The sequence below is a fragment of the Lytechinus variegatus genome, chromosome 4 (genome assembly GCF_018143015.1).
Source record: "Lytechinus variegatus isolate NC3 chromosome 4, Lvar_3.0, whole genome shotgun sequence".
NCBI lineage: Eukaryota > Metazoa > Echinodermata > Echinoidea > Temnopleuroida > Toxopneustidae > Lytechinus > Lytechinus variegatus.
The window spans coordinates 36,307,809-36,379,897 of record NC_054743.1 but is presented as its reverse complement, the minus strand read 5'-3'; the positions used below and the strand labels follow the sequence as shown (position 1 = coordinate 36,379,897).

General features: G+C 36.3%; 4 protein-coding genes across 5 annotated transcripts; 3 read left to right on the top strand and 1 right to left on the bottom strand.

The window, feature by feature from the left end:
* Positions 1–18,014: 18,014 nt before the first annotated feature.
* On the bottom strand, positions 18,015–20,752 carry LOC121412676. The gene is made up of 4 exons (XM_041605452.1): positions 20,674–20,752; positions 19,945–20,437; positions 18,940–18,990; positions 18,015–18,476 (listed from the first exon to the last, which is right to left on the bottom strand). Exons 1-4 carry the CDS (start codon positions 20,692–20,694, stop codon positions 18,466–18,468), a joined length of 576 nt encoding a protein of 191 aa, XP_041461386.1. The 5' UTR covers positions 20,695–20,752; the 3' UTR covers positions 18,015–18,465.
* A 4,394-nt stretch (positions 20,753–25,146) lies between these two features.
* Positions 25,147–29,185, top strand: LOC121413956 (nephrin-like). The gene has a single exon (XM_041606979.1). The coding sequence runs from the start codon at positions 25,483–25,485 to the stop codon at positions 27,037–27,039; it is 1,557 nt and encodes a 518-aa protein (XP_041462913.1). The 5' UTR covers positions 25,147–25,482; the 3' UTR covers positions 27,040–29,185.
* A 9,681-nt stretch (positions 29,186–38,866) lies between these two features.
* On the top strand, positions 38,867–42,022 carry LOC121413955. 2 transcript variants are annotated; one of them, XM_041606978.1, is made up of 2 exons: positions 38,867–39,219; positions 40,234–42,022. In XM_041606978.1, the coding sequence occupies exon 2, from the start codon at positions 40,341–40,343 to the stop codon at positions 41,898–41,900; it is 1,560 nt and encodes a 519-aa protein (XP_041462912.1). In that variant the 5' UTR covers positions 38,867–39,219; positions 40,234–40,340; the 3' UTR covers positions 41,901–42,022. The 2 variants fall into 2 exon arrangements, with proteins under 2 accessions (XP_041462912.1, XP_041462911.1); XM_041606977.1 differs by having other exon boundaries at positions 38,868–39,215.
* Positions 42,023–46,485: 4,463 nt separating this feature from the next.
* Positions 46,486–60,741, top strand: LOC121413954 (synaptogenesis protein syg-1-like). The gene is made up of 4 exons (XM_041606976.1): positions 46,486–47,794; positions 54,732–55,076; positions 55,575–55,694; positions 57,497–60,741. The coding sequence occupies exons 1-4, from the start codon at positions 46,886–46,888 to the stop codon at positions 57,728–57,730; spliced, it is 1,608 nt and encodes a 535-aa protein (XP_041462910.1). The 5' UTR covers positions 46,486–46,885; the 3' UTR covers positions 57,731–60,741.
* Positions 60,742–72,089: the final 11,348 nt, after the last annotated feature.

Sequence of the window (72,089 nt, the reverse complement as noted above, 5' to 3'; positions counted from 1 at the left end):
ACTCGGCTGTGAAGGTCAAACTGCGTTTCTTTTGTTTCCTATATATTCATATTTTCGGTAATTTCCTCTTTATTCGCCGTAAGATTTGACTACTTTTTGGTCTTATCACTTACCATATAGTATCCAACCATCCGTATAATGTTTCGCTTTTGCATATTATCACTTCGAGTTTTAATCACTTTACCTTGTTCATTCATTCACAGTTTGTTTGTTCAGTTCATTTATTCATTCGTTTGCATGTTTTGTTACCAGATTCAACTGACTATAGGCCCTATAGTATTTATTTATTTTTTCAGTTTATTCGATCCCATTTTTAGAGTTGCTTGTCTCTTGTTTAATTTTGGAGTGTATACATTTTTTTCAAGTGTTATGGATTCATGTTTTTTCTACACATCTAAAGCGAACAGGCAATTCTTATTTTTTTAAGTATAGAAACGATCTTAATAGTTGAAGCATGGCTAAAGCGTTAGTTAAAGGAGAATGAAACCATTGGAACAAGATAGCTTGTGTGAAAACAGAAAAACCAAAGAAACAGATCAACAAAAGTTTGAGAAAAATCGGACAAATAATGAGAAAGTTATGAGCATTTGAATATTGCGATCACTATTGCTATGGAGAGAGCAAATTGGCAATGCGACAAAGATGTGTGATGTCACTGATGAACAACTCTCCCCATTACTTTAGTATATATTTCACTTGAATTGCCTCTTTTATCACATCTATCCATAGATCATGTGTTCTTTCTACATGAGGGCATGTAATACATATTTTTTAAGAATACATAATGGATAAAGAGTTTGTATCATCGTAAGAAAAAGCAAAAAGAGACATTTTGAGGGTATTTTATAGTCCACCAAAGGGAAAGTTGTTCATCAGTGACATCACACATCCTTGTCACATTGCCAATGGGAGGATCTCCATAGCATTAGTGATTGCAAAATTCAAATGCTCATAACTTTCTCATTATTTGTCCAATTTTTCTCAAACTTTCTTTATTCTTATTCTTTGATTTTTCTGTTTCTACACAAGCCTATTTGTTCCAAAGGTTTCATTCCCCTTTAAGATTCGATTATGTAATACTCATAACGCTAGTATTATTCTTACAGTGGTGTTGTGACTGTGGTTTTATTTTACTTTAGTTCATCTTGTATATAAAAAAGAATTGGATTTGATTTTGATTTATTTTCACATTCCAAAAACAAAAGTATATACAAGTGTAATCATTTTTCTCAGCATAACATGATAATAAGCAAATGACATAATGAATGCCATATGCATAATACATTCTAACATTCTAATTGAAATATAATTAAACCCGTGATTTTTCTTAATTATTTAAACAAATAGCAGAAAAATTGTATATATAATGCATTTTGAAATGTGGGAGACCCCCATCATAAGGCTAAAGCTTGAAATTGATAAAAGCCTCGAAAGGAAAGGGGTAAGAATACCAAACAAACAGTGCAATAAAAGAGACCTATCTTTTATTGCACAAAATAACAGGAATATTACCCAAAAAAGTAGATATGGAAAGAAAATTCAAAGGAGAAAGTTATAGAGGGGTGTCTTTTAATTGGTTCAAGTCATATTTATCACATAGGAAACAATTTACTGTCTATAATAATACCCATTCGTCTTTCATGGAAATAAAAACAGGTGTGCCCCAAGGTTCTATTCTTGGGCCTTTATTATTTTTAATATATATTAATGACATTGTTAACTCTTGCCATGAACCACATTTTATATTGTATGCCGATGATACGTCACTTCTTGCCTCCCATGATAATATCACTACTTTAGTTGAAATTTTAAATAGAAATCTTGCCCAAATTTCTGCCTGGTTTAAGTGCAATAGACTTTCCTTAAATACAAACAAAACTCATTGTGTTTTATTTAATAAAAAGAGGGGTGTGCAATATAATCAAACTGACATATTTCTCCATATGGATAAAACTCAATTGCAATTTTATAATTCTGTGAAGTTTTTAGGAGTGATTTTAAGCAATAATTTATGTTGGAATGATCATATAAGTTCTATCTCTGCCAAAATAGCACGTTTTATTGGAATCTTAAATCGTTTAAAATATAATGTACCTAGTTATATATTATTTACTCTTTACAATGCTTATATTCTGTCCCGTCTTTCATATTGCAATTCAATTTGGTGTAATACTTATTCTAGCCATATACAAAAATTAATTATTCTCCAAAAAAAGCAATACGTATATGTAAGAAGACAGATTATAATGCCCCGACTTCTTTGCTATTTAAATCATTACGTACAGCTAAACTTCCAGATATTACCAAAATTCAAATTGCTTCAATTATGCAACGATACCACACAAAAAGTCTTTCACCTTATTTAATGAATATGTTCTCAATTAATGCAAACATTCACAATTACTTTACTAGAGCATTTAACAAATTCCACAGATGGACCTTTTCAAATGATAAATCTAAATATTCAATACGACATACTGGCCCCACACTATGGAATAGTTTAGACCTGAACACATATAATATACAATTTAATAATACTTTTAAAAGACAATATAAAAAGAAATTGCTGAGCAATTATTGATTTCTCTTAACGTGGTTTTGTACTATTTGCTTATTTGATTGTTTATCCGTTTGTTTATATTTTTTGTTTTGTTTTTATCTTTTGTTCTGTTTTGTTTTACATTGAAGTTTGTTTGAAAGTTTGTTTAATTTATCTTTTTAAGAAATGACTATTCTTATCTCTATTTATTCTTTGGTACTTGCCGCATCCATACCATATACTGAATTTTATTTTTAACGATTGATATTTCGTGGGTATGTGCGTTTTAACAAGCCTTTTTATGGCTTTTTGTGCATGCCCGATTTCCATTCATTATTTTGTTCATCTATATTTTTATAATCATGTGCCAACCATAATTTTATCATTACCACTATTTGTTTCAGTTATGTTTTGTTGATACCTTTGCTTTGTTTCATGTTATTTATTTTTTCTTTGTGTATATATACTTTTGTTCTCATTTTGTTCTTTTTTAATGAATTTGGAAATAAATACTGAATTGAAATTGAATAATCATAATGTTCATAAAAGTGAAAGTGCAAGTGTGAGAGAGTGCAGGTTATTATCGGTTGGTATACGAAACACACAGAGATTGTAGGTATTATATTAACAGTGTATTTCTTTTCAGAACAGCTTTGAATGAACATGATGAATAAAGTGTATGTAGAGCATAACTTAATGTCAGGTGATGACTTATTCCATAAGTCTGCACCGTAATATCTAATTGATTTTTGTGCTATTATTTGTTTGGATTTTGAAATTTTCAGAGTTTCGTGTGGGATATGTGGATGGTGTTGTTGATTGTGAACATATTCTGAAAGGAAGGGGTAAGTATCCCATTTTTGTATTTGAACATGAAGATTGCAGCTTGAAATATATTTATATCTGAAATTTTAATGTTCTTAATTTAAAAATTAAAGAACTGGATCTAGCATGATATTGTGATCCTTTGCAAATACGAACTGCTCTTTTTTGTAACAAGAAATTCGAATTAAGTGTTGGATTACCGCAAACACCCCAAACTATGTTGCAATATGGTAATGTGAGGGAGTACCAAGAAATTATAAAGAAGAAAAATAGTTTTTGGGGCGTAATAAGTATTTTAATTTGGAAATTATCCCAACACCTCTGGATACGGTGATTTGGCGTATCATTGACGCATAATATGAAAAGAAGCGGCCCCAAAATTGACTCCTGGGGCATACCACATTCTACAATTTTAAAGGTTGAATCTATTCCATTAATGTAACTTAATTGCCTATTTGGTAATTAACCTTCTGACCATCAATGTGCGTTGCCCAGTATTCCGTATAAACATTTTTTGATTAAGTGTATCGACAGATTTGCTGAAGTCAAAAGATATTCCAATAACATGTTTATTGTGAGCAATCGCTTTTGTAATGTTGTCATAAATATTTACTAATGCAAGTCTGTCGAGTGATTTTTTTTCTAAACCGTATTGATTTGGATTGCAAGTTTAGAAAGCTTGTATTATCTTGTGTATATTATTTTTTCTAAGATTTTCTATATGCTACATAATATAGAAATTGGGCAGTAATTGATTACATCATGAGGATCATCTTTTATGTAGATTGGGGTAACTTTTCAAATTTTGAGATAATTCGGACAAATCCCTGATGATATAGATTGATTGAAATATAAGTTAATGGATCAACAGTAGCACGAATAATTTCTTTTAGCATCGATGTGCTTATCCTCGTGACCTACTAGAGTTCAACTATTTCGTGATATTAATTTTTTCAGTAGGGTTGGTGGGATTAAGGAAAGGAAAATTTTCGAATGGCGTTGAAATAAAATCAGTAAAATGGGCGTTGTTGCAATTACCTATTTGATTTACTAGTTGGGGGCCGATCTTATAAAACAGGAATTAAAGGGATGAACCATAAATGGATTGATCTGGGATTTTATCATCAGGTAAAGTTAGTTCATCTTAAGGTAATGTAGTATTTGCCCCCAATAATATCATTTACAACCCGCCACGTGGACTGGGAATTAGAACTAACTGCAGATAATTTGTCTGAATAATACTTTCGACATTTTCGGATTAAGTTAGTAAGTTTGTAACGATACTCCTTATATGTTCGTGTGTTTGTAGTTTTAGGTTTCTTTAAATGTAGTTTGTAAAGACTGTTTCTAGTATGAATTGATTTTAGAATCCCGTTAGTGATCCACGGGTTTTGAGCCTCTCTGGCTTTTTGGCGCTTTCTTACAAGACTTAGTGGGAAATTTTTATCGTTAAAATGCTGTTATTTAAGGGTAAATTTCTTGTATAAGCAATATATTTTCACTGTAAACATCATTCCAACTGTCCAACTTTCTTCAATAATGTCTTGTTTAAATTGTTTAATTTTTATAGGAGTTCCTAATCTATAGCTGGGAGATTTATTGAATTGATTTTTAGATGCGTTGGTTTCGGAAATGGTGAATATTGGTAAATGATCTGATACTTCTGAGTAAAGCAGGCCGCAAGTGATTGTTTCATTATGAATAATAGGAAAATAAATGTCATCTCTCAAAGTCGCAGAGGCAGAAGTGAATTTCTTGTAGGTTTGTTTATTATAATTATGGGGAGAAAGCGTGAGAATGAATCAAGTGATGAAATCTCTCGATATTAGAATGATTTTAATTTTGAAAATTGGTATTAAAATCACCTATAAAATAAATGTGTTCATTCTCTGTAGAGAGGTTAGCAAGACAGTGCTCAAAATTTTTACAAAATATATCGAAAATAACATTAAGTGGTTTGTATATACGGCCAATGATGATTTTTTTTTACTCTTTGAGATATCGATATCAATAAACAATGTCTCAGTTAGATCAAATCTTATTTCTTTTTTTAATTCTGAATTTCAAATTGTCAGAAACGTAAAACGCAACACCACCCCCTTTCCGTCCTACATGGTCAGCTCTAATCAAAGAATATTTTGGTTAATTAAATAATGGAGGAGAATTTTCATTAAACCAGGTTTCGCTTGCACCAATAACTGAAAAAAAAAGAAATCTATTGAGGGCACAAAGTAGGTGTTCGAGGTTTTTAAACTTTTTGTTGAGGCTTCAAGAGTTAAAAAAAATGCTATTAGCTGTTTTATTTATTTATTTATTTATTTCAGTTTTATTTCAACAGGGTGGTCTCATTTCAAGTCCATTTCTGGACCTGCTCTCCCAGAGAGCCCTGCATTCACATAAAAATATTTACATAAAAAACATAACGAAATATACATACAAAGGTAAAAATGCACATGGCATACACAATAATTCCACTCAAACTGACATCCATATTAAGATTAAGCATATGTACTATCAAAATACACAATTACCGATTACAAGAGAAAAAAAAATTAAAAATAAGAAAACAAAATGAAATGTGATTAATAAAGGTCATTTTAACGTGAAAAAAAAAATGTTTACAAGAGAAACTGAAAAGTTTGCACATACTTTTTGAAACTTTGCAAAGACTTACAGTTTTGAATATTACAGGGTAATTTATTATATAACTTAGCCCCTGAAACCGCCAAGGTTTTCATTTTAAAGTCTGTTTTACATTTTGGAATAAATAATGGACTGCTTAGAGCATAGCGGGTAGAATATAATACCGGTCTTTTACTAACACATGAATTAAGATATGGTGGTGATAGGTTGTTAATGATTTTAAAAATCAAGATGCATTTCTGATATTTAATTCTTTCCTCTACTGACTGCCATTTCAATTTAATCAATAATATATTTTGGGGTGTAAAGTATTCTGCACGGAGAACTAACCGTGCATATCTATTTTGTAATTTTTGCAGCTTTGTTAGATTTTGTTTTGAGGTATTTCCCCAAACTGAATTACAATAGTTTAGTTGCGGTAGTATAAGAGAATAGTACAATGTGATCAAATTCTTATGGGAAATATAATGACGTATCCGTCGAATGCAGGCAATCGTACTCGATACTTTCTTAACAACTTCCCTTACATGAAGCGACCATGTTAGACATCTGTCTAGTGTTACACCTAGATATTTCATACTTTCAACTGATTCCAGTATATTATCATTGTAGTGAATACAAAGATTATTATTTTGAGCTTTTCTTTTAGAACCAAAGAGTATAGTTTTGGTCTTATTTGCATTTAAAAACATTCCATTATATTGTAGCCATTTCACTATACTGGAAAAGTCTTTCTGTAAATTGCATTCACAAACTTTATAATCCCTTCCATGATGAAACACTGCTGTGTCATCTGCATATAAGGAAATCTTTGTCTTAGAATGGAGTTGCAAGTTACAAATATCATTTACAAAGAGACAAAAAATTAATGGCCCCAGTATTGATCCTTGCGGAATTCCAGATTTCACAGTTAGAAAATTACTCTTAGTACCTTGCAAGAATACACATTGTTGCCTATTGGACAGATAAGACTCGAACCATTTTAGTTCAACTCCCCCAATACCATACAATAACATTTTCTGTATAATCAATCGATGTGGTATAACGTCGAACGCTTTTTTCAAATCAAGAAAAATGGCGCCAGTGACCAGACCTTTATCCATGTTATCTAGAATACCTTCGACTATTTCAGTCAAGCATGTTAAAGTTGAATGCCCGGGTCTAAACCCTGATTGGCGTTCACTTAACAGAGAATGTTTGTTTAAGTAAGTATATACCTGGTTATGTACAGCCTTCTCAAATATCTTCGAAATTATGGGGAGAACAGAGATAGGTCGGTAGTTAGTAAGTTCCATTTTGTCTCCACCTTTATGAATAGGGGTTACTTTAGCAACCTTGAATTCATGGGGAACGTACCCTTCTAGCAATGAACAATTGAACAATACTGTAAGGACTCTAGAAATATGTGGGGCAGCTATTTTAAGTAGCTTTGGAGGAAGATCATCAATCCCAACTGCTTTTGAAACATCAAGCTTGAGTAGTTCTTTTAATACAAAACTTTCTTTGACCTCTGTAAATTCGAATTTATGTTCCGTTTGCGGTAGTGTTTGCAATGCATTTATATTGAGATGAGAATCATTCGATCCCGTTAATTGGCTCTGAATGTTATTGAAACTTTCATTAAATAATTCTGCAACCTTTCCTTTATCTACTACAATTTGGTCATTTACAAGAATTTTATATTCAGAATTGGCATCTTTCTTTGGGAGTAAATTTTTGAGTACTTTCCAGGTTTTTTTCATATCATTACCATTTTCAATGCAAAGATTCTTATAATATTGTTTTTTTAACTTCTTGTTCAATGCATTTGCTCTGTTTCGGAATTCTTTAAACTTTTCCCAGTAGGTTGTAGTTCTGTGTTTATCAAATTTTCGTTTAAAATAATTCCTATCTCTTGCAATACATAGATATTCGTTGGTAATCCAAGGTGATCCTCTAGAACGTTTTCTTACAGTAACATACGGCACATGAACATCACAAATGTCTTTGAATTTACATTTGAAAATACTCCACATATTCTCAACATTTTGATTATTCAAGTATAAATCATCCCAGTTTATGTTTTTAACATCATTTATAAATGAATTTTCATTAAAGTGTCTAAATGAACGGTGTGTACTCACAGAACATATAGAGGGCGGTGGCTTTTCTTTCAATACAAGGTAAATCAATAAGTGATCACTTAAACCGATAGACTGTGTACCACTTTCCAGTGATTTCAGATTATTTGACACAAGAATTAGATCAATAAGGGTAGTACTATTAACGGTTACACGTGTCGGGGTCCTTATCAGCTGAGACAAATTCATATTGTCACACAGATCATTCATCTGCTTTGAAAGATTATTCTGAGTTAGCATATTGCAATTTAAGTCACCTAATATCACAATATCATTCGATAACGTACAAATCTTCTCTAGATTAATTTCTAGGTGACTGAAAAATGCACTACCACTGTTAGGTGGACGATATACAATTCCAAGATACTTTGATTTGTGATTATGCAGTTTTACTTCTAGCCACATAATTTCTATCTCACTGTCTTCGAGATCAGGTCGTCTGATATATGATATATTCTTTTTTTAAAACATCCAACTCCTCCTCCCTTTTCATCTCTATCAACTCTTTCAAAATGATACCCATCAATTTGTAACAATGAACTACAAATGTTTTCACTTAGCCATGTTTCTGACATAGTCAGTATTTCGTACGGATTTTGTTTCAAATATGATTGCAAATCATCCACCTTATTTCTGAGACTTCGAATATTCAAATGCGCAATTTTCAGTCCTTTACTCTTTGGAAATTCATTTATAGAGGTACAAGTATTTGTACATGAGTCAATGTCTATATCAACAGAATTTGTATTGTTCAAATTCGCATCTCTATCTATTAATATATCCTCAATATTCCAAAACGGCATTTCTTGCAAAAGACATTTAGGACATTGCCAATTGTGAAATTGTTCAGTTTTATCACCATATTGCTGAGAAGATACATCACCACATGAAATATGTACCCATTGATAACATTTTGTACAAAGTAGCGCTTTTTGATTACACTTTACAGGTTTCTCACATATATAGCAAGGAAAAACAATGACCATAAATATAAAAATGAATGACAAAGAAAACGACGAAAGAAAGAAAAAAAGTAGACAAAATAAGAAATATAATACAATTAATTTCAAATAACGTTCATCTCCTACTCACTGAAATTGAATGTAGTACACGACATTCTCAACATGAGCTGAACTGCATGGCTTTGATTTGAAATGACTTTATCTCCAACGATACCTCCACTTTGTTAAGAGGAGTAGACTATCGACATGACAAACATTTGATTTCGAAGACGAATCATTCTGCCACTGTATAATATTTACTGTCATTGTTGAGTTGATCTATCATGTCTGTGTTGTTGTCCATGTTAAGTGGTGTGAGTTGGGAGAGGGTGCATCTGAGTGTGTGTGTGCACTGTAAAAACTGTGGTGTTAAAACTGACACCAATTGGCGTTAATAGAGGGCCACACCCTCAGGTGTTAAAATTACACCCTAAAAATTGAACATAACACCAAAGAGTGTAAATGTAACAGCCAAAGGTGTTGTAATAACACCTATAGGTGTAAAACTAGCACCACCAATTTAACGGTTACACTTCGTAATTCCGAAGGTTCTTTATTCCGAAGGTTCGTAATTCCGAAACACGTAAATTGCCTATACCTCGATGTTCGTTAATCCGAAAACGAAAAAGGGTTCGTTAATCCGAACATTTGTGGCGTAATTCCGAAAACGAAATAAGGTTCGTTGTTCCGAAGGTTCGATAATCCGAAAACGAAATAAGGTTCGTTGTTCCGAAGGTTCGTTAATCCGAAAACGAAATAAGGTTCGTTGTTCCGAAGGTTCGTTAATCCGAAAACGAAATAGGGTTCGTTATTCCGAAGGTTCGTTAATCCGAAAACGAAATAAGGTTCGTTAATCCGAAGGTTCGTTAGTCCGAAAACGAAATAAGGTTCGTTAATCCGAAAATTAAATAAGGTTCGTATTTCCGAAAATGAAATTAATTCATTTTGGTAACAAGAACGGTGCTGTTCTTGCAAGATAACAGGATATTATGCAATGATAAACTAACGAACGATGATATATGTGTGTGTTGTGGCCAAAGCATGTATTGATTTAAGTGCACTTATATGCCAAAAAGGGCATTTTGGTGCAAACGGATATTTTAACCAATATCATCTGTGTAAAGAAGTTGTGTGTTTTGTAGTAATTAAGTTGAGCAAAGTTTTTTTAATTGATTTCTGATTGATAACATATATATTTAGGTGTTATTTTCGCGAGAAAGCGTAGCAAGCAAGCGGTTTGGAAGAAAAAATTCAAATCTGAAGTTATAAAACTCGCTTTTTGGTCAATGGATTTAATTACTGTTAAAAGGGCATTATTGTGAGATGTTGCGAGCGAATCACGAGCTCAAACTTTTGGAAATTTCATGTAGGCCTAATAAGACATAATAATAACATTGGTATTATTTACCAAGGCATTTTTTAAATATTTTTTTATCTTATTAAGAATGACATCCCCAATTTCAACGAAAACTATAGCTCGCGCTTCGCGCTTGCATTATTTAACAAGGGCTTATGATATTATTACATATTTACTTTATTTTTATAATAATTATTGGCTATTAGGAATACCCTTTCAAAGAAACAAACAAAAAAAATCAACTTTAAAGCTGCCGATCCGGGAAATTATGGGTGAAAAAAATTCGCCCCCCCCCCCCATTGGCGAAAGTTGGATCCGCCGGGGGGGGGGTAGCAGGGGGCACGTGCACACCTAAAGAAATAACAGGGAAATGCTATTTTTCCAAAATGGGAAATACCTTTTTTTTCAAAATCAATACTTCATTTAAAGTATACATTTTAGATTCATTTTCAGGAGAAGCTCTTATTAAAAATGACATCCCCTCCAATACAAATATCATTATCTGGAGGTTACTCGCAAACGACCAATACACTTAATCCCCCAGCTGCATCTTTAAACCATTTGCTTGGGCAGCATTTGCTCAGATAAAATCGAAATTAAGCGTATGTTTGATCCGGGCGCCTATTCTTAAATCGATACATGCTTTGGCCACAACACACACATCATCGTTCGTTAGTTTATCATTGCATAATATCCTATTATCTTGCAAGAACAGCACCGTTCTTGTTACCAAAATGAATTAATTTCATTTTCGGAAATACGAACCTTATTTAATTTTCGGATTAACGAAACTTATTTCGTTTTCGGATTAACGAACCTTCGGAATTACGAACCTCATTTCGTTTTCGGACTAACGAACCTTCGGAATTACGAACCTTATTTCGTTTTCGAATTAACGAACCTTCGGAATAACCAAACATTCGGAATTACGAAGCTTCGGAATTACGAATGTATGCGCAATTTAACACCGGTGTTAAATAATTCGTGTGGTCCGCTATGTACACCGGTTAACACCACAGTTTTTGCTGTGTGCTGTCAAGTGGATGCAGAGGAGACGAAGGTATCAGGATCGTCAAAAGAAATGACAATACCTGCAGCGAAAAGTAAAGAGTAAACTTAAAAAAAGAGAGTAAAAAGGAAAAGAGCAATGTCATCAATTAAAATTTGAAAAATAAAATCTAAGAGAGACAGTTTCAGGAGCAAGAAAAAAAGAAACGTCTGTAAAGAAAAGAAACAATATGAGTTTTGAGGACTTTCATACGTAAGTGTTGTAAGATAAAAATGCGCAATTGTGTGCCTGTACAAGTTCATTCCCCTTTCTTTGGGTTCACAAATTTGCACGAGACCTCTTTAAAGGTTATCGACACATTATAACACATAGATGAAAGATTAAACAAGGGTTCAAGATTGCGAGTTTGAAATTGGTAAACACACAAGTAACTGTACAGGTGTTTATAGGGTTCTATTCAAATACTAGTAGATTATTCTGAGTGATACAGAGCAGATTGATTGCAAGAATTATTGTGAAAATGTTTTCGGGTGGGGAAAATGATTCAATTCCAAAGCAATTCTCTATCACAAAACGGATATTATTATAGGCCGATTTTAAAAAAACATGACAGTATCTACTCCAAAACCGAGGTTAAATATGAAATTGTATAACGTGTCTACAGTGCGTACAAAAAACGGGACAGTTTTGAAAAGTCTATGATTTTTTTTCTTCAAAATATTATATCTATATTTTGATGTTAGTAGATGCTCTGAGATCTAATCTTTGAAATGCCATTTAAAAAAAATAAATTGTGTTCATGCTTGAGCGAACACGGGCCTTTTTTGTTGGGGGTTCAAAAAGAGGCTTGCGCCAGAATGGCAGAAATTAGAAATTTGACGATTAGACTTTTGGCTAATCAGCAGACTTTCTCTTAATATTTTCATTATCTTTGCCATAATTTTCGAATTATGCTGTCAAATTTAATTTCAAATTTATTTATTTATTTCATTTAAATTCCTTTTACCTTTGAATTTTCCTTCATAAGTAAGAAAAGAATACTTTTTATCAACCCAAGTTAGAAGATTTGTATTATTAATTGGGGATTTGTAATTATTCAAATTCTTTTATTATGTGAAACAAAATGTGTTATGGTACCTATAAAAGACATGAATCCTATTTTCAAGGGGTTATTGAATCCTTCACCAAGTTTAATTATGTGCTTGACAGGACAAACAGGAAAGGATTCATGTCTTTCAATGGCAATGGTGTTTTGAGTCAATTTTGAAGGAGCAAGATATGGCAGATCGGGTAAAATGTATTAAAAAGTTGTGAAGCGAGCAAGCAAATATTTCCACTTTATCATTAAAATATCATATTTTGTGATTTTGACATAATATTCAGAAAATGATATCATATGTCACTTTCTATGTTTTCTGTTATTTTCCTTTCCATATTTTTTTTCTTGGTCATGATTAAAAAAAAATGGGGGGGGGGTAGTACCCCGAGCCCCTATCCACCAGTATGCCACTGTTCAAAGACACCATAACCTTTATAGCACACTATGAAAGGATTTTTAACAAAACACGCTCTCCCATACTTCGGTTTAAAATAAATGGTTCTTGCCTAAAGAAGGAATATCCAAAGGAAGTCTGCTGATTAGCAAGAAGTCCGATCATCATATATATCATTTGATGCCATTTTGGCCCAAGCCTCCTTTGTAACCCTAGACAAAAACATCCCGTGTTCGTTCAAGCATGAACGAAACAATTTTTTAAAAATAACATTTGAAGGATAAGACCCCAGAGCACATTTTGACACCAAAATATAGAGATCATAATTTGAAACAAAAATTTTGTAGACTTTTCAAATCTGTCCCGTTTTTTTGGATACACACTGTATATCAGTTGGCATTTCCTTCATTACATAATAATGACGTAATATGTTATAGGTACTTATCAAGCCATATCAGGTGACAAGAGTTCATTAAAGAGTGGCATTGAATATAAATAAAGCCACATGTCTCTTTTCAAATAGATTTCAGGATGTTTCGTTAGTTTTAATTAAAAATACTTTTACTTACAAATTCTGTAATTACCATATCAGAAAACTATACAGATAAAATTACTACCTAATGGCCCGAATTCACAAAAAAACATAGCTCCTGGTTTTTGGTGGTTTAAACCCCCTCCTGGTTCAAACCCCGAGCTGGGTTTTTCATTTGCGTTTCACAAAGGATTTTTTTACCCCGAGGGGGTTTAAAATTCCTTTGTGAATTCGGGCCTAAGTGTTTTGCCAATGCCTGTATTGGGGAGAGAATTTTTTTATTCTTAAATGTTAAATACTCATTTATTTTAATCTTGGTATTATAAACCCCTCAAAAAAAATTGGAAATCTGTTTTGGGCTATTAATTTCTCCCAACTCCTAATTTTACACAATGCATATTTTACATCATTCAAAAGATCATTTAATTCTTTTTAAAATGATACCATTCCTGTTATGATCATGTCCTCATGAAAAGAGTAGGATTCAAAAGTGTTGGATAAGGTCTGAATCGAAAAGCTGCAAAACGAGCAAAAAAGTTTTGGAAATCGGACTTTCTCCCAACTCACAATTTTTAACAATACATCATTCAAAAGATCATTTAATTCTCTTTAAAATGGTACCATGCTTGTTAAGTTCATGCCATCACGAAAAGAGCAGGATTCAAAAGTGTTGGATGAGGTCTGAACTGGAAAGCTGCAAAACGAGCAGAAATAGTCATGAAGGGTCAATACAGAACATGATTATTTTGTCTGTGTCAATAGAGATGATAATCCATTCAAATCAAGACCCTGCTTGTGTAGTGATGGTTCTGTGAGATAACATGGTTTGAGTCGTGGTTTGAAATGCCCATGCATGTTTGTTCTTTATGTGTTTACTTATGCAGAGGTGTGTTTGATTCCATGTTAATGTTGATGTTAAGGTGCATTAAAATGATTAAAAGAAACCGCTGAGAAATTCACTCATCACCACTGAAAAAAGAACAGTGACATTCAATATTGTGTCATTTTGCAACTTTTGAATTTTGACCTTGCCCCACATTTCAAGGCACTGCACCTCCATGCGAACCATAATCATATCATGTAGGGTATCATTTTAAAGACAGTTAAATGCTCTATTCATTGATAGTAATTACACATTGATATTAACTAAAATTGATGAGGGATCGTCGATCAAAGTCAGATTTCCAAACTTTTTTGAGGAGTTTATATGTATACCGTGACACGCTTTTGAGTCGGAAGCAATGATCAGTGTGATAAAGCCACTATCATCATGATATATGTCAATATAATGATAACAAAAATAATCCTAATCATAAAAATACTACTACTACTAATAATAATAACAATGATAATAATAATAATGACAATAATATCAATAATAACAACAACATGATACCAAGTGTCAAACGCAGGAAAATTATGTATATAGTAGTTGCGCCATATAAATGGATCATAATTATTATATATTATATGAATGTATATGTATATTGGCTTTGAAAGCATTACCATTTATCTTCAGCATATTTTGTTACTATTAGAGAAGCCAATACGTGAAACTTTAAGATATATATATATCATGTATATTCCGGTGGTAATGTCATATATAATTATTATAACGCTAGTGGGCGGTAAACAGCTGTCTAAGACACAGAAGAGAGGAAACACAAGAACAGATATTTACATTTTGTTGAATGTTTATTTGTCTAGAGTAATTTGATTAATCAATGCAAAGTATGATGTGCTGTACTATTTCCATGGTAACCATTATTGACTTACATGTATTTAACTTTGTATTCACTTCTCTCAGAAATTTTTATTTTATTCAACATAATCGAGAAAATGTAGTTATTACATGATTTTTTTTTTAAGGATGTTTTATTATATTCTCTCAAATCAAAATACACAATTAGATTCTATAAACAATTTGTACAAACTATTTGAAACATAATTGTAAATCATACAATAAATCCATTACAGTATAATTATACAAATTATACATCAAACTTCAAAAATACTAGAAATTAATACTAATGCGTTTCAGCAATTCCAAAATGAAATATTAACAAAATATATGACATGATAAGAGAGAAAAAAAGATAAATATGAAATATATCGTAATCGGTGATAAGATGCTTATACCTTTAAAATGTTACCACGTACTAACATACCTGAAAATATACATGAAAATATATATTCATGTAGAACAATGATTTTGTGAATGTTAGATTACTCCTATGTACAGCGATCAAACACTTTCGGTGAACAGAGCAGCAAGCCGGAGGGCACCTGTCCAGGCACCACCAGCATGACCAGGGTCCCGTAACACAAAGGTATTGCGATTGATCGTATGTTTGATATTCAAGATTGATTGTACATTATTGTCAATGGAATCAATCGTAGAAAAATGTTCTACGATCATTGCTAAGCTTTGTGTTACGGGGCACAGGATAGAAATTCCAGAGGATGATGCAAAACTGTACCCTTTTTGGGGGTAAATTATGTACCCTTTATGATATTTGTGGTAACTTAAGATCTCTTTGTTGACTTCGTTTACATATATGTTTGTAGTATCCAAATGAACTGTTGTTGGGCTAGCTCCATGAGTGTCGGTGGACGGTCTGTGAGCTCAATAAGACATCACCATTATTATGTATTCATCGGCTTCGTTTATCATGCTACTCCTTGGCGTTATGCTTGGAGATGATACATTCACTTACATTGTAAAAACTGTGGTGTTAAAACTGACACAAATTGGTGTTGATAGAGGAATTACACCCTAGAGATTAAACATAACACCAAAGAGTGTAAATGTAACAGCAAAAGGTGTTGTAATAACATTTATAGGTGTAAAACTAACACCACCAATTTAACACAGGTGTAAAATAACTGGTGTGGTCCTCTATGTACACCGGTTAACACCACAGTTTTTGCTGTGTAGTTGAGATTGGAACCCTCACAATAGCGAGTTTTCGCAACTGCAACGTCGACGAATTCAAGAACACAGTAAATGGATTGAAACTGCCCATGTAATGACAATGAACAGCTGCGAGGTCTATGTCGAACATTTGTGGACCGGAACAGCATTTTCGTCCTCAGTTTCGGCGCTGATGACAAATTGCAAATACGACGTTTTTCCAGAGTTCAGGACCAAACTAATGTTTTGAATCACTAAGAATCGACAAAGACTTCTTGGTTATCCCTTGCCATTGAAGGGAATTTGAAATACATTTTCCATGTGCTTAAATCCGTCGAACACCGTGAAATGAAAAAAAAAACTATTTTTCAGCAGGTTATACCGCCAAATTGACGAATTATTCACAAATTTTAAAATGGTCAACGATGAATCTTTACATTCTCGAAATAGCGCGGAAAGGACTTGAGAACTCGGCGATTCCTCTCTAGTGTTGTCTCTTCGTGTTGACGAGATGCCGTATCTCATCTGTCACTTTTTAAAGTTTTTATATAGACCCTACCGTCCGTATGGGATCTGTTCATACAACTTAATCCATTTGCAGTAACAGTTAAAGGCTACTGAAATCCTTCAATCTGATTGGCTGAGATGAAATTTGTTATAGAAACGGTTCATTTGTCATTCTAACAAATCATTATGAAACAGGTTTAGCTCTTGTTTAAAGATGAGGTTTAACAATGGATAGCCAATTGTAATAGCATTGATCCCAAAACGACAGGTTAAAATTATCAACTCATAATAAACATTCAAATATGTAATTCAGAACTATCTGGAAATAATTTCCTTCATCATTAGAGCATTAAAAGAGCACGGTAAACATTGGAAATATACTATGAAATAAAAATTATGTAATTTTTGGCCTCCCATGATTATTTTAGCAGAGAGTTAGACCTTGGCTTGATGTGCTGGATACTTACTTTTTGCAGTCCCGGATGAAAGATTTTGAATGAGGACGGGCTGATTTGATTATGTATATCGTGTTCAGAACAAGCGGCTGAATCTTGTCACCGCGTCTTCTCGTGCCCCACAAAGCTTGGTTGATTTGATTTGATTTACCAATATATAAAAAACAATACATATCAAATTACAACAAAATATAATACATGATGAAATAACATTGGATGGATCGCCCTACTCAGATGAGCCATTACAGCACAACTGCTCTGCCGAGGGGTCCAGCCAAGATACTGCACTTCGTCGTCTTCAAGGGCCAAAACGGAGAATTGGTACATTTTGTTTTAGGACCATTACGGGGTCACTGTTGAAGAGTTTCCTGGTCTGGCTATCTTGCTATCTATCAGTCAACATTATCCATGTAGGATCCAGAAAGTGAGGTCGACGAAATGTCGGATTTTTTTTTTTGCTGCTTCCTTCAAGGATCCCATAATTAGTGTTGGCAAGATGTTATACCACAACTCCATGGTCATTCCGCGTATTTTCGCCTACCCAGATATACAAGCTGATGTGATACCATACTTTTGTTTTTGCCTTCTAGATTAAAGGTTGGGTCAGTGAGATGCTGAATCTCACCAACCGTCTTCTTCGGACCAGGAAAATTCGGGTTAAAGAGATATCCGATTCAATTATATCCGCACACTCGGACCTAAGACATGTGAAAGGTTTACGAGATGCCGGATCTTATGTTACAGCATCCAAGACTAAAAATTATGGGAATTGACTGACAATTATTTTATTGGATTGAATTGAATACGTATGGAAGCGACAAAAATTGTCAAATAAAATGAAACTTGTGTATCTGCGATTAAACATGATTATGAATAACAATCAATGTCTGAAAATGCGTTCAAAAATTACATTAAATGATTTGTTTTAGCTTTCATTGACATTTTGGGAATGGTGTAAAGTTTGTTCAAAGTAAGTGGCATTTTACGAAGGGTGACAACCATATCACAGGGAAAATGTTGACGGATTTTGCAGCGTGTCCATGGTGTATTTCCGTGATGGTGTTGAGCTTTTAAGGTGTCGCTGAAAAACAAACGAAATATATATTGGAAGTTACAATCTTCAGAGATTTTATCGTAAAACAAATCAAATCATATTCAATCTTAAGAGATTATAAACATATCAATTTTATTAGACCCAATACCATCTTATGTTTAGGCAAAGACTAATAGCAATACTTTGAAATCTACATTGGTTTCATAATTATGCTTTGTGTTGTTTCTTGGTTAAAATAGTTACGATGATACACCAACCTGGTGGAGTGAACTTTCACTGATGATGCTCTTGCACACCACCATTATCACGGTACAGGACTATTTTAAACTTTTTTTCGAGTTCAGTGTCAAGTGAAAGGCCATCACTTGCCATTGTAATAATCCATTTTCTTATTTAGAGAATTATTATACGATAAGCAGCTGCATGAATAAATTAACGAATGAATAAATAATGCTAGTAAATAAATAAGCGGCCATGATTCAATTCTTACCTGACGACATAGGACTTTCCGTTGTCGCGGACAGGCTTCTGGCTGATGATACTAAAACGAATATAAAAGGATGATGATATAAAAATTATAATGAACAGAAAAAAACTATTCCCAACCGAATGATGGTATTTCATTTGTTACAACGTAATAGATTTGGTCATTCTGGAGTCGGTTTCGCCAGTGTGAATGGGGCATTAAAGAGAACAAGATTTGTCAAAACGGTCAGACAGGCAAGAACAAAAAATATATAATCGATTATTTTCTTACGGACATGCAGGCCCTTCCGGAGCCTAATTACAAAAGGAAGGCAGAAGATTCGACCCAACCTTAACATTTGATTAGCTATGTAACACTGATTCTATAATCATGAAGGGCAACAACTGAACTTCTTTTTCCCAAATGAGGAAGAAACATCACTTAACTATTGGGACTCTTCTACTGGTGGTATAATAAATTGGGGGCTGTTTTACTGTTGTAGGTGATGAATTTGATCCCGTCAGGAGATGTCTTCATGTCTTTTATTGTTAATTGATCAATTATGGAGTACCAGATATATATCATAGTCACCGGTAGTAAAAAGTTCAACCTCTATTTTTTTTTATTATTTTCTTTTTCTTTAACAATGCCATTTTAACACACGAGTCGTGAAATCTATACTCAACCACGCCATCTCTCGGTAGATATGTTAATAAAACAAGTAGAAAGAATGGCACAAAAAACGCAGCCTTCCTTTTACTAATCTTTTTCATTCCCTATCTATTACATAATTATCTTGTCCAGTTTGTACTTTACCATGGCTAAACAACGGATTATCGTGAATGTAAAAAATATTAAAAGTGTTTGAAAAGAGCTTTTCATGTAACAGAACCTACGTGAAATTTTCCTCCAACTTAATGGTAACAAGGAAGGAAATGTAAAAAAAAAATATAAAGAATTGAAAACCATGGAAGTGGAATTAAATTTCCTTCATTGACTGATTGATGCCCTCTTATGATATCGACTTACCGGCAAAGTAAATAACGAGGCTGACGACGAGCAGGATAATGGTGACGACGAACATAGACATGCAAATTGTTAGCTCTCTTTCGCGTATCCGTTTTCCTTCAGCAGTGAGGTCGTGCCTCGTCGTGGGGAAATCGCCCGCCCGTTCGACGTCCATTCCGTTCGGTCGAGCAGGGATGGTTGGGATGGCTCCATTCATCGTATCGTACCCTCGATGTTCGACCTCCGAAGACCTCTCGGACGATGTCTCGTTGTGTTCCACGACTACGACATCGAGGACTGCTACCTCTTCTTGGTGGTCACTGACTTCGACGGGTTCATTGACATGATTGGTGTTCACATCGTCATCGTTCTCCACTTCATCTCGATCTACTCTGTCGGTTTGGACGTCGAGTTCGTAGGTCGGGTTAGCGAACACTTCTTCTTCCAGATGCGATGACGTATCTCTGCCGACTTCGTCCTCCAAATCATTGTAATCGGCATCGGGAATGTAAACCTGATATCACAATGTATATAAAGAAAAACAGAATGTCGAAAAGGAGACCTCGGACCTTTTGAAATATTTTTTTTTAAAACCACCTAGTATAACCATCACAGTCAAATGAAATCGTGTAATCTTGAATGAAACCAATGTCAGAATGTATCATAACAGAGATGTATAGTCAAATTATTGTAATTTTACAGAATTCTGTCTAGAGATCAATAATCAAATCTGTAATTAATTAATATTACCGGAAGCTGTGAGTCCTCCATTTCCGAAAAGTATTCACGTCAGCCCTAATACACCAAAATTGCCTTTGTGTCTATTATCTGATTCAAGACGTAACATGGAGTCGTAAATGTTTGAACCTTTGGTATCAAACAGTAATAAAAGTCGTTCCAAGGCAATCCTCTAGATGTATCTTGCACGATAATATCTATGTAAAAAGGTTTATGTTAGTTGTTCATTTCATGGAAAATTTTGCCACCGATCTGTTTGTTTTGTTTTGTTTGTTGGTTTGTCTGTTTGATTTTTTTTTTTTTTTGTTTTTTTAGGGGGGGGGGGGTAACTCGGCTATACAAACGGGTGACGATCAGCATTACATATAGTTGTATGCCCCCTGTCCACGCTTCCTTTATACATTATTCAGCTGTCCATCTATCGGAGTCTATCTTGGTCAACAACAATTAATGGAAATTTTTGAATGATTGACGCGTTTTGAATGATTTTTGTATAACTCCTACTTGTGCTGGGCCGATATCACTGATGGCAGTATTACAGACAGAACTGATCAAGAGTAAAAGTCCACTCACTACGAGGTTTCCATGCAGCCCATTGCGTGTTTTATTTGCTTGCACCTTATGGCTGCATATCTTGAATTTTATATCCGATTTTATGATGTTCATGAAAATATGTTATAGTCTAAATTCAATAAATGGCTTGGTGTAAAACTATATTGTGAGGTACACAATGTATTGAGTAATGGATGGACCAATGTTTACTTAGATTTAAAACACTGTAAAATCTGTGGTGTTAAAACTGACACCAACTGGTGTTAATAGAGGACCACACACTGAGGTGTTAAAATTACACCCTAAAGATTGAACATAACACCAAAGTGTGTAAATGTAACCACCAAAGGTGTTGTTATAACACATATAGGTGTAAAAGTAACACCACCAATTCAACACCGGTGTAAAATAACTGGTGTGGTCCTCTATGTACACCGGTTAACACCACATATTTTGCTGTGTAGTAAAACTATATTTCGGCAATATGATAAGAAAGAAAGATCTTCCTCTGAAACTGTACGCCTTGTCATTCTATTATGAATATTTCTTAGGGAATAATATTTACTCCACGGTCACCAGCAAGATTTTATGTATCACTAATACCAGGAAATAAATAGTCTCTTCTACAAACCGTAAAACGAAAAGTTTCATGCAAACTATGACGTAATAGGCATATTAAAACAAATAGGAGGACGTGTCGCAGGCCGAGATGCTGCTAAAATACTAGTGCAAAATGGGGGACTTGCCGGCATGCCCCCCAAAAAAAAAGAAAAAGAAAAAGGGTTGGGGGTATTCGGAGAACAAAGTGAAAGAACAGTAAGGGGGGAAGAAAGGTGTGTTATTTACTGAATATTATGTAATATATCTTTCACAAAATTAGACGTTCGTTTTAAAAATCGAACGATTATTGCTCACTCGCTTTGTTTTTTCTCGGGACTTCTAAGGCATTTTGCCTTGCGCGCCATCTTGTACCCCTCACTCTGTTTATTGCTAATTTCGCCATTTGTTACCAATTAGATGGCGAGAAAGCACGACAAACAAGTCAAAAGGTGAACATTTTCAGTATTCTGAATAAAATTATTCAGCAAGAAATGTATCCATACGATGCCTCACTCAACCCAGGTGAGGGCTAGACCTGGCAGACATTCATTCGTTGAACGCAGGAATACCAGCTTCACTGAAGCTGCATTTATGGTAGAGCGCTTCGGTGTATTGAGACTTCTGATAAAGTAATTGATTAAGGAGTGTAAAAATGAAGTGCTAATTTAGCACTAAAAGTGCTTGTATAACGAATGCACTACGAGCGCTGATTTTCTAATTCAAATTTGAACTAGAAATGCAGCACTCGTTGTGCAGTCACTGTACAGGCACTGTAGGTGCTAAATTAGCACTTCATTTTTACAGTGAGTGTTAAAGATAATGTGCCCTACAATAGCAGTACACATAAAAAATTGTGGTGTTAACCGGTGTACATAGAGGACCACACCAATTATTTTACACCGGTGTTAAATTGGTTGTGTTATTTTTCACCTATAGGCGTTATTAAAACACCTTTTGTTGTTACATTTACACTCTTTGGTGTTATGTTCAGTCTGTAGGGTGTAATTTTAACACCTCAGGGTGTGGTCCTCTATTATCACCAATTGGTGTCAGTTTTAACACCGCAGTTTATACAGTGTAGTGTAAAATTAGCCGTTAGTTGATTTAGTTGTTGCTACAGGATAAAGACTTCTTACTGCACTATGCAATCTTACATTCATTTTGTGAAATTTCAGAAAACTGGTAGTTGGTGAATGAAAATTTAAGAATTTCCTGAAATAAAACTTTATTTTCTTTCTTTTAAACTACGCCTGTTCTGTTAAATTGCAGAAAAGGTCCTGTTATAGCAACTTACAGAATGATTCTGTATTTCTTTTAGTAAAACTCTAGGTTTATATAAACTGTTTTATTTAACAGAGCAGTGTCGATTTTATACTGGATTTTATACCAATTACCCCCATTTCAATCCGAACCTGCATCGACATGCGTATAAATAAGAATTGAAATACAGACAGACAAAGACAGTAGATATCAATCAACGAGAAAAACAGCTGAGTGAGTGCGCCACCTCGTGACAGCTGATTAAAAGAAGAGCATAAAAAGTTGAAAATAATCCAAAAACCAACACGAATATCCATCAAAAGCAGTCAACGTAAAAATATAATAATGATAATAATAATAATGATAATAATAATAATAACCCTGTAATCCTGGAATAACCCTAGATTTCTGGAAGAAGTCCGGTTGCTGTTTAATATACCAACAGGACATCAAGTTTTGGACAATGGAAATAATAATAACTATGATAATGATAATAATACTACTACTACTACTAATAATAATAACAATAATAATGATAATAATATGGTGTTGATCAATCTATTCTGGTATTAGAGGTTTGACCAAAAGGGGGGGTTGATGTAATATAAATAATACTCTTTAAGTTAAAGGGATAGGCCCATGACATTTTCCGCAACCATGCCGTACCTCTCAGGGCCTGGGAATTTTTTTGAAAGTAGGGGGGGGGCTAACTATGCAACATAAAATCACAATCACAATTTTTTTTGCCCACATTAATTGAAAGAAATGTGGGAGGGAGGGAGACATGAGTATACCCTGAATGGACAAGTACTCTCCAACAAAAACTTGACTTGAATAAAAAGAGAAAAATCCAACAGGCATAACAATAAAAATATTCTCAAAATTGGATGGGAAATAAGGAAGTTGTGACATTTCAAAGGTTCGCTTACTAGTAATTTTCACAAATGATTTATATGCACATCCTGGTCTGTATGTAAATGGTGGGATCGATAACATCGCCCATTTACTACTAGTATTTCTTTTAAATTTCATTGTATGCAATAGTGTAATTTTCTCTTCATTTGCCATTCTATAAACATAGTTTTATTCCTCCCTGAACATGTGGTATTCCCATTGTTTTAGTATTTCGTGGTTCATTCAAGTTGGTCATTATTGTGGAATCTGTAGAAATTGAAATACTGTATAATTCAAACAGTAAAAAAAAGGTGAGTGATATCATTGACTCTTATTTGAATATCACGGAGTTAACCGTTTGTGCAATTATAAAATGTCACTTCTTTCTTATTTCACAATCGAACATGATGAAATTTTCAGCTTTATGCTTGTTCAATTTAAACCAATTGAGTCATATCGATATTTTTTTCTGGGGTGGACTTGGCCTTTAATTTAGAAAATATGTCTATCATGATTTGTTTTACACTGTTATACTACCTGACACGCGGAAGTTGTTTGGCAGTAATCGTTGTATGCCACATACCGACATGTACTAATGATGGGTGTGTATCCTTTTTATTCATTATCTTACCGAGTAAAGGGAAAAAAAAGCAGCAGTTGTTTCTTATAAACCCTCTTTTCATTGTATCCTCGATTGTCCTCTGCTTGGCCGCACTGTACACACACGAGATGCATTTGTCAATTTGAAGAGATAGATATTTCGTCACGAAAAGACGCAACCATTCCTAACTCAGGATCCCTTCCCTCGCCTTTAGCGAGTGGAAGGATATCGATTGGCTTTGATGGCGGAAGATGTGAAATTTTACGCTTGACAAGTCAGTTTAATATTCGACCAGTATACCAAGGACGACGGTAGCATGGATGCATAAAGTCTTGCATTTAGCAGAGTGGTAGATGGCAGATAGATTGAGAAATCGAGGAAAACCTGGTCACTGGTGCGCTCAGTTATTGCTTCAGCGGAAGAGAGTTCGAATGCACCCCTCATATCGAATGGTATGTTCTTATTCAAAAGTTCGATGAGCAAGAGTGATTTTTGACAAGGACCGCACCCCGGTGTCTTTTATTTCCCCTTTCTTTAACCCGCCTCTCATTCCAATGGAGCGAGCTTTTTCTTGGGCAAAGACATGAAAGAGGAGGGAACGTGTTTGGTTATTCATTCTTAAGTAAACAGTAGAAAAAAAGAAAATACCTTGCTTTTTTTTTCTTATGGAGTCAACTTGTATATCATCTGCAGTTGCATAGACACAGAATGACTCCCATTTGTTTTTAAAATCGCATTTGATTAAGCATTCATCCATGGATAATGACTAATGCTTGTATACACCGACAGACAAGCCTGTCTTTAGTGATACTTTATAACCCATTAATTCTAGAAGCCGCATCAGCTTCAGAGGCTATTTGAACCTGTGGCACTAGTATTGGTTTTGGCGACATAGCGAAAGTTGGAAAGTTAAAATGGCGCCTCGCTTTGGATCACTGTGCTATATTCTGGTTTTGATAGAGCTGTGTCTAGTTCATCACAGTCTCCAGCAGATCAATCCGATTGTGATGGGGCCTGTGGACACCGAGGCCGCCGAAGGGACAGATGCAGTCTTCTACTGTAAGGTGCGAACAGGCCAGGGACTCATCGTCTACTGGATCGTTGACCGGTCCATCGCGGTAGGACCAAACGTGAACAGGAACGAAGCCCTGCCGAAGTACGAGATATTCGGGAACCCATCAAACGGATACTACAACCTGAGGATTAAAAACGTCACGCTCGATGACGCTTTCCAGTACGATTGCCTGGTCGATGCTCAAGGTGGAGGATCGAACTACGAAGCGGGGGCGACGTTGAGCGTCGTCAATCCTGCCATGGCGCCAGGGGTCCCGTCATGTCTAGATACAACTGCCAATGAGATCGTGTTTGATGAGGGAGACGAGCTCGGAAACTTCCGGTGTCGGTCTAGTGGGGGTCGACCTCTTGGGGAATTGAAATGGAGCTTGCTCCGCTCGGATCAAACCCTTGTTGATGTGAATTTCGATACGCAGGTGGACACGTCGCCGTCAATAACGGCGACGTCGAGCTCGTACACGATGACAGCGGCAGATCACGAGTCCCAGTTGGCGTGTTCGCTCACGCATCCGAGCCTGAACTCAGATGCCACATGTACTGTCCCATCGGGCTCGACAAAGCTCATCGTAAGGCACTTCCCCATCATCGACTTCGGTCCTCGTCTCGACGTCCACTACCTTGAGACTAAGAACGTTACAATCAGGTGCACAGCTACCGCTTACCCCGGCTTAATCATCAACGTCCCCGAGCTCACCTTTTCCGATCGTAGCATACTTCTTCAAACAACACTCGTGGAGGAAGGGGCCATTGAAGCCGTCATTCGGATCTCCCAACGTTCCGACGTCGGCAAAAGCATCAACTGCTCCGCCACAAATGCGATGGGGACCACGACTACGACGCTCGAGATCGAACTCACTCCCGTTCTCCCCATCTGGCTTCTGGTGGTTCTCATGATCATAGCTTGTCTTATAGTGCTGCTGCTGTCCCTCTGCTGTTGCTACTGTTTCTGCAACGGCTGCAAGCCAAAGCCAACCGATGACCGACCCGACCTCGGCGACATCAAGGCTGCTGGGTACGACGTCAGCGAATCTCGATCAGCATCCGTGTTCCAGCCCAACGGTCTAAACGGCACCGACCTGCGTCCCATCAACAACGACGACGACAGTTTCGCGGATATGCCCTTGAACGATTACACGGAGTATCCCCCGCCCCCTCCCGTCTCCGACACCACCACCACCGGGTTCAATGACCACGAGACGGGCGAGGTCAATGATGGTTACCTGTCACCGGATGCTGAAGACAGGTTTCCTCCTATGATCGAGGACGAGCATCTGATGGGTGAAAAGAGGATATCATCCTTCAAACCTGATGACATGAATCTGGCCCCATCTCCTCCCCCTCCGCCCCCTCTTGATCTAGCTCCGCCTAAACCTATACCAATCGTCGAAGATGAATGATGTCATAATGCTACTCTGTCATTTTGGAGTTCTTCACTCCTTAACATTGTTTTTTTATGATTTTGGATAAACCAACAAATACTGGTTTTGTTATGACGATTCTTTGGGTGTTCAATCAACAATAGTTCTATGAAATATAAAGATATATATTGTATTGATACATTGCATGAAAGTTGTTCGCTAAGATGCAAAAATGCATTAATTAGCAGTTGATTTAGTCTCGGATATAACATTTTGTTGTCTCCTGTCTCTTATTTTGAAGTTCAATTTCAATTATGCAGCAATAGAATTTCGTCATCACAGTTGATTGATCATTGTATTGATTGGAATTAGGAAATAGTTGCACGATTTTTTTCCTTTCAAACTCAAAACAATACAAAGAATGTTTGCTTAGTGTACACGGTCCCGTGCAGTTATAGCATTGGCCTAGATTCTCACCAAGCAAAATTCACATTTACCTAATGTTTCATAATGATGGGGGGCAACAGCCGTCAGGTGTAAATTCCAGAAAACTGATTACTCAAAGTGCAACAAATTACGCACTTTTGTTTTTCATTTGAGGCCCTCTTTCAGTTTTACCTTTTCTTTCATGGCTATATTTTAATACCTTATTTTTAAATGCATTACAAACATTTAGGATTTTATCCACCATTGTGGGTATAATGTAATCATATCTCTTTAATGAGAAAATGATTACGCGTTATTGTTATCAACAAGGTTGAAGAGAAATATTAAATGCAACAGAGCACGACTTCAGGCAAACATCAAAATGTTTCTTCATCAAAAAAAGACATGGTAGGTTGAATTTTATAGTCACTTCATGGCTAAAGACTCGGTTGAACGAAATTAAATTCCCAAGCCCTGTTTTTAGACAGTATTGCCGAAACCTTAAAACAAAATATTATTAGTGCTGTTTAGATACTTTTTACTTATCTGAAGAAAAATTATATCCGGTTACGATTCAACAACAATTTTGTTTCAAATGCTTCTGTCTGATTACTCAGCTCGAACAACCCGATTTTTAGGGGTGTTTTTCTTCAACATTGTCTGGATGGATTCGTATTAAGTCATGTTTCTCAAAGGCAGCTTGTCTTTAAATACATCTTGTTTATTGGTGTTTCTGTAATGACTATATATATATCATCGATGTATAAATATCAAATTGTGAGAAGTCGTTTTTTTTCATTACCACTACTCACGACACGTACATATTATGTATGCCTATATTCCGTCTTCCATATTACGCACCTTGAATGGTGAAAAAAATGTACTGTTGTCAAGGCATCAAAGATTCGTTGCCATACTAAATGCAGTCACTACGTAACCAAACCAGAATGAATGATTGAATCATAAAAAGCTAATTTAAAATCTATCATGTGGTTGTGATCTATCTTTATTTACAGCGAGCATGCGACACAATGGTGATAGTAGTGTTAGAAAGAGTTGATGAATCCCGTTGGAGCATTTTCATGAAATACATAGTCGGTCGTTTATGACAACGGTTATTAGCTACCGAAATCCTTGCATCTGGTTGGCTCAGAACAAATTTGTCAGTGAAAACTAATGACTTGGCCTATATAAACACTTCGATGGTCTCCTTCAAGACATTGCATTTCAGCATTTAATGCTTTACAAATATAATTACACTGCACTGTCTGCACATCATTCATTTTCTATTAAAAAAGATTGTATCAATACTAGTTAAGTAATATTGACAATCAGATATGGTATACGATATAACATGTGCTTTTTTGAAATATTTGCGTATGAATTTTAGTTGATTTATATTTTCTTGAAGATTTACTCTTATTTACGATGATAAAGCAGTAAGATGACCACGAGGCAAAAGGCATAGAAAATAATTATCGTGAATTTTAGATAGCAGTGAGCGACAAAAAAATCAGCACCAGAATTTTCTTTTATTTTCGTTGTGTTTTGTAGATAAAATTTGCATAAATTTATATGCTTGAAATAAGCATTCTGTATATTACAACGTGTTTTATTGATGTATTAATTCTCAAATTTATGCTTCAAAATTGCAATATTGATGTTTGTAATATTTTGAGTATACATTATGTTCATATTTTCAAAGTGGCCTTACAAGAAAGTATTCATTAAATTTCGTAAATGTTTGGTCCAGAAGAAATGTTTGTCGTTTATTTGTGATGGTTTTAAGGTGTCAATTTGGTAAAATCGAGACGTCAACGTGATGATAAATCACGTTCCTGTTGATTAGCGAGTCAAGACGACAAAACAAATATGACAGTGGTGTTACAGGTGGTGGTAGTGGCGATCAGGATGATGGCACCATTTGAGACAACGACAATGATGATGATGTTGATGATGATGACTCGAGAGAGAATAATAGCGGTGACGATGTAAATAATTATGATTACGGCGGCAATGATAGTCGTGGTGATGATAGTGAAAATGATAAAGACGATAATGATGATGCTGCTGCTGCTGCTGATGATGATGATTGATAATTATGAAGATGGTGATTATGGTGGTGGCGGTGGTGGTGGTGGTGGTGATGATGACGATAGCGATGATAGAGTGATGGTGGTAATGATGACGATGATGATGGTAGTGATGATGATGATGATGATAATGGTGGTGACGAAAATGATGAATGTAGTGATGATGAAGATGATAATGATGATGGTGGTGGTGACGATGATGATGACGTTTATGATGATGATGATGGTGATGATGATGATGATGATGATGGTGGTGGTGGTGGGGATGATGATGATGACGATGATGATAACGGAGATCATAGTATCATAATGGCGATGATGATGATGATGGTGGTAGTAATGATGATGACGACGATGATGAAGATAGTGAAAATGATGATGATGAGGAGGAGGATAGTTAGGATGATCGTGAAAAGGATCTTGATCATAGAAAGATAATGGTTATGATGATCATATTTAAAATGATGCCGATGTCGATGATTATGATGGTGGTGGTCATGATCATGAGAATGGTAATGATGAGGATGAATACGATGATAACGATAACTAATATGGTTCTCAATTTCCGATCTGATTCAACTGGCAATGAAAATGTTGGGGATGGACAAATGAAACATAATTTCATATGAAGTGAATGAAAACGATTGAAAAAAAATCAGAAAAAAATATATTTCGTTCCTCAAAACAGTTCCATAACTACAACATTTGATTACAGATGCATTTAGACTAATCAATTACGAGTTCGCGACTTTCTCCACTAAATTACTTTTTTTCTCTCTCTCTCTTGCTCTGCTCACTCGTAAAACCTTAACCAAGGTGGTTTGGGAAAGCAAGTGGTGTCCCCCAAAATATAAGACGAAATGACGCCCATGCGTGAACTTTATTACATTGTTTTAAACTGATAGTAGTTTTTGCAAGTCTGGAATAAAGTTTATTTCTGTAAATATTCATCCGTCTTATTATGGCTTGTTTGAGGAATCTTATAAATTGTTTTTGTACTATGAACGAAATATTACTAACTTCTCACTGATATTCTCTTATACATTAAAACCACTGATGTTGTTTATATTTACATATGGGTGGCTTGGACCTTCTACACTCGTGGAATTCACTGTCTATGCAGATTTATTCAAGGTGGTTTACTCAGTCTATATTGACTTATTACAGAATAGGCCTGCACCATGGTTTGGGGGCAAGCATAGAGCAGTCCATAGCGGTGGATAAAATAAGCTCAACCTCTATTGGTTCAGTCACACTAAAGAGATTGGAAGGTCTTCCGTCAAGTTGGTTTTAATGGCCCGAATTCTGAGCTCTGACTTATCATAAACCGTAGTCTAATGTTTTGGTTTAACTATGGAATGCCAAATGTGACATCAACTTCTATAATTAGATAACCAATACCATCACATTTGGCATTCAAATCGTAAAAAAATCTTGAAACGATAATTACAATAGAACTCACCATTAAATCATGCAGTCAACATATTAAGCATTCAATTTTAATCATTTTTATATTCATAGCTTCCTATAATATTATACCAGACTTAGACCATGGTTTCAGTTAAGAATACGGGCCAACGAGAGTAGAAAACTTGAGATCAACAATGAAAGAAAGAAAGTATACGTAACCGATGATAAAATAAAGAAGTAGTTATTGATAATTATGAATAGGAAACATTAAGTAGACCCGTCTTCAGGTCACGTTTGAATGTGTCTCCGGAGCGAGGGGTCGTTTAGAGTATAGGAACTACTTATGCAGGAGTGGGACTGCGGTATTGGATATTAGATAGTTTTCGCATCGCGATGGTGCCTAATTTTGCAACATAGAAAATCTATTGAAAATGCCCGTCCAATCACAATGAACAGCTGAGAGGTCTTCGTCGAAAATTCATGAACCGGCATAGCTGAGTGGTCGTCGTTAGACTCTGGGTTGACGAAAAATTGCAATACTGGCTTTTGTCCAGATTCCAGGACAAAACTGCTGCGGATATATGACAAAGACTGCTTTGTCATGAAGGTGTTTTTGACAATAGGTTTTCTATGTTAGAGAATCTGTTCCCGTCCCGATTGCAAAAAAAAGTAATTATTTGTAGGCGTACATGTATGCCTGCCATTATGTTGAGAGCTTTTTTTCTTGGATCAATGTTTACCCGAGACTGGTAAATTTGTGTTTAGTCAGGGGCGTGTACACTGGTGAGAGTCAGGGTCATTCACAAATAAAAAGGTGTGACGAACAATGAAGAATAGAAAAATCACTGCGTGTGTGCTACGATGGGAAATAATTATGTATTTAGTAGGACAAGGAATGTAGCAGTCTGTTAAAGGAATGCTAAAGGCATGGTGTGTTTGTTTTGGTATGATGTTAAAAGTTAGTGCAGAGATATTGTACCCGCCCCCTCCCACACACACACACACACCAAAAGAGATTGGGGTGCCCTGTCAGAATGCACGGGCGTAATGGGCCCAAAAAGTGGAGATGCACAAACATGACGTATGTAAAAAAATAAAATCTTTAAAATCCCAAGCGCGGGATCAATATTGACCTTTACAAAAAAAATTACATTGCATTTTATTGAATGCAAATCTGATTAATACCGTTTTAAAAAGAATCAGTCCACAGACTTAGCGCTTATCAATATTTAAGGCAAAATTATAAAAGCGATGGCTAATAAAGAACATATGGTTGGAATATTTATGGACCTGAGCAAAGCTTTCGATACATTTAATCACAAAATATTACTTCATAAACAACAAATAAATATTTGGAAATACATGCATGCACACCGCTGATCAGAAGATTATTTATCACACACACATACAACAATGGGATAGAATCACCCTTTAAAACTGCCCAATGCGGAGTGCCCCGGGGGTCAATTTTGGGGCCGCTCCTTTTCATATTATATATTATATCATATTTATATTATATCAATAATATATCAAATACCTCCTCCTATCTTTTATCCACTTTGCAAATGATACTAACATATATTTTGTTTTATTCTCTCACAGAACTAGAAAATGTAATATCTACTTTAACAAACTATAAAAAAATGGTTTTGGTGTACCTCTTCTTTGGATCCGTCAACATGTAATGGTATTTTTTTGTGATTCTTTTCAGGAACCGGATTTTTGTGAATAATAATAATAATGATAATAAATAATAATAATAATAAAATAATAATAATAATAATAATAAATAATAATACATATGATTTGTATGGCGTCAAATCCATAAGAATATCAAATGCTCTAGGCGCACAAGAGAAAATAAAAAAAACATATTTAATTACATAAAGCTCCGTCCTCCGTCCATACGTCTGTCTCGAAATCTTATTTAATTGAAACACGAAACACACCATAATACCTAATTTTATCAAAAGTTTGCACCTGTAGTATTTTCACTCAGAGTTCCTGGTTGCTCATCAAGGGATTTTTTTTCGTACCGTACACCGTGTTCAAGATCTTTATTGAAGTGAGCTACATTCAATTATTAACCATGCTCGGTTCGGTAATCATATTCTCTGTCAGTTTGTAAAATGTTTCATAGTCTGAAAAGATATGTTGATGATAACAACCTTATTGTTGCCTGAGGTGTACAATAATAAAAAAAACTTAAATCGTAAGTGGGCCACATCCTTATTTCTTACCCTACCTACAGTTTGAGTAAAAACAAAACTTGACACCTCAAAAATCCCGAATTTTAAGGATTAAATTTGTCATTAACGCTTAATCATTATACATGGCCTGAAAGAGTATGTTCTCCCAAATAATTTGATACTATATTTATGTGGTATGCGTTAACGCTTTGATGACCAGGGGCCCGTTGCAGAAAGAGATGCAATCAATCGCAACTCAAAAAATCATGCGCAACTTGGTTTTCAACCAATCAACAGCGCGCATTTTTGATTTGCGGTTGATTTTTTTGACTTGCGTTTAAACGCAACTCTTTCTGCAACGGGCCCCAGGAGGTACTCTTTACAGTGACGTAAATTTTGACTTGCGCCAAAGTAAGTAACTGCAATGAATGAATCCAGATGCCAATGATGTCTTAATCCTTCATGGGTTTGTAAACACGTTATTTTGCTAATCCCTTTTCAATGGAATTAACTTGAGAATCGAAACTAAAATGTGTTTTTTTTCTAAAACAATTATAATATAAATTACTGAAAAGATGTTTTGAAATGGTTTTAAAGCAACCCTTGTAGGATTATGACATCATAGACAACTGGATTCATTGCAGTTGTGCCTTAATTTGGCGCAAATCAAAATTTACATCACTGCAAAGAATACCTCCTGTTCAAGCATTAACACATATCACGTGAATATGGTATAAAATTATTTGAGAGAATATCCTCTTTCTCGTCATGTATACTGATTATGCGTTCCTGGTTTGTTTTTTCCCCTTAAAGTTGGGGGTTTGTGAGGTGTCAATTTTTTTTTACTCAAACTGTATGCATAATATTCCATGCATGAATCAAACCCTATATTTGCTATATAGGAATGCAATTTATACAGACTTGATCTGTAAATCTGGACAGTTATTGCTTGTCGTACAATGGGCATTGTATGCCGGTCTACTATGTTTGATGAAGGAAATTTCTTTTTAATCAGTGTCGATCAAGCAGAGTGGCATTGTATTCCTTATACCCCATGCAGGGAGAACTTGTATGACTTTGGTCAGAGAAGAGGAATACTATCTGGGCAGTACAGGCCCCACACGGTTCCGAAATTCAAGCGAAGGTAATTATCAAATTGGTATAAATGGTAGCAATTAGCATGGATCCTAGTTAAATGATTGGCCAAAATCTGCCATAAATTATGACCAGTCATTTATTTCACCTCACAGGACAATTTACTAATCAATGTTAGTAATGAATAGTTCTCTTGATCATAATATTGAGAGTAGGATAGTATATCAAATAAAAAGGATATCACTATCTTAATACGGCATCATTTTGTTCAGACATTAATTACAAACAGTTGTTGCCACACTCGAAAACCAAAAAATGTTGGAGGAGTGACAACATTTTCTAAATGTTGCATTTTCCACTTTAAATGGTTCCACCCAACACTTAAAATGTTGGATTCAGCTTTATACAAGGTTGGATGTAACATTTGGAAAAGGTTGTCACTCCTTCAACCTTTCAAATGTTAATTTAACATTCGAATTTTTAGAGTGGCATTATAACAGCGGTATAACAGTTCTAAAAGCCCTCAGCTCTGACTCGGGTGTGTTTGAACTGTTCCAAATTGTGTGTGATTCTTACCAATGCTCTCGATGATGAGTATTATTTGTAGACATGTACTAGAAAATATAAATATCACATTACTGGTATTGAAAGACGCCATCTGCGACACTAGGCTTGTGATCGGGTAGAAGGTGTCACGCGCGTAAAACATTCCCCGTAGACTTGTGTGTTAAAATGGCACTTGTGAAAAATTCATAAAAAATAAATGTGAAATTAGAGGGTGGAATGTTTACTACCTTTTGATAGGATATATATCTGGCATTTCATATCTGACCAGGAAAGGGTACCGTAGCCAGCTCATTTTAAAAATAAATCGTCATTTATGAAGATAACTATGAATGTATCAAATTCATCGACTGAAACAGTAAAATAGCCCTAATTAGTCCGCCAGTCAAAAAAAAATAGTTCCAAGTCACTCGGGCGAAGGAAGTTCAGTAGTTACCATTTCTAGAATCAGTGTTAGATTTTGAATCATATTCATACATTTGTGTCACTCAGCAACATCAAATTGAAAAAAGTTCGAATGGGTTGGGTCGAACGAATATCTTGAGCCCTCCTGATGTAATTAGGCTCATGGCACCAGAAGGGTGGCGTGCGCCGGTAAATTGCCAATTCGTCTATACTACCAGCTCTTCAACTCACCACAATGGCCTACTTTCATTTCGTCTAAATAAATGCAATTCCGTCCATCCACAGTGATGGGAGTGATGCCATTCCATTTTAAACTCAAATATCGTGAAATTAAATAAAAATGAGTTACACGACTCAGGCCTATTTGGGGGTAGATTCCTGTCTCTTTTCTTAAATTGTCTTCCGTTTTTTGAGATATACTTTCCTTTTCTCTCCTTCCCCATTTCTCTCACTGCCCCCTTTTATACCACTATCCCTGATGAGTAAGCGAATGAGGTGAGGAAGGTTGGTGAACTTTGCCAGCTATTAAGCCAAATTTACCGTAAGAACGGTTAAGAGGATAAGAGATGGGTGAAAAAAAACACTTTTTCCTTTCTTGGTACTCAGTCCCGTAATACCCGCCCACCATCCCCCGCAATCCTCTTACACTTGGGTTAATTTTGGTACCTATCAGAAATTAAAGCAGCTTATATAGACTTCTTACTTCATGTACTTAATACGGTATGCTATTTAAAATATGTAGCCTTCCAGTACAAGATGTAATCGAAGGATCGGGACAGATGATGTGTATGAGCCACAACAACTATAACATCAAATTCTTATCAATTTTTAAAATATGTATACTGTATATTGCGGCCACCAACATATGCTGAAGAGCTCGGTTTTTATTTTTTTTTTATTGTTGTAAGAAGGTAATTTCAATTTTGTCAAAAGAAAAAGTTGCTTTTGTTAAACGGCTTGCGATAATCATTTTATTTTTCTCTTTGCATTTTTTGTGTGTTTCTATTGGTATATTCATCTTCTGACATAGCGCCAGAAAAATTGATAGATTAGGAGAGTTATAGTTTACACTCGCTGGCCTGTGATTTTATTTAATTTTTAATCATTTGCCTGAAATACGTTGAAATGTACGTTGGAATAAGCCAGAATGCGGAAACGAAATAGCAAGTGATTTCAATTCGCAAGTCAGATTTTTACGCTAATTCCTTCTTCTTCTTTTTTTAGTCTATTCTTAAGGCAGTATTGAGTGTGTGAGTGGTTTCCTTAGTTGGGAGTTTTAAGGAAAGACTAAGAGATGGGAAGTGGGGTTAGACACTGTGGCATATATTCTGAAGTCGGGTTTAACTTAAACTCGGGTTTAAAGTTGTGGTTTAAGTATGGACAGCCAATTGTCACATAAATCACTAACAGTAGAGATATCAAATTTCAGCCCATTTGGCTCTCAAATCATTTATAATTGTCTAGGAATTATATATAGATTATTGTCTTCACCATCGATGAATCAGGAAAGAGCACAGTCAAACATAAGAAACGTACAACTTAATAAAAAAAATGATACTTTTGGCTTCCCATACTTAAACTACAACTTCAAACCTGAGTCTAAGTTAATCCTGACTTCAGAATACGGGCCTGTATAACTGTATACTGCTGATTTACCCTTGACATAATCCACGTTGCATTTACCTTTACTTGTGTCCAGATCATTTTACTTCAATGTCATCTTCTGTATTCCGCATATTTTGTATTCGATTCCTTTTAAGACAACTCTTTGTAATATTATCAATGATTCCGTTTCTGGCAACTATTATCGGCACAATTTTCCTTTAGAATAGATACCATTATCAATCAAGCACATCGATAACAATACCAACCAACATTACTGCTTATTTAAAAAGCTGTTGTATATGGAATACATGCCATGAATGTTTCTCTCTTTTCAATTCATCCATTTTTAATATCTTTTGTTTGTTTGTTTTCTTTAAAAAACATTATTTCATACAAATCCACTCTTTACGAAGTGGGAAACACATTGTTATTCTTTAAATATTGCTAAAATATATATTCATGTTAAAAATGTTCATTATATTGAAATGGTATAACTTAAGTCTACCCCTAATTTCTTCCCATTCTTCTTTCTGACATTACTTCTTCTTTTGCATACATTTCTCTGTGTATCCCCCTTCCAGATAGGCATTGATATACGTTGTTTGTTTTTATACTAAAATTTGTACTCTATACGAATTCATGTAATTCAGCCTTTGGATGCGAATTGAATTTTATCATGATAAATATCATTTTTTTAAATTTGTTTATTTATTTATCTATCTATCTATCTATCTTTGTACCAAGTCCCAATGATGGAATTATTCAATACAGTTCCACTTTTGATTGCTCGAAGCAGAGGATCAAACCTGGCAAAAAACAGCGGACATAACGAGTTCATATAACTCATCGCACGACATATCAAAGCCTTTTTTTCAATTCAATTCAACATTCATTTTCTTCATATTGAAATTTCACCTCTTTCGATCATGTCGATGTAGAATATATAAGTCAATGATGAGCATAGTACAAAAACAATGAATGTAAAGTACAGTAGGTCAATGTAAAATATGTACATGGAAGAAGACGTAAAAGCTAAATCTTAAGACGAATTAGATAACCATGACAACAGGGTATGCCTCTGCACATTTGTTGCAAAATATCCCACATCCCCCAAATGGCCAAATTTCTACTAATTTCTATGTTTAGATAAAAACTTCCATAGCTTCATTCGGATGAAACAGATTAGATGTAATAAGAACTATGAAAATGAAATTCCTTACCTGTTGTTATGGTTTTGTTTTATTTTATTTACAACTCGTAAAAGGAACTAAATAAATCTCAAATCTCTCTCATTCACTTTTTTTAGCTTTCAGGCCTGGGGTAGACTAGTTGACTCTTGCAACTGCTATGAATTCAGCTAAAAAATAAGAAAGGATTAAAAGTAACATACGATGAGGGGAATGAAGCCCCTTTGTTTTCTGGTTTTGATGTTCCGCCTTTATCGTGTTTATAAAGAAATACATAAATAAACATTTTTAATTGATTTGCAAGGAAATCATCATCACCATCGTCGTCTGATATAAGATTAATAAAACTTTGATGTCTGTCTCTGTTTTCGGATTATTATAGTCGGCTGAACGACATTTCTCATGAAGGAAACCTTTTTTGAATGACTATGCCATCTGGAATATATATTTTCTCTTTTTTCTTTTCAGATATGAAAATGGTCGCTAGGATTTTGGGATATATTTGAATGGAGAGAGGACGTCCCTCAACCCCACCTTTCACCTGCAATTTTCAGACCGATTTCTTTTTCCTCCAGAGAAGAGAATATAGCAATTCTTTTTCACTTTCAAAACCGCCATGGGAAACTTGAAATTTCTTCCATATTTTGCAGTTTTTTCTGCTCAAGAGGAAACCTTGAAAGGTGAACCTGACTGTTTTTGTACTCCGCCACAAAAGACACAGTGACCTACCTGATTTGCATATGAAACAAGTCGAGTCTTGGAATCACACAAAAGAGAACAAATGCCAGGCATTGAGTCATGATATATCTCTGTTTGCATGTGGCAAAGGCTCGGAATATCGTTTTGGGGATCGGTCAGGCGTGTCGTCTGCGCTAAGACAAGTATTGTGTGGGCAACACAATGAGACCATAATACACTTCCAACCAACGGACTGCTGTTGGAGTAACAATAGAGCATGTTTTGGGTTGACGTTTAAATATTAACAAGAAGATTTCTTTGCTTTTCGTCGGGAGGTAAAAATAACGATGGTCAAATATTCGTCAACATCAACCGAAAACATGTCATGAATCCTGTGAATAGGAGAATAGCCACAACATACAGGTAGAATGTGTTATCGTAGGTAGAAAGCAGATCGAAGCCGAAATACACAAGTCAATGAATGAAACAGCGACGTATTAAACGAGTGTGTATCATCGTCTACTTTCATTTTTTGCAGATGCACATGAAAACTGAATCTTCAGGTTAGTAAGTATCAACATGGTTATTGTTTAGATCATTATTTTAGAAAAACTACGTGATTTTATGAAACTGATAAGGATACGGGAGACTCGATGGGAATGTGTACATAAAATAGTTTTATTGCCTTAGATTCGTTCGAGTTATGTGATTGATGTTTTTGCATTGAAATGGTTTCATGATATTCTTGATCTTTACTGAAATATACTTGTATAACAATTTAATAAGAAACTGTACAAGTGCAATTACTTTTTTAGTTGATACAGATTTGTATTCAATCAACTTTGATCGGAATCAAATCCATGGTTGAGGTGTATTCCGAGATAATATAAATGGTTGCACGTCCGGTGGGGGGGGGGGGGAGTGACAAGAAGGATGGATGATTGGGCGAGCTTTGTACAATTATTGATTTGGTAACGAAAGAGAGGACAGTGGTGATGGTGGCGATGTTGGGCTCCGAGGCTCCGCCATGGCTAATGATGACGATAAAGCTTAAATAGTGATGATGCTAGTGAAGATGATGAATTTTTTGATGGTGATAGTTATGACGACGACGATGATGATGCTGATGATGCTTGTGACGGTGGTGATGATGGTGATTACGATGGTGATGGTGTAAATGTTGATTAGGATGATGGTGGTATGGTGATGATAATTAGGATGATGGCGATGATGATAATTGTGGTGGTGTTAGTGGTGGTGATGATGATGGTGATGATGATGACGGTGGTGCTAATGGTAATAATGATCGTGATAGGGAATGATTGTGACGAGGGGTAATGGTGATGACAATGATGATGATGGTGATGAGATTGTGATGACGACGACATGCCGATTTTGATGATGATGTTAGTTGGTGATGAAAATAAATAATGATCATGACGATGTGGTGATGCCAATGATGCTGCTCTTACTGATTATCACGATGTTAATGACTGTGGTGATTATGGTGGCAATTTGAATGATTCCTTTATCTTTGATACTCATTATATCATACATCTTTTCTCTGTCATGTTGTTTCAGTCACTGGTACGCCTCATCATGCCCGTTGTCACAGGATAACGTCAGCTAGACCTCCATCGGTTCCACATCTTATGCGACTGGCAATATATATGTGACTGACAGGGATTATGAAAAGATACATCGCAATGGATGCCTATAGCAGATCGTTTCATCTCGCATTGTTCTTGTTATCATGGTGGGGTGTATCACTCGTGACGTGCCAATTTGTTGTCCAGCCAACAGACGTAGCGGTTGTTTTTCCTCGAGCGGTAACACTTGACTGTGTCTTCGATGAGGACATAGTATCCAGGACGGTTTTCTGGCACCGCTACACCGGCGATCCACCGGTCAAGGAAGAACTCTACAACACGCGAGACAACCGCTTTTTCATTGCCGGTAACCGCAACGACGGTCATTATAACCTCTTCATTAACGCGACGCGGTTAAGCGACAGCGGGCTCTACGGCTGCATTTACGGAACCGCGTCAACGCGTAACGCGACGCTGACTGTGCTTCCAACATCGTGGATACCCGTGTGCGAGAAGACACCGAACAATGAGCGGACGCTCGCAGGTGATCGTGTCGAACTTGGGTGCTTGTCTACGGGGTCGTCGTCGACTTCGCTTCAGTGGTTACGTAATGGTGCCCCAATTGGCCCTAGTAGTATAACACGCGATGACACCATGGTGAGTGTGTCTCACTTTGAAATAGTACCCAGTGACTCCTCTATCACCTTCACTTGTAATGCCTCCCTACCAGGGGTCGACCAGCGCTACCAGTGCACTCTCGGTCCGTACCCCGAGAGCGATTCGAACTCGGGAACAACGGCCCTGATTCCGTTCATCATCGTCGGGATTCTTAGTGTCGTGGTTATCCTCCTCTTTGTCATCGTTCTCTTCATTCTCTTTCGACATCGACGGTGTCGTTTTTGTCAGGAACAGCCAGTGGAACCCCAGATGGTTCTTGATGCCGAGGCCATCGCAGCTGGTCGTGGCTTTACAACCATAATCCGAGATGATGACGATGATGATGACGATGCCGATGAGGCTGTCGGAGGGGATAGTGTTGACAATCCCACCCTGAGTGACAGCCAACCAGATCTCTTATCGTCCATTATCAGTCCTTCAACCATAGCTCAGAAATCTCCCAACAGCACCTTACGTCAAAACATGAACCTCAACAGGGAATCGGTGGCGCCGAAGAAGCCATCCGATGTCGAAAAGCTTCGACCTTCTGAACTAAGAAGAATGAAGAAAAAACGCACGCCCTCTAGCAGATCGGGGCAATCTCAACGAGAACCATCACCTTCAGTCTCGTCACCAGCCTCTTCAAGCAAGGACGCACCAAAATCAACATCCCCGGTGAGTGTTGATCACAATATAACTCCTCGCAGCACGTCTACGACATCAATCGACAATCAAATAGACCAGTCACAGCCCGGAACGTCACAGGGTACAAACCATTCCGGTATTAACAATCTCGATGCGTCGGTTGGGAGGAAAAACAGATTCACAAGAAAAAAGAACTCGAAGAAGTCGTCAAGTCCGTCGGGTGCTTTATCTACCTCCCCTCGGAATATCTCCGAGCCAGGGAGCAGTGCGACGCGACAATCGGATTCGGTTATCTATGCCGAGCTAGACTTCAGCAAGAACGTCGGTATGAATATACTCGGTGATGAACATTTGTAATGATATTATTCTTTAATACCGAAGGCAGTTGACGGAATCTTGTGCCATTATTGATCATGGTATTTGAGGTACAGATAATTGTGTTAGTTTTTTTTACCCTTTCTTTAATGAAAAAAAGATGCTCACACACGCACAGCACAGATACAGTGAGAAGTTTGTGTCATTGTTAATCTTTGTGGTAGTTTTAATTTCACAGTTCGGATTGACTGTGCACTCTTTCTCGGCAAGTTAAGCCTATCAATACACAGCAAAAACTGTGGTGTTAACCGGTGTACATAGAGGACCACACCAGTTATTTTACACCGGTGTTAAATTGGTGGTGTTAGTTTTATACCTATAGGTGTTATTACAACACCTTTTGTTGTTACATTTACACTGTTTAATGTTATGTTTAATCTCTATAGGGTGTAATTTTAACACCTCAGGGTGAGGTCCTCTATTAACACCAATTGGTGTCAGTTTTAACACCGCAATTTTTACAGTGTATGTACCCTTTTAACCTATCGCAAAGGTTTTATTCGGATACAAAAAACAGCAAAAATGATAATATATTGGATTATCGAAATGTCATTTTGCCTCCGACGAAGATTCTGCTAGGATCGAAAGCTTAGGCCCCTCTTGACTCTCTAATTTACTCCATTGGCTCTTTTTTTTAGATAAGCAGTTTTCAGCAGCTTCTTTTTGCCTTAAATTTCATAGATAATATGCATTTACCTCCATGAATAATTGTTTCAGGAAATGTTTAATCAACAATATGTCTGAATTGTGGCATTGCGGCCAGAAAACATTTTATTCAAATCACTTGACAAGGATGCATTTGTGTCTGATTAATCTCATGATGTGTACTGTAAAATTCGGTATTGAGTTTCAGTATTTTAAATACTTATATGTTACAGAATAAGGGCATCGAAATTTATAATATCACATAATCTTATGTTTGTTATTGCTTTTAAGATTTTGTATTGTCATTCAATATCTTTCAACGTATTATTTACTTATTAATTGTGTAATTTTTACCAATTTTGTGTGTGCAATTTCTGATTAATCCTTCCCCATGAACCAAGCCGGGTTTTCCCTCACAGCACACACTAAAATCACGATTTATTTATAATCCATTGTTGCGAGCTATTGAGTGAAGTTACAGGGATGCTCCGGGCTGAAAATAAGATGATATAAACAGATAAAGAAAAATCAGATAAACATAACACTAAAAATATGATTAAAATCGGACAAGGAATAACAAAGTTATGGCATTCTAAACATTTGCATTATTCATGTTATTCCGGTGAAACAGTACTAGGCATGTCATCATGAATATTCATTGAGCAAATTGATGTCATATCCCCACTTCTGTTGTATTTTATTATATGAAATTAGGTTAATTCAATCTATTTCTACCAAGAACTGAAAACAATTGGATTGACAACTGATTTAATGCATTAGATACTGATTGCTGCAACTTATTTCATTATGAAGGAGACACATTGTTCACACATGTATGGAAAAAAATGAAACAATTATAAAAAGGAAAGTGGGGATGTGGGATCATCAGCCAACCCAATGAATATTCATGATGACGTGCATGTTACTATTGTCACAAATTAAAATTCAATAACTCCGTTATTTATTTCCAATTTTGATGAAATTTTCAGCATTTAGCTTAGTGTATTTTACTATATTTATTTAGACATATAATTATATTTTCAGCCCGGGCATCCCTTTAGAAAAATACATAAATTTGGTACTAAGTAAACATATACATGTAATACGACGAAGATTTTTATTAAGATAAATGGGCACAATCATTCACGTTTTAAAAGTATATTAAGAGAAATCGATTGCAATGTTTGTGACAATTCATAATTCATCAATTTATATTCATTTTGTGTTTTCGTCTTTCAATATACACTGTCTTTCATTTGTATTTCCATCGTTATTTCGACAATCGTTTTGTTCTAAGCTGAAATCGACACATTTTCTAGCACACATTCATGGCAGTATTTACCGTCGAGGAAAAAGAGTTTTGCTGATATTACAATAAACTTCGTTTTCTAAAATAATTTTGTGTTGAGTTTAATAACTCAAGTCGTGATTGACGATGTTGAACGGCGGATGTGATGCCGAATATCAAAACGCCAACATTAACACGAATACGTTGATGATGAAAGTAGTGACGGAGGTCGTAATGTCATTGTTCTAGTGGTAATGGTGCTGGTGTTGATGATGGTGATGATGAGGGAGACGCTGATGAACATTATGACGATGTTGTTAAGCGTGATGAAAGAAATGATGGATGATGGAGATGGTTATGATGATGACGATGATGAAAATGGTAGTGGTAATGATCATACATACGATTATGATGCAGAGATAGATTGAATGCATCGGTGATGATGATGATAATGATAATAGTGATGCAGTTGATAATTATTTCATCCTTGATGGTGATCACGGTGATGTTGATACCTTTGATGACGATGATGATGACGGTGATGATGGCGATGATCATGATAATGATAGAGTGATGATGATGATGGGGAAAGTGACAATGATGACGATGTTGATGATGATGGTGAAATTCTGGTGATAAAGTGGGTGAAAATGAGAAAAAAATGAACGAGAGGCGAAGAAGATTTACTATGTTGTAGGAGTAGATGTGGTAGAAGCCCGGGGGTCCACTTACATTGACGAGTGGATACCATGCGCGACCAAAAAAAAACACGTAAAAAGGATGTGTTTTTCACGATAGGGCCCGTTACGTACGTAACGTGATAAGGGTGTCAAAAACACAAAAATAATGAAAAAAGGGTATCTATTTCGCTAGGACAATGACGTCCTTAGGGTCGAATTTGCGGGGATGATAAAACAAAATTAAAATATTTTATAAAGGATGTCCTTTTTGCCCCAACACTTCGTGTTTAGAGTCCGATTTGCGCGAGGTGTAGAAGGTGGGGTCGTACTAAACCAAATAAGGTAAAGCCGACGACCGAAGGACCCTAACAATAAAACATTCCTGTACTTGTTTAGGGGTTCATTTTAGGGAATATTTGCCAAGAGTATCGTTTTTTCCAATACTTGTTAAGGGTAGGGTTTCACACGCCAATACTTGTTAAGGGGTGCATTTTCAGAATATGGAAATTACGTGTTTAGGGTGCTTTTCGAGACCCCATGGTCGCGCATGGTATCCACTCGTGAATGGAAGTGGCCCCCCGGGGGTAGAAGTAGTAGTAGTAGTAGTAGTAGTAGTGGTGGTAGTAGCAGTAGTGGGAGGAGTAGTAGTATGAGTAGTAATAGTACTTTCTCGTTGGAAATTCTCTGACAAGCAAATGAACAAACGGGGGGGGGGGGTACTTTGCGCCAACTTTATTGCAATATACATGTAGAACGATTATCCCATTATTAGTTACCTTATCACGCTTATGGGAAACAGGTATATTATGCAGGAAATTTTACCCTGAATAAACAGAATCATTACCGTCCACTCTCTTTACAAAAGATCAGTCAATAATACGCATTCCTAATATAATAATTGAAACGTGTAATATACCAAGGTTTGGTTTGTTATCAGAGAACAATTCATATTTACATATCGTTTAGCTGTGGTATTCATGGTAATATTCATCTCGGTATTTCCTCCTCCATTTTTCTGCATGCCTCGGTTTCTCCCCTCTCTCCTCCCTGGCACATTCATTCAACCAGGCACCATCACACACACACACCCTCCCACACACACACCCATCTGTCACACCCTCAAACACAGTGGCGTAATGAGTCCAGTTTTTTTAGGAGGCTAGATTTGGCTGATGGAACATAGTTATAACAAGTTGCAAACAAACGAAGCGAGGGAGCAAAAAGAGGGGGAGATGGCATGGGGACACGAATAGTGGGAGAGGGGGGGGGGGAGGGGAGGGGGTGGATGGAGTTATTTTTCAAGTTTTGTGTTCAAGTTTCATATACTTACACTTATAATTGAATAATACAGATAAAAATGCTAAAAAGCAAATATATGATATCATCGACACAAAATAATTATGCCATTATAATGAGATGGTAAGCTAAATATAAAATTAAAAAAAAATGCACGATAGTATATGTTGCATCCCTAATAGATAACAATGATGACATTTGAATAAAAATTCGTACTATTGGGAGTAAGAATCAACAAAATAATACAAAATATATATAAAGAAAACGGAGGTGGTAATATATACCTATTAAATTCAGAGCTATTTCTTCTACAGTGCTATAATAAATTACTTGCAAGTAAGTCCCGAAAGTTTCAATAAAGTAAAAGAGAGGAGTGTTCTATTGGGTGTGTCGATTTATTCATTCCGGTTTTTACGACACAAAAGTCAGAACAGATAATCTACAGAGTAATTGACATGGTTGACTACCCAAACCATTTTTCCCCTCAGCTCTAACCTACTACACACACGGTCTTTACTGATCGAGTGCATTCGCTCCTTTGCTTTCTTTATTCAAATTCAATTGTCCTATTGTAGAGTCTCGTCTATTGTACAAAAGGGTGAGTCAATCGTATTGTTGTGAGAACGGTTGTGAGTGTATAATTGTGGGAGTGCGATCTACGTAAGACAGCCGGTGAATTTATGGTGGAATTGAGGGAAAATCTCGCGATGCACGAGAAATGAGGTTGTGGTCTACTGTACACAAACATACACTGTGCATATTACAGGAGCGCCGAATGAAACCGGTGAATTGGCGTTGGATTCGTGCTACCGCCACTTGTTGAGGACATTATGTGAGTTGCTTCTTCCAAGATACCAACAAAAAGGTGCTCATTTTACGCTTGGGATATCACTTTTAGACTTACAATGTAGAGGACAAAATGCAGAATATTTGGAGGTGTTCAAATGCACATCTTAATATTTAGATACGACTAATTCTTGGAGGAAAACGTCACATGTTGACATAATTTCCCCTATCACTTTCGTGTGTGGTGATTCTGACAGCTACCCACATCAATCATGGCGTCAACCAGTAATCATTTTTGGACGGTTTTATTTTCTATTATGTGTTTTATAAGTTGTTCCAAAGGACAGTATTTCTCTGTGCAGCCACAAGATACAGAAGTCGTTGTCGGGAGCAAAGTTACGATGACATGTCGAGTTTTTAACCGTCCGGAAGATTCACTTGTGTACTGGATAACGCCGGCTGCCACCAACGACTTCATAGGACCCGACTATGATGTACCTTCCCGCTATATAAATAAATACGAGATCGTTGGCGATCCAAGAATCAACGATTATAATCTTGTGATCAATGATGTAACGGCTGAGGATGATGGAGACTATATATGCCTTTTGTTTCAGCCTGGAAGGGGAGATCTGAACGTCGCGCCGACGCAGATTGCCCAGACAAGAGAGGCTTCGTTGACGGTGGCGACGTTGAGCCCGACCGGCGCACCGGCTTGCTGGGCTTCCCCAAGACGCTCTGTCCATGTTGGGTCAGACATCACGCTCTATTGTGCCTCAACATTTACCAACAACACTCTGGCGTGGAATCAAGATTCGAGTTCGTTGACGTCGTCGTCTAACTCGACAACAGCGATTCCGACGTTGATCATGACGACGTTTACGGCTGAAGCTACGATGAACGAGGCACGGTTCACCTGCGCGTCGGAGTCGGACCGCAACAGACAGTGCCAGATCGTCCTCGATGTCACCTTCCCTCCCGAAGTCACCATCGAACCCGTTGGCGAGATCAGGGCTGGTCAAGAAGGGCGGTTTCGGTGCTCGGCTACGGGAAACCCTAATGTATTCGTCTATTTTTGGAAGTACAATGAGGAGGTCATCCAGTACCAATACCATCGTCGATTCAACAGGGCTATCCTTGAAGAGAGCAATACGATCTTGGCCCTCCCCGATATGGATGAGGTAATAATGACGAATTTAGACCCAGTTATATTATTCATTATAATAACGTGAATGTGATAATCCTCGTCTAGAGTCATTGTGGTAACATGCAATGACTATTTGATGCAGTGGCAGATCCAGGGGGGGCAGCCGGCCCGTGCCCCTCTCTTTTGAGAGGCACAATTAAAATTTGTAATGTAAAAATGCCAGCAGTGTGCCCCCCTTTGGAAGTGAAGATTTTTTATTATTTTTTTTTGTCAATTTTTTTTTCGTGGACGAAATCACCTTAATTTGGGGTTAAAACCCTCTTTTCGCTTGTCAAAATTTTCTTCGAGAAAAATTGCCTCTCCTTTCGAGCAATCCTGGATCCGCCCCTGATATTGTGTTTTTTAAGCCCCCCCCCCTCCCTTAATTCATGTCAAGACTGCAATCATTTGATATTCAATTACAATGTTCATGTAGATCTACGCAAGTCATGTAGGCCCACTCTTACAGACTACCGTGGGTGATTGTTGACATTAAATATGAATACGAATGCCATAATAACGGGAGTTATTTTTATCTTTCTGTCCTATTCATTTTCGTCTGATATTGCTTACTGCTCAATGATCACATGAAAATTTATCCCCATCATTAACCCGCCATCGCCATTTTCACTCTAATTTCGACGATTTCAACTGGGCACCTGTAGATCCCAGCCCAGAGTATCTTCCATGTGAAGAACTGGAACGGTCTACCAGCTGATGAAGTTGATGCTGCAACCCTTGAAACATTAATTCGCGATGAGGGTCAGCATATCAACGTCATTAGCGTATTATCTTTAAAAAAAAAACAACATATCGACATGATCGATGCCTAATTCTAAGGCATCGCAAGAAAATGTGAAATTGTCAAGTTAGGTGAACAGCTGTGTCATGATAATCAGTTTTGGAACGTGGGGCAATAATGAAAATTCAAAACAAGTTAACCTTTCTGGCATTAATGGTATCCGCCTTAAACTATACGAAAGTGAAGAAAAGGCCATTGTAAGTTATATTTCTTTTATTGTTATCAGGGACTCAGTTTTATAATTATGAGGGGAGCAATAAATAGCTCTCCTAGATCTTTTAAGGAGAGCGGTAGAGGAGCACTGCAAAAAGCTCTTCTTCAACATACAAGGGGAGCTTTTTGTCCAATTAACAAAACAGATGGAGGAAATGTATGTACTATAAAGTTACAATCAACAACCAAAGGAAGTATTTGTAATTGTTTTACAATGTTTTGTAATTAGATTGTGTGTTATCAAAACCTGTTTGAGTTAGGTTTTGACTTTGGCTTAAAGTTAAGTCACTAACAATTTTTTTTTTCAGGGGCTCCATTTTAATTTTTTTTGGGCAAATTTTGGGGGCTACTTTTTGCATTTCGGGGGCTCTTTTTAAATGCTACTTTTTTGTATTTTGAGGAATACCTGTTCACTTATTAATGAATTATTACTTTTTGTTCAATATTGTATGATTTTTAAGTTATTTTTCATGCTTAGAATCTTGGATGTGGGTATGTGTGGGTGGATGTGTGTGTGGGTGAGTGCGTGTGTGTGTGACTGTGAGTTGGACTTGGATATACCTGTTCACTTATTAATGAATTATTACTTTTTGTTCAATATTGTATGATTTTTAAAGTTATTTTTCATGCTTAGAATCTTGGATGTGGGTATGTGTGGGTGGATGTGGGTGGGTGAGTGCGTGTGTGTGTGACTGTGAGTTGGACTTGGATATACCTGTTCACTTATTAATGAATTATTACTTTTTGTTCAATATTGTATGATTTTTAAAGTTATTTTTCATGCTTAGAATCTTGGATGTGGGTGTGTGTGGGTGGATGGTGTGTGTGGGTGAGTGCGTGTGTGTGTGATTGTGAGTTGGACTTGGATATAAATGAATTCAATATCTAATTTCTACTCCATCTATTCCAGTACAATACCCTGTACTCAGCCATGTACATGTAATAAAGGCCCACATCCCCTAACTTTTCCTGAAGTTCTTTGAAAACGCATATCTCCATGAAAATTTCATTTCTCTATTGGGGAGTCTAAATTCGGTGAAAATGTATTCATTAAGAACTTAAATATACATGACAATGAAGAAATCATCAAACTTTATTGGCAGTTTTGAATAATATTCATGAAATGTAAACTCTGTCTGAAACAGAAAATCACCATCATTGAGGCCTTTACTGAGTGAATTGTCCCCCAGAGCTCTGGCAGAGACAGAGCTCTAACTGGCTAGCTAGAAAAAGCGCCAATGCGTGAGCCTGCCGCCAGCCTTGTAAAATAGAAGGTTTGTTTGATGATTTATTGTCTGATATAATACCTCATCCCCTAGAAAAAGAAAATAAATGATTTTTTAGTTATAATTAATAAATAAGGTAACTTATTTTGGAAGTTAATAAGCCGTTTTGAAAAGCAAAGCCGAATGACAACTCACCAATGCTAGGTTACAAGTCTCAGGGATTTATTTCCTGTGTAATTCGAATTATTTAATCACAGAATCGTGATATATGTAGGGGAAACATGTGCATTCGAAATTGCACATGGTGGTAGTCATAATGGACCCCTATACATGCAACGGTTTCCCGACCGTTGCATTGACTTTTTTTCCGTACTTGGTACCGTGTGTGGAAATACGTGGTACAGAAAAAATAACGCAACGTCGGACCTTGAAACTGCGCTACTTGCTATTTTTAAGGATTATTCATGACTTTGAGTGTTGGATTTTGGATGATTTTTAAATGGTAAGCGGAGCTCGAGCATATTGAGTTGCTATTCACTCGGCAATAAGCATGATTTTGGGTGATTTCGAGGGCGACTTTAGGCATTTCCGCGCAGGTCAACGATCGCGAGGCGCGCTATTAATCGCGCTACCAAAAATGGATTAAGGCGCGCATGTAGCGCGCGATCGCTCTCGCGCGCCTTAAAATCGAATTCCTGTTGTTATTGTTCTCTCTTTTCTGGTGACTTGTAATAAAGTAATACGAATGATCACAAATTTTTCGACGTATATGCAAATTGATAGTTTTTGATCAAAAGAGTCCATTCTCCCATTACTGAAATATATCTTGAAACCTAGCGTCACAAGAATTTCTAAGCTTTAGAATACATATTTGAATAACCTACTACTTTATTATTATCTACGGACATGTTAGCCTTGGCGAGAAAATATTAGTTTCGTCTCCGAAAATGTAATGTTGACGAAACGTTCCATTGTCCGTTCTGCATGGGCATGATGAAACTTCTTCTTCTCCTTCCTCCTTTTTTCTTTCTTCTTCCTCTTCTCCTACTCGACTTCTTCTTCTCCTCCGTCCCCCTTCTTCTTTTTCTTCTTCTTCTCATTCTTCTTAATTCTTCTTCCTCTTCTTTTCCTTCTTCGTCTTCCTCTTCTCCTCCTACTCGACTTCTTCTTCCTCCTCCTCTTCTTCTTCTTCTTCTTCTCATTCTTCTTCTTCCTCCTCTTCTTCTTCTTCGTCTTCCTCTTCTCCTCCTACTCGACTTCTTTTTCTCCTCCGTCCACCTTCTTCTTCTTCTCCTCCTCCTTCCTCCTCCCCCTTCTTCTTTTTTCTTTCTTCTTCCTCTTCTCATACTCGACTTCTTCTCCTCCGTCCCCCTTCTTCTTTTTTTCTCATTCTTCTTCTCCTCCTCCTCCTTCTTCGTCTTTTCCTCCTACTCGACTTCTCCATCTTCCTCCTTCTCTTCTTCTTCTTCTTTTTCTTCTCCTTCTTCAGTTCTTCTTCTCCTCATCTCCTTATTCTCCCCCTTTTTCTTCTTTTTCTAATTTCTCTTCAGGACTACCTTAATAACCGGAGGCTGACTAAAATGAACAAATATTCTTTAAAAAAAAAAGGTTTACGTATAGGGAGGCAGCGGCCCGAACACGTATTTTCAAGACGAATATTTCGTTAATGATCTTTAATGATATATATATTTTTTTATTTCTTAGTGTAATATCGTTATACTGTCTGCTCTGCAAGCAATTAAGGACAGAAATCCTAAAAGTTGAATGATGTTTTATGGGAAAACGATTAAGGAATCTGCAATCTTAAAAGCAATTGGTAAAAATAATAAATCTTTTGGATAATATTCTTTTCATAATATATTATACAAGAATTGGGTAATAAGGAAATATAACGGAAAACAAAACTCGAAACAGAAAGATAGAAAGCAATCAATAAAAAAACCCTAAAAGCCTAACGAATTAAATATTTAATTGTACAAAACATTCCAAGTAAATAATAGTACCATAAACCAGAGGAACGTGACAATATTTTTGTCAAAACACCCCATGAATCGTATTTTTTCTGCAATAACAGGAAAATGCAATTGAATAAGTGTTTTGTGTTTGAAATTGAAAAGACGCAAACTATTGATATCATGTTTGAATAGCCACATTCTTATTCTTCCTTTCATGTTCAACCTCTTTCTTTTCCCTTTTTTCTTTCTGTATTAATTCATGCTTGCTTTGAGCTGCCCGACTTCCTTTTATCAATATTAATCATTTTCCATGTTATCCAAATGATTAGCAAATGTTCCATATGCTTGATGAGTTTTTGTGTTCCTTGAAGGAATCAAACCAAGTTTGGCATAACTGGAATAAAAATGTTCCTAAATGTAAAACTAAAAAAACTCAAAAGAAAGGCTGATTGCTTGAAATCATCACTTCCATGTTGCGAATCGTCACCACATGACAATTTCGTTAAAATGAATGAATTAAAAAAAAACAACTGGTAACTTGATTTCGGAAACAATTTTCAAAGCTTTCTCCAGAGACTATACAAGTGAACGTTTGGCCATTAAATCAGGAAAAGTTTGTCTTCATATATACCATGTCATGCAGTTGATGCTAATATTTTTGTCTGATTCTGAAGTTAGTTTTCTTAGTAAATGTTTAAAGAGTACGTGCTTGAATGACAAAAGAAAGTCGCTGTGAAAACGAGGGTGCCGCACGAGCTGAATAAATACCACCTTTTCTTCTGAAATACTTGGCCATGTGTATGGCCTTGCATACAAGCGAGAATACGAAATTAGCTAAATAGGCTTGATATCAAATTGAAATAAAACGTATGCTTTGTATAATTCCCATATGATAAATCATAGTTTGTGCACAACATACATAATTGTGGTATATAGGATTTCCTATTGTTTTGAATTTAAAGTATTTGATGTAAATTACCTCTAACCTCGCAAGTACCACTAGAACTGGCAATATGGTAGTGAACTCCATGTGATTTCATTTAGATTAATTGGTTATAATCAAACATAAATATATACTTAAATCAGGAGCTAACTTCCTGTTTTCCGACAAACATGACAATAATTATGAGCAGCAATATCATATCTGTATATTCCTCGTTGTATTATGACTTCAAGAATGGAAGTTAATGAACGATGTCTATTAAAGTTACACACGTTTAAAATGTTGGGCAACATACTGTCCACTGTGTTGAGTTATGTATTATGTTTGTAAAAATATATATATTCTAAGGCAATTATTATCAAGTTGAGGAAATTTATTACCCAATTATTAGTTTTTACTACCCAATTTGGACAAATTTTAATCAATAATTCCGTGGACAGTATGTTGCCCAGTGATGGTTAAAAATTGGGGGGTTTGCCCAACCTTTTTAGGAGTGCAGACTATCAACTACTGGGGCTCGTTTCTTAAGTCAGGCAAAGCCTTACAACTACTGTAATTTTGCCATTATGGCAACTACAATGATAACGTTGCTCAACCGCCAATAAAAATCAATTTTTGTATGGTAGTTTCTAGAATTAAAAAGTTAAGATTAATGTAGATCTTTGTGAAACGGACCCCTGGTTTTCCCAAAGAAAGACCTTAATTCTGCGATTTAGCAAGCAAATAATTCACTCTTATCTGATTGATTAAAAACAGTATAAAAGATCTCATAGAAAACGAAAACAAAAAAAATCTTCTAAAACTTCTGGTAAGTCTTGAAAATTCAGTAGCTTTTAACATTTCAGTAGCTTTTAACTGCAACTGCAAATTTGTTTTTGTAACAAGTTTTCTGAAACGGACCCCCTAGTGTGCATTTTCACAAGCACGTATTCCCAAGCTGTTCCCCGATGTGAATGCCGATTGACATGTAACAATATCCCAAATATCACGGTTTGCCCGACATACTGTCTCACTTAGTAGCGCACCCATTCCCCATCCTATGGATTGAAAATGGGCCATCGCCCTATCATATTTCAAGTAGTGAGAAAAAACAAAGAAGAAAGACGTAAGATGAGTATCAAAACAGAGACGTGAAAGAAATGTGTCTAGTAACTTTGTATTATCTCGTTTTTTCCATTGAAAAAAATTGGAAAAATTATGTCAAATTTAGATCATACCCCCCTCACAAAATAGCATGTACCTGCGCAGGTTTATAGATGAGCTTTTTTCTTTCGACAGGATTTAGCTAAAAGTTTGAATGTCTTATTGATATGTTCCGCATTAATTCAATTCAATACAATTATTCATTCAACCATCAAAAGAATAAAAAAAACAGTAAAATATACAGTATTGACAAAGTTATCAGAAAAAAAATTAACGTCGAGCTTAACGAAAGAATGAAGCTGTTTCTGAAACAGGTATGCCCTAGTTCGATACATAAATAGGAAATCTTAATTTCTATTTTTATCCGTGAAAACAGCTCCTTAAAATCATTAGCGAATATACAATCGGTTGCTTCCCGTATAATTAGTAGGAATGATATTTTGTAGTCAGTGAGATTGTTTGCTGTTACCACAATGACCACGCAGAAAAGAGCGGTGATGATCGACGGACACGACCACACCTTCCTCCATCTCTGAAATGATTTCTAAGAATATTGCAATCAAGTCTGGTTGCTTACGTGTTTATGTCTATCATGTTTATATCTGTATATGCATATAGCTAATAATATATTTTCGTTAAATTACGTGCAGGACGATGACGCCGCTCTCCTCGAATGCACCGCGGTCAACGAACACGGCCAGGGTGTCAGCACCTTCCCCATCCGCGTGGCCAGCAACAACACCACCTCCGTCATCGCCTGGAGCCTCTGCGCCATCATCGTCGCAATCATCCTCGTGCTCCTCATCAGTTTCTTCTTCTGGAGATCGAGGCAGCACAGGAAACTGGAGAAGCTCTCCGAGATTCGTCGAAGCACTCGACCACGGTCTGGTCCCATCGAGACGGAGATGAACGGCAATGTCAACCCTGCTTTTACTGGATTCTCCCATCTTGAGATCGACTCCGTCGGTTACGGACCGGACGTCCAACCATACCAGGTAATTACGCGTTGTTTTCAAGCCATCTATAAAATCCAGTGGCAGAGTAATGAATCACACAAGTCAAGGACGGGGGGGGGGGGGGGTAGAGAACAAAGCGTAAGCATGAATTTTTTGAAAAAGTCGCAAGCGAGCGAGTAAAAAACATAAACCTTATATAAAATGGAATTTAATTTTGTGACATTTTTTAACACAATGTCGAGAAAATAACTTCATATTTTACTTTTTTCCCCTAATTTTATTTCTCTCTTCTTTTTTTTTTTTTTTTTAGGTTGTCGAACCTAAAAAAAGGGGGGGGGGGCGCAACTCCCAATGCCCAATTCGATCAAATCGAATGTTAGTATGTGTCGATGGTGCCTTTTAGAAGGGACTTGAACCCTGAACTCTATTCTCAAGCTAAAAAAAAAAACATTTGAAATTTAGATGTAGGCCTACTCAAAAGATGTCATTTTGCGAAGGGGATCCGTTTCGTCATCTTTATCCTTTTCTTTCCCACAGTCGAGGCCCAGTGAGCGGGAGTACGATACGGGCGAACCCAAGCCCATCCCAGCAAGGCAGGGAAGTAAGAGTGGTGATACAGACAGCGATTACATCGCCAGGGACGTCGACGATGAAGTGGTAAGGATCGTGGGTCGTTTTACGACCTCGACTCGATTATGACGACGACGTCGAATCTTCGAGTTAGGGTTAAAATTCCTTCAGACATAAACTAATCAGAAGCTAAAAGATATTTACTTTTGTTTTTCATGTGTGGTCATGTACAAGAAGAGATGAGTATCTGGAGGAATGGGGAATGTTTCATGAAAAGTTTTGTCAGCTATTTTCACTGGGCAGTTGTTATAAGCTACTGTATATCCTTGCATCTGATTGGCTGAGAGCGAGTTGGTCAGGCCAGTGAAGGTCACATGCAAAAGTATACCTTGGGGCCGTTCCATAATGCTGTTCGTAAGTTAAGGGCGACTTTAAGTACGACTGGTGAACCTTTCTTACGCGCTAAACCATTGTCATGGTGTATAACATTTACCAAAAGAAAGGATCACCAGTCATTCTTATCTTACGATCAGCTTTATGAAACACCCACCGGGTCTGCTCCCCCGGACACGGATTTCATAAGCCATTGATCTGAGAAGCGTTAATTCATTCTTGAAATCGATTGCAAATCCTTATTAACAAACAGGGTTTGTCTTATAATGTCCTGTAATTGATTTCGACCGCAAAATTAATTATTTTGTTTCACAAGTTAATGTTAAGATAGGAAATGAAAAGGGTACTCTACCTTTAGCGATTTCATTTTTTTGTAAAATGATTTTGTTTTTATTGAAATAAAAACATGAAAATCACAATATTGACAATTAATTTACAAAATAGGTAAATAAACACAAATAAAATCTCAAGATGATTTTTTCCTATATCATTTCACGTCATACAAGCCAGGGATAATATTGAAATTAGCAGCAAAATGTATAATGCATTTTGAATAAAAAAATTGTTTATGAATATGACACATCGTTAGGTGTGTCCCTGTATTTTGACAAATAAAGTAAGGTCGACACATTTCCATGACTGTTTCTGGCGGTTTGGCCTTCAAAACATTCCTTTCATTTTTATTTTCACTTTACGCGTTGAAAGTTGTTTTTGACAATATAAATATGAATTTGAAATGCAAACATGATATTCTTATTTTCCGTTTTCGGGGGGAGGGGGCATGCTACCTGTGCTCATAGATTTGATGATATGAGGACTGGATTAACAAAAATTGGGTCCTTTTTGTTCCCCTATCAATTTAGCCATTTTTCGGGGGGGGGGGTGTAGGGTAGGCTCGGTATTATCTCCGAGGTTTGCATGCATGTTTCATTCATGCACGATGTCCTCAGTCTATCTCAGGACAGTGGCAAAATGTCGATTTCGTATATGGTGCATGAAAAGTCACTGTTTTCTTTCGACTACATTCATGTTTAGAATTATTATTGTTGCATGCATCAAGAATGCAAAGTTCACCGTTGCGTTTTGAGTCTTGATTTATATTTGTGATGATTTTGTATGGTATTTGTCATTCACTTTCGTTGTTGTTTTTACGCATTTTGCTTGCATGATTAATTTTGTTTTACCACAACCCTATTTTCTTTTCTTTCTTTTTTTTTCCTCTGTCCCTTCCACTCGACAATTCTATTTCATATGCTATCACTCCATCTATCAATGGCTCAATGTCCCCCAAAACTTTCCTTTTTTTAATCTCGATTCATTCTCCACATGAAAAAAATACTTTTTGCCCGATTTTATCTTCCATCATGTGCCTTTCTCTGCACCCTTTCGTTCGATACTTCCATCTATTCCCCTTTTCTTTCATTCTCCCCTTCTTTCTATCCACCTTCCTTTTTTGTCCCTCGATCCCCTCTTCCTTCTCCCTTGTCTGCATGCAGACCCAAACCTACACCTACCAAGTCAATCCAAAGTTCGAGGAGTACAGAAACAAAGCCAGCTACGACGTCAGCTACGACGACGAAGTCGATGCCGTGATCGAGGACAAGAAGCCCCTTCCCCAGAACGATCTCGACCTGGAGAAGGAGTTGGTGGGCGAGCTCAGCATGTTCTCTGACTACGATAAGAACTTCGACGAGGATGCGGAGCCCGTGGTCGTGAGCACGGAGCTATGATGGCCCAAATTATGTCCATGCACTCATGCCTCAATCATGAGAACTTAATGAATATTCAGGACGGCGATAAAATGAATATTCATTTATCATGAAGGCATGGATATTCATACCACGGTGGGTTTAACCATGGTATAACATAATGAATATTCATACATCCAATGTGCCTTTCTCAATCAATACGTGTTTTATCGTCTTTCAGCTTTATCGCTTTTAACGTGGTAAAATGTTATATTGATTTAACCATCGTTACGCTTTTTAGGTTTTGCAAAAGAGAACCCATTTTTAAAAATATGATCTTTATCTTCGCCTGCGATTCGCGAAGATGTTGAAAATATCTACAGAGAATTTGTATTCAAGTTCCATAAAAATTCAACCTCTTGGTTTATATCATACGGTATCTAAGTTTTTGATAACCAAAACGAAATACCCATGAACAATACTAGTCGGTATATGTCAAATACACGTACAACTTGTCTAAAAGATGGCTTAAAAGAGACCGAACAAGGCAAAGATAATAATTTTAGATAAATGAGACTATATAAGTAGGATGTGTAAGATGTATTTTTTGTCGAAATGAAATATGAACAATCAGGTATAATGAGGGAGTTTCCAAATATTATGTTTATTTTTTGATTTACCCTTTCAGTCTTTCTCCATTTGCTTTTAACTTTCCATTTTCTTTCTTTTTGCAACGTGAGCTTATAACTCTTTCATCTTATCATTCGTAATGTTTGAGGTACGTTTTTAAATATATATGATCAAAGAAAGGCGGAAATAGGTTGTGGCATGTGCGTTTTCATGATATTATTTCTATTTAATTGAATTTTCACATCAACGGTATTCTTTTCAAAATCATAATCTGACTTCTAGCTCATAAGCTATTCTTTTAAACGCACTTGTAGACAGTGTGGTGAATGTTTGATTATTTTTCTGTCTGTATGCAATGTTGCCAAATGAATGCATGTTGTTACTTCAATGTTCTTCGTTCACCCAAAAGTGGAGGGAGTGTGATTTACTTTGCACTGCATGTTTGTATGTATTTAATATCGTGCTAAAACCAATCTTGTTGTGAGAATTGAGACGGAATTTATCGAAAGAGGGCGCTTTCCATACTTTGATCATGATGCTGAACTTCATACCCCCTTCCCTACAAAAAATCCTAATAATATTATTTCCTTCGGATTTTTACTTCTATTTGCAATAACATTGAAGATAAACATGTATATTCCTCAAAATAGATATTGATAATTGTAATATGTAATAATAATATATAGGTATATTTACCCAGGGTAGCCACTTCAGTTTCGAAAACTGTTCTACCATTGGGCCCTGCTATTATTATGGTAGTACTATGCTAGTACTACGATATATATCGTATGTTGCAGATAAAATGAGAGAGGGATTGCATTATATTTTAACATTAGTTTAATGGTTTTATGTAAATTATGTAAAAAGAAAAAACTTTAGAGAATGAAGTTGATAGATATAGTTTTAACCATAGAATACCTTGGTATATAGATTCAATTAGTGTAATAAGCAAGCTGGGCTTGTATTTGTAGTGCAGATAATGTAGTACCACTTCCCTAAAGTTTCTGATTTTTTAAATCGAGGCAGATTAGCCTGTGATTTTAAAGATATTATTTCTATTACTTGTTTGTTTCAGATGATACATCAATCTTCGCATTTCCAATTTTAAAAGTATTTTCTCCCAGTCCTATTGTCTTATTGGTGATTTATTGACTACAGGTATGTAGCTTAACACAGAAAAATATGTATATTTACATTTGTTCCTTTGTGTAGTGGAGTTCTGGGAATGTTTTTTTTTCAACCAATTCTTCATGTTTTATAGATCATGCAAAAATTTATTATGGAAACGGAATGACATTCTTCCAGTTGTACTTAAGACAGTCTTTCAGTATAATGGTACTATGTGTATTCAAATGCCAAAGGATGCTGACTTTTTGAGAAATTTATTTTACTTGAAACATTATAAATGAATGTGAAACAGGGTATTGCCGGTAATTTAGCTTCATTAAGTAATTTTAGTGAATAACGAGTCATAATAACAGTGCTGTCAAAAAAAGAAAGAAATAGAATCACGACATATTCCATATTCGACATCATACTGTGATAGAAATAATACAAATACTTCACATTTTCACATGTGGAGCGTTGTGGCCCAGTGGATAAGTCTTCTGACTTTGAAACAGAGGGCCGTGGGTTCGAATCCCAGCCATGGTGTAATTTCCTTCAGCAAGAAATTTATCTACATTTTGCTGCACTCGACCCAGGTGAGGTGAATGGGTACCCGGCAGGATTAATTCCTTGAATGCATGAGCGCTGAAAGGCAGCTCAAGCTAAAGCCGGGGTAATAATAATAACGTGCCTCAGAATAGAATATTTCTAGATAGATGGCGCTATATAAATGCCTATTATTATTTTATGTCACCCCCCTCCCTTCTCATATAAACACAATGGTATATGCACTTCTGCGAATTTTTTTATCTTTACTCATGTTCAATTTTTTTTTCGAATGGATACTAGGCACGTATGTCTACCTTTAATATGGCCCTGTAACATAAAGTAGCGATTGATCGTGGATATAATTTTACCATTGATTGCATTTGACTACTGCACATGATAAATCATTGAAGTTGGGCAAAAATGTAATTATATAAAGTGAATCTGCTAAATAAACATGGAACTGAATGTAAATATGAGGAAAATAAAAAGTGTCTTTCAGTCATTTGAAGACAACAACATTGCTGTATGTTTGTTGCCATTTTACATGAAGTATACTGATGACAAAATAATTTGATTCAACTCAATTTTTGAATGAGTGCCCCCTACTGTTTGATATACATGTATATAGTATGCTGAAATTGCTGATAGATGGAACTTTTATTGAAATAATTCGATACTGTATACATTTGCATAATTTGCTTTAGATAAGTGACATTTGATTTGTTCGTTTTTACAGAGATATGCGTAATAAAATTGTTTTTATATCACTGATGTTTGACCCAAGTCTAATTTGTCAGATTGTCCTCTTTATCATTTTCTGGGCCCTGTTGTACAAAGAGTTACAATTGATCCAATCATTTGTAACTCTATGGAAATTGATCAGTGTCATAATTTTTTCTACGAAAAATTTGCACAATGTCCTTTTTATGCAAAGAGAAGCGCAGTGAATTTTCAAGAAAACAATGAATGCATGAATATACATCACAGCGAGAAAATATTTTGAACAAGCATGCATAATTGATGTTGACGTTGCTGGCCATCCATAGTTGCGATTGATCGGATCAATCGTAACTTTTTGTACAACAGGGCTGCTGATGTACACAAATGGTTGTTCCCACCCCCTGTAATTTATTTTCAATGGCAAGTCAAATGATTGTGCCCTTTGGAGAGGATGTTAAGCCATTGGTCCTCTGGTTCATACCAAGCATTCAATACTTTCTTAGCAGCAACGGTTGTAAGATACCACCAGCAGGAGCATGTAATTTTCTCTGAATAGGTTATGGCAAATCCTGTCATTTATGGGAAAATGATATGCTTTTGCAAATTTTTTTATCCTTCTTCAGACTTGATAAGGGCTAATGCTTTTGCGCAATGTGTGTGTACTTGTTCTCGCCGGACCTTTCAATAGACTATGCATGCAATACCATAGACTGTTACATACTAGTAAATGAGCATAAAAGGAATGAATTGTTTTCAGATCTACACACATGCAAATGGTCATCCAGGCTCAAGATAATATGAATAGAATTAGTAGAACAAGACTACGCAAGGAAAACACTGAAAATATCATCCAAATTGGTTGAATAATGAAGTTGAGGCATCATGAATATGCAATGAGCAAGCTGATGATGTCATCAACCTGCTTTTTCATTTGGGTTCTCCTGATATCAAATTATTATAATTATTCAAATGCTCTAGGAATGTAAGAATATTATTAGAGAGAGAACAGCAATGCTGTAACTTATTTTATGACAAGGGAAATATTGTCATAAAATTTTTGATTTTAGTATTATTATGAGATTAAAAAAGAGGAAATGAAACCATCAGCTCACTCATTAAATTTCCATGATGAAAAACATAGTACTGCTCTGAAATATTATAAAACTTGAAAATTCCCTATGATTTTGCCTGTTTGACTCCATTTTTAAATTAATCATATCTTTAGCCTGTAGTATCATCACACTTGACACAATAAAGAAATGAAACTGCAAAAGTTTTTCTTTTCTACAAAACTTGCAAGAAGGTTATATTTCTACTCACAAACTTCAAGCAATACTTGACTTTACTACACACAATGTACAATTTTTAAACACATTTATTCATCAAATTGAATAGCTGATTCATACATTTTTGGCAGTTCATTATTGTAAAAAAATAAATTCACATTATTCTTATTAGTTGAAAATGCTGAAATTAAATCAATTTTGCATTAAGTAAACCTTCAATTAGTACACAATGATAGAGTTTGTATCTTTCTTTGTTGTTTTTTGTCCCACAATCGACACAGGGTCTATATGAGCAATAACACAGCAGCTTTTGAGATAAATTTTCAATTTGAATCGATACTTTTTGGCATAATATATGTGGCTTTGTTAGAGTAGAACATGTTGCACGTCTCTGACAGGCTTGCCTGCAATAGGCAGTTCAATAAAGCAGCAATGCTGACTTTTAAATTAAAAAAAATATATCAATTTATAATAAAATCTGTTTCTTGACCTCACAATGACCTTTAACTTGGACTTAGAAACATTTCATTCATTTCATATCATTTGTGATATTCAATAACAATCTCATATAAAATTCATTTAATTTGATTTAATATCCTTTTGAAATAATGATCAAAATATTAATTCTTATTCAACTTTATTGTAAATAGTCTGAAATAACCTTTGATCTTTACCAAATGCAAAATGTAATCCAAGTACTGTAGTTAAAAGAATACATTGTTATGAGGTTTACAGGAGAGAAACATCCACAAATGTTCATCTCTTAATGAGCAAACCTATTAAGTAAAATAATGTGTAAAGGCCATGCAAAAAAAAAAAATGAATATGCAATGTAATCATAAAAAATAAATTGGTAAGAATTCATCAAAACATCAAAAAAGCAGCATATCCTGAGCCTATAAATAATGAACATTCTAAAAACTAGTGACATGGTTGATGTCAAAATGTCAGAGTTTACACTCTATTGGCAAGACCAAAAATAACATGATACTGAGGGAAAAGTATAAGTAAAGAATTCCCAGAGGAGGAAAATCTAATATTATCAAGTGATAAGAATTGAAAAAAGTTGATGAGGAGTGACAATCAAATACCGGTAGGTAAAATCTGGATGGATTTAAATTCAACTTTGAATTCAATCTCATTCCAACAGATTCCTGGTAGTTGAAATTTATGCATCCCCCATTACCAGACCAAGAATGTGTTACAAACCTTACTGCTAAAATGTTGAATGATGATGACCTTTTTTTTTATTATGAACCGGTGTGTAGGGGTACAAATAGTTTGTTTATGATTTACCAATTTTCATGTCAGAGCGAGAAGCCAGGGGAGTGTTTCATGAAGGGACTTCGTCCGACAAGTTGTGTTTTATCTGACAATTACCATAGTGCCTCTCAGCCAATCAGAATCCAGGAAAGAGGTCATATCTGACTTGTCAGACAAAAATGTTGATGAAACACTCCCCTGGCCTACCATTGTTGATTCATTCTGGGATAAGTCCACTTTGAAGTGTAGTGTAGATGACCTCTGTGACCTTTGCCTAGTGACCTTGTGGCCCTAAAATCTTATGAGAACACTTTCATTCACATAGGCATACATGAGCCATGTTTGCTAGTAATAACCCCCAAAGTCAATCCATTATTATTATTGTGTGGAGCGTTAACGTCTTCGGACTTTGAAACAGAGGGTCGTGGGTTCGAATCCCAGCCATGGCGTAATTTCCTTCAGCAAGAAACTGATCCATAATGTGCTGCACTCAACCCAGGCGAGGTAAATGGGTACCGGTAGGACGTGATTCCTTAAAAAGCTGTGTGCTCTATGAACGCCTAGCTTAGCCGGGTAATATAGGAGCGCCTTGAGCACCTAACAAGGTGGATATGTGCGCAATATAAATACCCGATATTATTATTATTACAAGAAAGAGATATTCTCAGGTATATAACTGAATCACTCCCATAAAGGAGCAGAGTTTGAAGTTAAACCCTCAAACAGTTCTTTAGTTGTTATTATTCAGTGTATATAATGCCCTAGAGCTCTGATATCATGGCCCAGATTATTGTCATTCTCATACGCTTGCATTACATGAACCAAGTTTGAAGTTGAACCCTCAAATGGTTTTTTAGTTGTGGCAAGAACAAGAATGAGAACGGACACGGATGGAAGGAAGGACAATCTGTACTGCCTCTGGGAACCATCTATGATTGGAAGAGGAAGAAAAAATGTGTTGTATTGCTGTCATTCTTAATTCATTTCATTCTATGAATCAACTTAACACTTGGGATAAAATCATCTTCAAAGGAAGTGTTACGAACATGAAAGAGTTGGAAGATCGATATAGGAGTAGCTTGAACTGATGACCTGGGTTTCCACAGGGGCATGGTCCGGGAACGCAGTTACAATGTTTTGGTTGACCGGTGGTGGACGGTGCGTCAGATGTGACAGCACTGGATGTTGCGATAGATGAGGTGTTTGTCCAGGTTGGTGCGGCGGAGCAGCCGGTTGCCTGGCTCCCTGCGGTTGTTGCTGCTGTGGTGGCTGTGGTTGATGTTGCTGGTGTTGATGGCGAGGTTGTGGTGCGGGGGGCGGCGGCGGCAGCGGTGGTGGTAGTCTCAGGGGTGGTTGATGATGCTGTTGCTGCTGCTGCTGTTGTTGATGTTGTGGCTGACTGGGTGGTACTAATTGTTGCCCGGATTGCTGATGTTGGTTTGGTGGTGAATCTTGTTGCTGACCCTGAGTCTGGTAAAGGAAGGGGGGAGTGCAATAAATTACCTAAGTGCCTTAGCTACATAGAATACAAGTAGCATTGGCTTGAGTCCTGAACTGCTCAAAATTCCAGTGGCTCGTTTTGAATTTCAACCAATCATAAACACACATTTAGAAGTTGTACATGATATTTTGAGTTGCGTTTAAAACCAAAAATGGGGAGCCAAAACCTGAAATTTTCAAATTCAATTTAGGTGAGCTTTCCATATGATCTTAAAGCTTACAATTGTAGCTTATGAAAATATAGATTTGCAGTTGTAATCATGTTCATTTACTAAGAAAATAACCTTTGAATATAGACAAGTGCACCCTCAAATTACTTATTTCCCATAAATCATGGGCATCGGCAAAGAGAATTATCCTTTGTTCATCATGGGGGAATATCTATTGTTGCGTTCCCCCCAAAAATATAAAAGATAATCCTCTCCTACAACACCCATGCTATAAAGCAATAAAACATTGAGACCTAGTTCCGATGTTATGCAGTATATGAATATTTTATACTAGAAATATTATCTTAGTGTTGCAGCAAAAAATAAATATTGAACATTTAATATATCTGAAGAAAAGAATGGTGGCTGTGTACAAACTACAGGTCAAATATAACTTGGTTATACCAGCTTGTTGATGCGGCGGAAAACTGCTTTGCCGTGTTCCTACTCGAGTTACATGTACTTCAACAGATTCCTATAAAAATCAGTTAATTGCATATTCAACATCCAATTTTGATGAAATCTACATTCTTTTCACCAGCTTATGAGATTTTCTTTTGATGTTGGAGTTGGATTAGAATTCCAAAAATATAGATCCCCAAGAATGAAATTAACCCATAAACACATCTAATGAACTGAGAACATGAAGTATTTAATGTACTTACTGTACATGTTGAATTGCTGGTTTCGTCTCCTCGCTTTATCCTCCTATGATGACGCAATCTTGCGTTGCCTAGGATACGCCTCGCATCTTTGAGCAGAGTCCGCTTCCTTTCACCGGACTCTTGGACGTGATCTTCGTACGTCTCACAGTTCTGATCTGTGTTGTTGGGATCATACGGTGCTCTGTTTGTAGCAAAAGCAAGAAAACTTGCATAATTTGATCTTCCATTTAAATCAAATATTCACCAAGCCGAAAGTTTAAAAAAGATTATGCAAAACATGTTTTCTACATCTTCTAAGTCAAGTTTCACACAGATTGCTGCAGTGGCAAAAGATTTGAATTTAACAGGAAAAGTTACCTTTTAAGTTATCAAACTTCTACGAGATTCTGGAGTCCGAGTTTTTTAACGCTAATCATCACCTAACCCTTTCAATTGTACAGAAAGGTTTAGAGGAGTATTTGATAGACTAAATGATATCCCCAAATAGAATTCTGCACTTGGAAGTTCTGGACAAAGAATACCTAACAAATTACTGTTTGTGCAAAAGGCTTTAGTAAACCAGAGTGAGTCATACACTCGCACCAATTCCTTGAAAAGCTTGTGCATTATAATGATGACTATCTGGGCTTTTAAAGTCAAAGTTACAATGACAACAGTGCCTTGAGCAGTCTGCACACTGAGTGGATAAGTGTGCCATATAAATAAGGGTTCCCAGCTTTTCAAGAAAACAAAATTCCCTGATTTTCCCCTGATGAAGCTTAAAAATTCCCTGATAAGTATTTAAAACCATTCCAAGTTTTGCTATTATTTCGCATGTTTTTTAAGTTGTTGCAGTGAGTTACCGGTACATGTAAAAAAAAAAAACATAAAAAAAGGCATAACCAGTCATTCAATAAATGTTGTTTGATATGCAACAAAATATAACAGAGTCTGCCTGACTCCCCTGCTTTCGACTTTTGAGCCGATCAAAATTCAATGATTTTTCCCTCATTTGAGGGCATTTTTCCCTGATTTGAGATACTTATTTTATAAAATTTCCTGATTTTTCCCTGACTGGAAAAAAAGTATAACAATTTTCCCTGATGGGCTGGAAACCCTGAACATCATATTGCTATCGTTTTTTATATTATTTAGGCCTATACAGAGGGTTTAATACAAAAACGCTTTACCTCAAAAAGTCGATTTTTATTTACCTATTAAACATGAGTTGGAACGGGGTGTAACCCATGATAGGGTGCTTGGTTGTTCTGTACTGGTACATGGCCCAGTCGATGTGCTGGTCCCAATCATCTACATGGTTCCGCGTCAGGGCAAAGAGGGTCTCCATCACCGAGTTGCAGTAGGGTTCGTCCAGGGTGACGTCCTCCGGTTTGTCTGCGGCGTGGAATGTCTGGTTGGTCCGGCTTATGGAGGAGAAATCCTCCTGGATCTCCTGGACGAAGTCGGAAGGCTCATCGTAGAACGTGAGCCGTACCCATCCTAGCCTGCATTTTGAAATAGTGATAAATTGAAACATTGAAGTCATTGTACAAATTAGCAGTGTATTCAAATTGTCTACTAGTAGATCCCATTATGGCTAAGCCCATTTTGTCTACCATTGATTGGTCCGATTACCAATATGTCAAACCTCTACCTGGTCCTAATCTTCAATTCGTCTACTTTCATTTTCATACTTTGTCAAATGAAAATCTGATTCATAACAGCTTGACCAATCAAATAGACAATCAAATAGACTTTTGAAGTGATATTTGTAGAAATAGGTATATTCTAGCTATGCAGAGTAATCACAAATTAATTTACCCAGAACATTCAAACAAGAGATTTGACAATTTCAACCACTACATTGTTTAAACTGCACACAAAATCTATATATTTTAAGATTTACTTATAGCATTGCTCACTGTATGTACATTACAAATCAAATAAATTGATTGTCCATTGTTTAAGCTTGGCAGTCACACATCAATGTACCTTGTCATCACAGAGTAGAGAAATCGAGCTATAAGGAGAGACGATGCATAAGGTAGGGGCATAGCTTCCGACCACTTGGTGAAGTAATCCCATACAACTATCAAGAATTTGTTGTCTCTCACCGTCCGCTCAAACGGCCCGAGGATGGCGACCCCTGCCTGTAGAAAATGAAAGTACTTATCATCCATTTATTGCAAGGACTATAAAAATATTACCTTGCACATTTATTAGACATCACACAATAGCACAATATTCAATAAACAATACTCATAACAATTAATATCAATCTTCTAAAGCTGTCAATTGAAAATGCGAAAAATACAAAAACAACACGCATCTGGCTCATCATCTATTCTACTTGTTCATAAGGATGTCAGAATAATGTACATCTTCACAAAATAGTCCTATAGACTATAGTGAAGACATGGATCTACAGTTTGCATACCTGTTTCCAGACCCCTGAACCATACTGGACCCTTCCCGTCTTCGGTGGACACCATCCAACCGACGTATTCTCCTTGGTTCTAGGAGCCGAGTTGGATTGACAAACGGCACAATTCCGCACAAAATTGATGCAATCTTGCCCAACAGTCTGCCAGTAGTACTGATCTGTGACTCTTTTGTGAGTGACATCCCTGCCTAGATGGTGACCTGGAATGGACAAAATAAAAAAAAGCTTAGCAAATGGGAATTTTTAGATTAAGTAGACACTCAAGTCAATTCTGCCATCAATTGCTTATTGTCTAAAGCAGGGGCAGAAATCTCTTCCAAAGGGTAGGGGGGACATAGGGCTGGAAAATTGACAAGCAAAAAAAAAATTATCACCCCCAAATTTAAGGTAATTTTGAAGAAAATAAATTTGACAAGCAAAAAAAAAAAAATGGTTAGCATCCAAAAAGTAATGTCACCTCGTCCTAAAATACATGTTTCATTTCGATTTTGAATTATGTATTTCTTATCATCATAAAAGACTGGTCCAAATAGTAGGGGGGACATTTGATATTGTGTCCCCCTACTAATATTTCGAGTGGGGGGGCACGTCCCCCCTGGGATTTCCGCCCATGGCATGGTCTGGAGTAATAGTCTTAAGGTAGGTGAGTCAGGTCAATGCTCTATGCAACACTGCCGTAATTGCATGGGCTCAAAACCTGCACCTGTCATGCTTTCATAATATAATACCTTTTTTAATTCAAGATAATAAGATTTAGATCTAGTTTTTCTATTGAAAATGGACCAGACAATAGTGAGTTTCAACAATAAAAGAAAGAATAGTAATTGCCGCCACTCATCTAGATCCATGTCTAGTAGTGGCGGATGATGGAAGTTGCAGTGGCGTACCTAGGATTTTCCACAGGGGGGGGGCAAATTCGTCTGCCCAAAAATTTGACAAGCAAAAAGTCTTAAACCACAAATATAGGATTTCGTACCAGAAAAAAAATTAGCAAAAAAAAGGTCTTCAAGTTCAAGCTCATCAGGGGGGGGGGCAGGGATATGTCCCTTGCATGGGTATGCTAGTGGAAGTTGCATTAGCTATTGTTGGCACATTAACAAATTTTTAGTAAACCTTTAGGCTTAACTCTTAAAGTAAACCTCTAGGCCTAGTCCACACACAGGCTTCGGTCTGGGGAACTGTAGACCTATGACAAAAATAAAAAAAGATGGCCATGTAACTTAAGAAATAGAGATCTCTTTATTAGTATGATATTTTGTGCAGGCCCCCCTTTCAATTTTGAAAAACTGTGCAGCCCACGCATAGCCATAATTGAAATCAGAGTTTGGGTCTCTTGTCGTCTTGATGAACAGATGAATGTCTTTCCACAAACTATAGGCTAGGCCTATTATCTACATAATATTTGAAGCACTGTCCAACTTCTGGAAAGATTAGGGCAAGGGGTGACCCCCCCATCAGCATGGACAGCTTCAACCATGTCAACTGATCAGGACAAGACTCAAGACTGACAAGAGACAAGCATGTGAGTGACAACACAATCAGTGATTGTCACATCAAAAATCAGACAGGCGCAGGCCCAGGATTCGTTAAATGAACATTGCTGAACATGATGACTGACCAAACATACCATCTTCTTCACTGATATGATTCGTCATCATAAGATTCTTCTGTTCATCAGGGTCGCCAATGACCTCGAGCCATTTCGGTTTCGGCAGCCCATGTTCCAGTTTCCCATACTGCAAGCGGTCCTCGGTCTCGGGGTGCAGCCGAAACGTCTTCGTGCGACGTCGCAGACTCCTCCGAAAGCTCTGCGAGCATCCTTTCGGATACTCTCGATCCTTCAAATAACTCTTGATTAAAACAATCTGTTCCTTGAAACTAAGCTCACTGAGACCTCTTAATTTGTATTCAACGGCTGATTTTGCTCGCTTTCGTTTGCGTTTATCTACCCGGACAGGACTTGGAGATGGCGACGAGGTGTCATCTGCATCTGAACTCTCGTTGGAGTGATCGTCATCGTCTTTGCTGGACAAATTCCGCTTGGGCGCCATATTTCCTGTCAAATGATACAACGGAGATTATGGTAAGCTACTTGCACAAATATGAACCGAGACCTATTTTATTTTTTTTTATAGTTCTGGCCCGAGTTCCGGTTAATAACGAAAACTGTCCAAACACAATTTCCATTATTAATGTCATTCACTCGATGTTTTTTTCTTTTCTTTTTTTTAGCTTGAATCAAATTATCAATTCAATCATTTTACAACTAAACTAAACAAGGTGACAAATTTTTGTTCAATGGAAAAGCCTATTGGAAATTATTGAGTTTAAATAGAAATTCATTAAAATTACTAACTTAGTGTCTGTATAAATAGAAATACATTTATGTGCTAAGCAATTCTGGCAGAAATATGTAATTGCTGAGAAATTGGCCTAAACATAAATATGGCATTCGATTCAGCCAGGCCTTTCGGCCACTGTCCTGGCCCTGACTTCAGTGTCACGGTACTTTTTCACCTTAGATTTCATAATTTGACATAATTAGGTTGATGTAAATAGCCCATTTCAGATTCATTATGATATGGTTTCAATCTAGCTTGATTTTAAAAACTCTATCATGAAATCATTGCTTATTATTGCTACAACTCTGCAGGATGAGTTTTATTGCATAGATTATTTTGCACCTGTATGGCGTACCATAGTACCATGTTCATCAAATCTTTGTCCGTTTGATTCCTTTGTCTGTATGTTGCTTTCACGAGCGGCGGGCGCGCGGCGCATATTTCGAGCTCTGCATGCTGAGTGGGGTGGGGTCACGGAAATAGGGGGTGGGGTGCATGGTGGGGAAAGGAAGCCAGAAATGTGGGTTTCAGGCCCTATCTACTATATTTGGGGAAAAAACGTGAAGTTAGATTATTCTTCCAAAGTGTTCTTCATCGTGTTCAGTCAATAATTGGCATACCTCGCTTTTTTCACAAAGCCTTACAAATTTAATCTAGTGGGTCGCTTGCCCTCTCTCCTATTTTTTTTAAGAGCAAGAATAAAAAAGGAAAAAGAGAAAAGTAAAATATGATATTATTTTATGAATTAGTATGTCAGAATCTACCACGAAATTGAATTTTTGTAATATAAATGTAGAAATTTTTGCTTGCTCGCTTCGCTCACTAGTTAAAAAAGTAAATTTTGCCCGATACGCCATATTGGGCCCCTCAGAATTTTTGGCTCATTACGCCACTGCACGCTGGAGCGAATATCAGAAATATAAGTAATGTTTTTTCGGATAATGCTTTTTTTCAAAATGCACATTTTGATTGAGTCTGATAAGCGATGGAGTGGGGAGGGCGAAATACAGTAATTTATATAAACCACGATTTCCATGTTTATAAGTGATTTGGCTAAAAAGTAGGTAGTCAACGAAAATGCTTATTTTAATGCCAATTTTACTCTTTATTCGCTCTCTTTCTGCCCCCGGCCCCCAATTATTATCATTTTTAGAACTTGCCACCAGACATGCGTATATTTACAAATCTAAAAGCGATACTTTACAAGTTATTTTGCCTACCCATAACCTCATGATTTTATTGATCAAATTTTTCTTTTCATTATAATCAATGCTGTGCTTAATTGCCACGTGTTATGGCCACTTTGGGACAAATTGCGTTTTGCTCATTTTCTGAAAATGTGAATACATTTTTTTTTTAATTTCATGTTCAAATTCACTGTAAGAATACTAATATAACAATTTTGGATGACAGCAGGCTTTTATTTTGGGGTGAATGCGAAACTGGTGTCAAAACATAGTTAACCTTGCGATTGCTATGACGTCATTACGACGAGATATTCAATTCGCCTTTATTCTGATAAGGATGCATAGTCACAAATTTGATCATAAGTATTCGTATGATGATCAATAATAATGTTCCATGTCTCAAATTCGCGTTAAATTTTACTAAGTTTTTTTTTACTAATCGTAAGGTGTGTGGTTGCCTTTCATTACACTGGGAATGTTTTTTTTACTGAGGGTGTTGATTTTAGTTTTAATATTTTATT

Bases quoted from the DNA above. Each gene is read 5' to 3' on its own strand.
- LOC121413956 (XM_041606979.1), top strand. From the start codon at position 25,483: ATGGCGCCTCGCTTTGGATCACTGTGCTATATTCTGGTTTTGATAGAG.
- LOC121412676 (XM_041605452.1), bottom strand. From the start codon at position 20,694: ATGGAGGACTCACAGCTTCCG. The intron at 20,438-20,673 runs GTAATATTAATT...TTGTGATATCAG, and splicing joins TGGAGGACTCACAGCTTCCG to GTTTACATTCCCGATGCCGA. The intron at 18,991-19,944 runs GTAAGTCGATAT...TATTCGTTTTAG, and splicing joins CCTCGTTATTTACTTTGCCG to TATCATCAGCCAGAAGCCTG.
- LOC121413955 (XM_041606978.1), top strand. From the start codon at position 40,341: ATGAAAAGATACATCGCAATGGATGCCTATAGCAGATCGTTTCATCTC.
- LOC121413954 (XM_041606976.1), top strand. From the start codon at position 46,886: ATGGCGTCAACCAGTAATCATTTTTGGACGGTTTTATTTTCTATTATG. The intron at 55,077-55,574 runs GTAATTACGCGT...TCTTTCCCACAG, and splicing joins CGGACGTCCAACCATACCAG to TCGAGGCCCAGTGAGCGGGA. The intron at 55,695-57,496 runs GTAAGGATCGTG...GTCTGCATGCAG, and splicing joins GGGACGTCGACGATGAAGTG to ACCCAAACCTACACCTACCA.